This window comes from Falco biarmicus, chromosome Z, assembly GCF_023638135.1.
Source record: "Falco biarmicus isolate bFalBia1 chromosome Z, bFalBia1.pri, whole genome shotgun sequence".
In the NCBI taxonomy this organism is placed as follows: Eukaryota; Metazoa; Chordata; class Aves; order Falconiformes; family Falconidae; genus Falco; species Falco biarmicus.
Window position 1 is genome coordinate 55,427,152 of NC_079311.1, and position 56,989 is coordinate 55,484,140.

The following is a 56,989-nucleotide window of genomic DNA, read 5'->3' on the forward strand; positions in this document are numbered from 1 at the left end:
TAGAGTCATTCTCTGAAACCTACTTCCTTGAGCAATAGGAGTGAATACCTTCTTCCTGGAGGAGAAAAGAGGAACCAATACCTGTAAATATAGGTTTGCATATGATTCAGCTCCTGAAAGGACACACTTCTAATTCATCCATTTGGGGGAAAAAAAACCTAGGGAAAAAAAGCCATCTCTTGGCATTGAGGTTTCCTATGGTTTGTCCTACTCTAGGCATTCATGTGATAACTGTTCCTCTGAGAGACAGTAGAGAGCACCTGAAAAAACATTGCAATATATTTCTGCAGAGACTGATTTTTGGAGCATATACCAAAGAATGCAGAAGGTACTTCCCCAGACACTAATTCTACCCTGGAACACTGCTCCTGTGGAAGATGCATTTCTTTGCCACTACCTTCTCTAACAGCCTCCTGTGTTCTTGATGAGGTACAAAATGCTGTATCATACAACAGTCTTTGAGGGAAAAAAAACCCAAACAACCAAACAAACCAACACAGACACACCCCCACACCCCCCACACCCACACCCACCCGAAGAACAGGCATCAGTTCAATTGCTAAGCAACTGAAAAGCACTCAGATGCTACAGTGACTAACTGCTGTATAAGGACTTCTAGAAAACAGGAATAAAATCAGGTAATGCTCCCCCCTCCTCTGTGTCTGTAACTGCCCTGTCTCCCTTCCCTAACGTCCTCCAGGAGCTGCCCCTTTCCAACAGCTCTCTGGCATTCCCTCCAAGCGGTCCAAGGAGAAGACAGTGAAGAAGTCCACTTTACAGCCTGCAGTGAACAGGAATAGTGCTCTATGTTACAGATTCTTGGTTTGTGTGATGTGTGTGTGTGTGTGCGCTGGATGTGCAGGGGCAATAAAACTTGGATGAAAAAAAGATGGTATTGCTATATTTCTTACCTATACTGGTAGCATATACACAGATCAACCACATGTAGCGAATAAGATTTTAATCTGTGTCTTTCAAATTGAGTTATTCTTGTTTTGTTGGTTTCACTAGTTTCTGGTATGGTTTCTGCAAATAGAGAAAGAGCAAGTAATTTTTTAATTTGCTCTTTAATGAAGACAGTTGTCTCATGTGAACAGCAATGCCTGCACTGGTCTCCACACTGCCCATGGTTCTATTGAGTGTTCCAAGCCTTTGAACGCTCATCCATGTGTTGGTGTGGATCTGATTTGGAGATGGAGACATTAATTTCTTGCCAAGTTAGCTGGGTCACAACTGAGCAGCAGCGGCATGGGATTTCCTTTTAAGGAACATGTGCCTTCCTCCTATTATAGGCTAAAAACCAGTGTGCAGCCAAGTTATGTAGCTGGAAAAAGCAGGCAGGCAAGTAAGTGGAAGTGATTGTCTTAACTGTAGAACTTCTTGAAAACGAAGTTTGAAATGCAGTCCACTGATGGGAAATGTCTAGGTATGAATGGCATTACAGGGAACCACAAATTTATTGTCACTTTGTGACTTTCAGAGATTTTTGCTTAGTGTTGGAGTAAACAGATACATACATATGCTAGCACCATCCAGTGAGGAAAAGAGCCAGTAAGAAAAGTTTGGCTGAGGTTGTCCTTCCTCAACAAAACCTGCTAACAGTATGAAACAAATCAAAATTAATAAAACTGCAATCTCAGTTGAAGGAGAACCTGGAAGTGTAGACAAAGCAAGCCTCTGCTTCCAGTGTTTGCTAGTCTTGCAGCCTTTGTTTGCAGCTCTGCAGTCAAAACTAAGTGATTGCAATACAGATGCTTCTGGAGGCTATCAGTATAAGTCTCCACTGAGTTGCACTTTATTTCCTAACCAAATCTGGATTGTCTCCACTTCAAGGTTCTCCTTCAATTTTGTTTCATTTTGTTGTGTTTTCCCCCAAGACTATTTCATCTTTAGAGCAGTATATCCTCTATGTTTAAATGGTTCCTAAACACAATGATATGTGATTTCATATGGGTTTTGGTTACACTGTTATGCAAATCAAATGTATTTATATTCAATAATAAAAAGGAGCTAAAGTTGTGCCTTCCTGAGTCTGTCTAACACCAGGAAAATAGTTCATAACTCACACAAAAAATGTATTTGAAAATCCCTTGGGAAAGTCTACTAAATTGAAAACCTCTTGTAACATATTTTGAAGGGACCGGGCTTATTTTTTTTTTTCTTTTGAAAAATCTAAGCAGAATCACCTCAGCCTTTCTTACATTAGTCAAACATGGGAAGCAGCCCAATTCCCTCATACTAAACAAACTAGTATTTCTTCTTTCAGCCTTGGAGTTTCCAAACCCTTAGAGGACTCAGAAATTGAGATTAATCTGAGAAATGCAAGATTAAAAGTTTCCAGCCCAGGTTCATGTAAATAGCTTCACCCTGTGCAGTGTTCAGGACTGTATAATGACCGGGCATCTGTCTGTGGAAAGTACGTTTGTTATTTGAAACAGATATTTTCACATGTGCACATATATTGGAATTTTTTATGTTTCAAGATAACTGTGGACATTGAGGTGGAACCCTCTCTTAAGGATTTTTCAAATTAAGGTTTCTAGAAGTTAAAGATGTACTAATTATTGATATCTGATTTTAAGTGCAAGGGACTGCAGCTCTGTCAAGGTGCTTTTGCTTTGCATTGTTACAGAAAGTTACCCTTCCTGAACTTGTTTAGCAGCACCAACTATCTGTGAAAGTCAGGAAGCTTCAAAAGTTAATGTTTATATAAATTCATTTTGGTCAGTAATTTCTTATCCTGTTGGGTTTTTTAATTATTATTTAATCTGTTAATGTAATTTAATCCACTTTAGCCAGTGTGACAGGATGTGAGTGTGATACAGCTAGAAACTAAAAGAACAGAAGACAACAGAACAGAGAACTAAATCCCTTCAAGGTCTGCTGTTGAAATTCTGGGATCTTCCTCTAGAGATCTCAACCGTAATGATATTTCTGAAAATTTTTTTTGCATTTTTGTGTATGATTAAGATACAATTACAAGGCTACTTTAATGCAGTATGGAATTTAATGTTGTAACACTGAACCAAGTTTATCTTGGACATTTTCCAAACTGCCTACTATATTCACATCTATCACCAGAGACCTTGAAGAGCAAGATCTTTGGTACACACATAAATATACAAGCAAGAACCTTTTATGAAGATTCTAAAACTCTTTAAATTGCATACTGTAAATTCAAAGTGAAACATTTCAGTTGTTTGTAGTAATTTTTTCCACTTTGGTATTCTCATCTTAGTACTAGAGAGTGAAGCAAAGACACTGAGTTTCACTTTTGCTTCTACTCAGTTTTATTTCTGGTTGGGTTGATAGTACAAAGTAATAACAAGTTGTGTTACCGTTCACAGTCAGTCCTCAAAAAGAATGAGCAGAGTTTAATTTAAAATCAGAAACACATTTCAGTTTGAAATGAAATTATAAAAATATGCATTGTGCTGATTTTTCAGAAGTCCTAAGTAATTATTGCTGAAGTGAGAGTCAGTATGAGATGCTTTGCTTTATCAGTATTTCTGAAAAAGTAATTTACTCCAGGAAGCATCTAGATATCAATGTTGATATCAAATATGCACACTGGCAAAACTGTAACATCAAAACATTTTAGGTTAAAAATAAATTATTAAGTATCTTCAGCATAGCTGTTTTGCTTTTGAACCTTTTGACCAATTCCAGTTAAAACTAGCAGAAGCACAGGGTTTTCACAGAGAAGTAAATTTCCCTGTCTGGATTCAGAAAGGTACCCTGCTAAATATCTGTGCAAACCAGCTAAGAAGCACTTGTAAAGAGAGAGGTCTGTCCCACAGGACACCACTTTGGTAACACTGCTTTAATTAGTTAATTGTGGGGTCAGACTGTACATAATTTTAATTAACTAGTAACTGTCAGTGCTGCTCTGGAATTACATCGGCACAAATAACATCAAACCTGTGTCAGTTGCTCTTATTTTTCTCCTTTGCTTTTGAACTCCAGTCACGTTGATTAGGTCTTTTCTTTGTAATTAAAACAGTAAATTAAATTCAACTGTTTTCATTTCCTATTTAAAAAAAAATGCACCCAGCAACTATTATGTTTAAAAACATTGGTTCCCCATTCCACTCTTTGTAGCGTAATGGAAATGTTTGAGCTTTCAGAGAGAACATCATAGGACCCAGAAATAGCTTCCACAAACTCCTCTTCTTGGAGGAGGAAGATTTTTCGATAAGCAGCTCCAGCAAGTGTTCCTCACACGTAGGCAAACATGAAAAACAAGGCCTGAAAGTTCTCCCTTAATTAAAGGGAAATACATCGCTAGCTATCAAGCTTCCTAGCCTGCCTTCTGTGTTGATATAACAGATGTTGCTGAGGTAGTTGTATGTGAGGCAGAAACAGTAATTAACTCAGTTTGGCCCTCACAGAGAGTAGCTTCAAAATATGTAATTTCCAAGCTAAATTTCATGTGGAGGACCAAAAAAAAAAATTAGAAGTGTTTACCTAACTGCTTGAATGAGTACAACTAGTTCTCATCCACAGAAATGAAGGAAAGCTGTTTTTCATTATTTTTGCTAAATGCCATATCCAGTGTCGAGCACAGTTGAACCTGGCATTCCTGGGGCCAGAGAAGCCACAAAAATGCCCTGCAGCCCTGGAACCACCTTTGGCACAACTAGACCAGGGGGGCAAACCTGGTCCCCTGAGGTGAGCCACCTGAATCCATCCCTCCAGTTTTTTTTTTTTAATGTCTTCTCTTCTGCCTGCTCTGCTGCTATGCAATTGAGTCAGCCATAGGTGAAAAGCCTACAACTACCAGCAAACGCAGCTGGAGATATTTTTGGTCAGCAGAAATTGTGAAAATGGCAGCTAGTTTGTGTAGAAGAGATGCTGCAGCAGGCAACTTAAATAAATACTCTACTGATCTATGAATGGGCTACCATTCAGTAAATGGTAGAGGAAGCAAGCTGAAAAGATTGCAAAGGAGGCTGATTTTACTTGGAATCGCCACTTTTCTGCTTCCCCCCAAAAGTGAAACTAACATATCATGCCACACACAGCTTGCAGAGTTTAATATTTGGCTGGCAGCTGCAGGAACACCGGCAGGAGTGGATTGTCATGAGAGTGGTAGCTGACACACAGTTACTGAAATCCTTAGCATCTGCATTTCTTGATTTGTTATGTGAGCTAGTGCTGCAAAAATATTCTGGCATGTACACAAGGGTTGTGAATATATTTTTTTATTCCCTATAAAATGTTAGTGGCATAAAGAACAATATTTTATAATATTTTAAATGTAAGGAGGTAATTTGTATTCCCTGCCCTGCTTCTGTGAAAAGCAAGGAGATAAAAAGTAGTATCAAGTCCCCAGATCTCCAACTCTTCAGCCAATGCTGTCTTTGTGTCAGAAATAGTCTTTGTAGTAGCAGTGGTAGACACCTTATATAGTGAAATACAGTCAGGACTTTCACCAGTGGAAGTTAAAGGGAGAAACCCCCACAATATTGCTAAGTAAATGCAACTCTAGGTCTGCTTACTTAACAGAGGGTCCTGAAAGAGTACAGTCTTTTAGCTTCATAAGAGTGGAGCTGAATGTCAAGATTTTCTCTTGTGCAACCCTTAGGCCCAGGACTTTGTAGGAATGAGCCTGTTGTCTAGTAACATGATGTGCCACTGGTTTTAAAGCAGCCCATATCTTTTAATGCTAATCAGCAAGAAACTTGGAGTGTTAGTAAGTAGTTTGCTTTCTTGCTTCACCTCAAAACTCAGGGGATTCAGCCAGAAGACCTTTTGTCTGTGTGTCAGATAAGGCTTTCTGATCCCAAAGCAAAAATTTTTGTCCTTTGAGGTCTTTCATGGGGTGAAAACATATTGGATCACACAAGGCTCTTGAGTACTCTAAGAACCAGGACCTGAAAGCTGACCAGGTAAAATAAGTACTTGTTTTTAAACAGCAAGTGATTAAATGCTAGAACAAATTCACAGAACTGTGTAATGGAAATACCATGCCTCAGTTTTCCTGGTGAAGAGTGGAGGCCCTTCTGAAAACTGTCATTTCCCTCGAAGGAGGAAGACTGTACTAACACACAGGTCAGACTTGGTGTAATTAGCAACCCCTCTTGGTCCTAAACTCTCCGACTTCAAGATGGCAAGCCTTCAAGGGGACATCTGAGATGGAAGAGACAAGGGCAATGCTTTGTTTCCACAGCTAGGGACTACTAGGGCACATTAGAAGAACTCCAACGTTATCTATTCACTTCTCTGTTTTATAAACCCTGGATGAAAGTCCCTGCAGTGAGTCACAGGAGTGACAGCTGGACAAAAGAGAGGGAAGCTGTCCGGGTGAGTGGCCAGAGAGCTCGCTCGCAGAGAAATCCATGTACATACCAGGGGACAGAGCAGGGAAATGATCCAGCAACTCAGAACCCCACAGCAGCTTGTACAACATAGGAAAAGCTATGGAGCTAACAGGAGGCTGGAGAACAGATCAGCAGAGAAAGGGACGTATCACAAAAGAAATCTTTATTAAGTAAAAATGGCAGGATCTGGTCTTTGCAAGAACTGACTGTAGACAAAATAACCCAAACAACTCCTATGAACAAAACAGACAAACAAACAAACAAAAACAGAAAAAAAGAGCAGAAATAAGCCAGGGAGATTTAGGCTTTGTGGTGGTACATCTCCCTCCCTCCCCTGGGCTGCTCCACAAACTCTGGAATCCATTAGGCCTTAGCCTCTGTGTCATGAGCTCGGCAGTTGTTTAAGAGTCCCTTGACCGTACTGGCAACTCTTGCAGGACCGAAGTGGGAAACAGCACTGGCTGTACTAGAAACATCCCTTATCTGAACACCACCACCACCTGACATCCTTAGAGCATTCCTTATCTGGACTATAACATCCCTAACAAGCCTGGGAACACTCTTTATTATGACTCCAAGTGGTATGATACCACAGTCAATGGAATTTTGGGGAAAACGCCATTAATTACGTCAGATCATGGTCAGGATAGAAGTTTACTGATGACTAAAGCAAATCATCTCCAACCCTATAAAGAGGCCCTCAGTGAGGCCTTTTGAGCTCTCCTGGACCACAGCAGAGTGCAAGCAGCATCTCCTTCTGAGCAGGACGCTTCTCAGAACTCAGTCTCCCAAGTCTGTGGTACAAGAGGGACCACCACAGAAAGCTGAGGACAACACCTGGGCTAATTTTCCTCTGCCTCAAGGCTCAGCCCTTCATCTGTGGAGAAATGCGAAGGCAGCAGACGTGAGTATGCACTGAACTTGAGGGGAAGTTGCAACAGGTGTATCTTTGTACATATATCTCTGCACTTCTATTCATTCGTGTCTGTGTGCATGTGTGTGTGAACTGATTTAGTAACTTCATAATAAGAAGTGCATTGTTCTGAATCCATATTTAAGCCATTTCTATAATTTACATAAATCCCATTCAATTCACTTTGTAAATGGTAAATTAGTCTATGACCAAGCACTGCTAACATCCTATGACCAGCATTAAACTGTGAATATTCCTTATATTCTTCAGACACAAACCATTGTCCAGGTCTGAGACTAAGAGTGGATCCAGCCGCACCTAAGCTCTGTTAAGAGTTTAGAAAGCAAGGGGGTCCACTCCGAACCTTGTGACTCAGTGGGAAGGTCTCCCTTAGCCTTTCACAGTTTTAGTCTGTGTAAACCATTCCAGCTTAATTTTAACTTAATTCTTTTTGTGATTTATCTAAGTAGTAAGTAATAGAGCGAACCTTGCCATCAAACTTTCTGAAGTCACACTCCCACAAATTCCTACTAAAACTTTTTTGCTCATACATTTCATGGTAATGCTTTTAAGTGACTCAACCTAAACCACGCATTCATGACAGGCTTGTAGTGCCACAATGTGCTTATAGCACTTGTAAGGTGAGATAAATGTTTGCACAGACCTGAGAATCTGTGGATCTTGATATTTTCTAGTCCAGCTCCTTGTGGGATACAAATGAGTCACTTCATTCTTCTGCACCACAGGCACAAAGGCAGTTCTCCAAAACACAGACTTTGGAACAGAGGATAAAAATCCGTAAAGCCAAGAATTTCATTACATGAATGCAAACAATGCATCTTTTTAAAATTTATGTGCTTATGACTTGGCAAAACCAATTCAAATAGTTAATTAATAGCATTGTTCTTGCTTGGAGAAGATATAAGGCAAAGGATATCAATGAGAGATTTTACTGAAATCTGAAAAGGTGTGAAAACAGAAGTTTCAGTCAAGTTCTCTCATAGCAGCTCTTTCTTTGAAAGCTAGGTCAGTGAAGAAAATGCCATGAACTTAATAAGCATGGTTAAGTTTTTACTCTGTGTTTTAGTCAGGTGAGTGAGGATTTTGATAATTTCCTGTATTTTTCCTACAATGTCTCAACAGCTATTCAGCCATTTCTGACCAAATCGATCTCTTCTGTGTAAATCTGTGGGACAGGGGAGGGAAAAGAAGGGTAATAGAATTCTGTAATACCCACCTCCTTGGTTTTTCATTAATACTTCTTACCATAATTTTCAAGTCTTAAAAACCATCTGCTTACAATGCTTATTTAACTCTGCAGGCTGAAACAGATGTTCATTCCTTATTTGTACTTTGAAACTGAAAATTAAGAAAAACTATTTAGGGAGCTGCCACATTCTTCCTGTGATAAGGCCAGCCCCAGATGGTGTAGCTTTAGATTAGCCCCCTGCTTTTGTTAAGTAAGAAGCTGTTAAGGAGCCTGTGCATTCTGTAATAGCTGGTTCTTCTAAGGTGGAAACAGCCAGATCCTTCCAAATCAGCTCTTCTTCACTTTGAATTCATATATTATTCCTTTAGAAAAGCCTAGAACAAAATCTTGACACTGTTTTACAGGTAAACTTGCTACTGACATTAATAGTGAAGCATGAGGAAACAGTATTTTTATTAAAAACCTGACAAACATGTATACAAAAGAAATGGGAATGTTTTCTAGGCTGCCTTATTTAGCCCTGATTTATTGTGGATGTTTCCTCTGAAAGTACATTACATACATTATTTAAGTCACAAGGAACAAGGTGAAAATATTGGATAATACACTCGTGCTGTAAATTATGAAGATTTTTACAGTCAGTGCTCAGAAACATTCTGCAGTAGAAACCCCTTCCTGCACAGACATTCTGAATCTGTAGATGTGTTTCTAAATACACATACTTAAATAAACCTCTCAGGAAGCCTTACTGAATCAGGTGCCTTCTGAATGCTGACACACAAACAATCCTTTTTTTTCCCCTGTTTTTCACTTCTGTGATGTTAAAAGACAAAAAGAGAATAATCAAAACCCATGCATATTTTGATCTAGACCCAACTTGCAGATGCATAGTATTTTGTATGAAATCAGAAGCACCTTTCCAGACACATGGAAGAGAATTGTCAGCCCTGAAAGTGCTGAGGGATAACCATTCAGAACCATAGTCTTACCTTACACAATTGCTGAACAATCTTCTACCTGGGTAACACATTGCTCTTTCAGTTTGGTGCAAATGGAACATTTGCAAAAGCTGTCATAGCTTCAAAGTTTGAGTTTTAAAAGTTTAAAAACAATAAAGCTTTTGATTTTTGAAGTTGTGACAACCCTTACAAATTTTTACTTACACTGATTTTAGAAATCTGAGCTGCACTACAAACTTGTATCTTTAATTAGCATCAGCTTTATATTTTTATTTCAGTGGCTATTACTCTTAACTTGTACATCTTACTTTCTGGATCAGTGGCTCCCTGTGTTTAGGGTAATTTTGACTGGGAGAGTTTCTAGCTTTTTGATTGCACAGGTGACAGAGGTAAGCAAGGTAAATTTTTCCTTGCCTGCATTTTTCCTAATGTAACTTGAAATTTAAAACATACAGTAAAAGAGTTTTATTTCACATTCTACCATCTTATTTAGGGTTCCCTTAGCTGCAAATAAAATTTTGGAAAGCTAGTAAATTCTAAGAAGGGCCTCTCCCTCTCCCTCCCACCCTGGCAACTCCCAAAGCTGTTCTTTAGATGTATCAGTACAAAATAGCCATTTATCTTTTGAATTGCCATCTTATAGGGCTGGAGAAAAGGTTCAGGGGTTTTTTTTTTGGTTGTTGTTTGCTTTGTTTTAAAGGGAAATAAAAACTTATTTAGGAAAAAATACTTTTATTTTTCCAAAACATGTTTAGATAGATTGCAACAAGAACAAAGTACAGTACAAAAATGACTCACACGGCCTGCAATATTAGTAAAACACTAATCAAAATACCTAACTTTTTTCCAAAGTCCTTTTGGGTCCAATATACATTTTTCCCATTACAGAGGTAATGCCCACTTTACGGTGGCATCAGATAAAGTTTCTAAGACCATTATAACACAGTCACTAGTATTTGGTCTATATATATACCAGCTTTCGACATTGTTTTATTCTACTGTAGATACACTGAGTGTAGTCTGAAGTCAAGTATGAATTTATTTCCTTCTGTCAGGAGCTCAGTATTAACTTCAGCAGGTTTGCCTGGAATCTACCAAAAGCCTTTCTTAGGTAAATATTTATATCCTGGTAGAAACTTTTTGCACCTGTCAATCCAAGCAGCGCCCATATACCATTATCCTCTCTTTCAAAAGGAAGCAGCTGCACAACATGTGATGGCATTACTGAATTTAATTTTGTCCCTCCAAGCCTACAGCTTTTTTTGCTACCTTTCACAACTCATTGTGAACTACAGTGTGGCATGCCAAACAAACCTAAAAAAATACATGTAATATGTTAAAAACTGTTAAGGAGGTTTCTCCTCCCATGCCTGTCTTTGCAGAGGAGGCTAAAACAAGTTGGTACAGGCTGTGATCTCTTCTGCAGTATTCTCACATCCAGGAAAATTATAATACAGTTGTTTTTTTTCTTCTTCCTGTGAAACTGTAATTTAGTCAATGTAATTTAGTCAGGAGTGAAGCATCTGACAAATTCTATACATATGCAATGCATAAACAAAGAAAATTACTGACACACCTTTATTACTTTCAATTCCATGCCAATATTGTCTCTGCAACTACCTCAAGAAGCTAATGTTTCTGTTGTGATCATTTGTTTTGCACTGCAAAGCTCGTTTTGGTCAACCTTGTTTTCCATCTCTATCTAAACCTTTCAGAAAAAGCTATGACTGAAGCCTGGTTACACAAAACTAGAGCACCCACTGCAATAAGGCTTGAGAGCACAGGGACAGAAGAGGCATTTGTGTCCCATTCAGTGGAATACAGTGCAAAGAGTCCCAAGCCAGCTGAGGCTCCAGCTGGGCATTCTATGCAGCACAGAATACTGGCATTGCATTTATAAACAGCACAGGTCTGTTTAGATAGCCTAAAGTCAGCTTGATTGTTTACATGCAGCAAGCTTGGGTACCTCTGCACTGGAATCATCATTTGTTTCCCTGTGCCAGAAAAGGCACAGGGAAAGGCAGGTTTTATCAGATCTTTGCAGTGTTTTCTGTCATCCTATTTCATGAAGCCTACAGATGTTTCTTATCTGATAGTTTTGCTAAGGTTGGAAAATCCAATGCCAACACATGTCATTAAGACTTTCTCCCCACCCATGTGCTCTTCCTCAGGGGTCTTTGTTTCAATTTTAAACATGATCTGGAAGAAGCTTCTCAGGTGTCGCAGAAACTCAATTCTAAAGGAGAGAAAACAACAGAGTTTTAAAAACAGAACAGAAAGCCCATTACAGTATGTACTAATGAAGATTCTAGCAATAAGCACAGTGAATAGAACATGAAAACAATTGCTTAGTACAGAGAAACGGCTCCAAACGGTGTTTGCCCTCCTCCCTCGTGTTGTAGAATGTGGCTAGTGACCCCTACTGAAACCACTGCACCCTCTGTATGAGCAGAAAGAGAAGGGAAGCCTGGTAACATAGCAAGACAAACTGGTAAGAGAAGAAAGAACAGAGAAAGAAGAGATGTAGCCAGGCAAGGTCACTTACTCATGGTGCTGCTGACTGTCCATCAGGGCTATATGAACCCCATACTGACGTGCTGTAGCCCAACCCCCACTCCCCATTTTTAAAGCAGAAATAAAAGATAAACAGGGATAGCAAAAGGTTGGCCTTGGGTGCATACTTCGAGAGAGACATGTCAGATACTATAACATGTTTGATTTGTATTACTAACTTGTCCACTTCTTAAATATTTTATTACAATCACATTCAGATACAGAATTCTTCCTGTTTTCTCTCTTTATTTTTAGGGGGGAAAAAAGGTAATTTTCCTTTTATAATTTTAGAATGAGAGGCATGAAGAGACTAAACAGACACAGTGCTCCTCAATGCACACTGACTAGAGGGTGACAGGAAAAGCTACTAAAAAGTATTAAACAAACAAAACCAAAAACAGCTAAGAAAACATTCCTACTGGCTTCCCCAAAACACGGAACAAGCAATTATACCAAAAGGCTACAAATACAAAATTGGCAACTGCTCCTGACAGAAGTCTGGTCTCTTCTAAGCAGGGCCACAAGCAAGCCTGCAGTATTAAACTAAGGTTTAAAATCCTGCAGCAATTGGTATGTGCCCTTCTCAGGTTAAATTTAACTTTTAAAGAAAGGGATTGTGCATGTGCATGTCCAGTCCACACATTAGTTTGCTGGCAATCTGGAAAAAAACTCTGCTCTGCATGCTGACAGCAATAATCACAAGCTAATCACACTTATATCATCACACCAAATCAAGGCGAAGTGCCCACAAAATGGGAATCAGAGGACCAAGAGGACAGGACTGTCCCCACTGCAACATCATGAGGCCTCTGAAATCCTCCTGGCAGCTCCTATTCACAGAAATTGTCAATAAGCACAACAAAAGTTGCAGGAGCAAGAATTGCCTTACCCACTCCAGTGGGTAAGTGCTGATACTCTGTGCTCAGGTATGAGCATGAAGAGAGGCTGCCATTACCTACACTGTACTTAGCAGGATCTGAGTTACCTCTGGAGCAGTCAACACTTCTACAGGGTGAATGCAGGCACATGGCACCCCATGCTCTATGTACATCTATCTCACCTTCCTGGGGTGGTAACTGGCCTCAGCACAAACACCAGCTGTCTCATGTCAAAATGGATTAACAGTGGGAAGAGAGAACTGAAAAGCCCCTTTTCTTCCATGCCTCTTCAACTGCAAGGTTTCTGATTTCTGCTGTTAGGCAAATCGGCATATGTTGGCACAAATGCTTCAGTAAAGCTGATGGGCAACAAGCTCTGTACCAGCCTTCTCCTTAGCTGGGTCCTTTCCCAGACCTCTGGCAGTGTGACAAGAAAGCAGCCAAGCCCAAAACAGCAGGAGTGGCATGCCAAACTGCAAAGAGGGCAGAGCATAAAACGTACAAATGCCAGAGGCAGCATGGAGCCAGGGACTCAGGGAGAATCATAACAGCTGATCAGCAAACTCTGCAACACGTTAGTGGGATCAGTTCAGCCTGTACCTCCCTTCACATGTATGTGGACCACACTGTGCTTCTCCCATCTCTTCTCCCTTCTGAATAAGGGCTGAGTGAGGAAAAGCCAGAGGGCTTTGCTGCAGCCCCGGGGTCCACCCGAGGGCCTCAGGGGGAGTGGGAGCGAGGGGGAGGCTGCCTTGGGATGTCGGGGAGAACCTGGGAGCAGCAAGAAGCCAGCTCTGTCTTGCAGCAGCAGTAGCACAAGTGGCAAGAGCCCTGGAAATAGGAGAAAAAAGAGGGGGGAAGGCAGGGTGTGAGCTGGCAGCGCAGCAGAGAGCAAGCTGGCATTAGCTCAGGGCTGAGCGGTTTGCATGTGGCAGTCTGCGCCTCAGGGAACAGGAGGCTGTATGGACCCGGGGACTGAGGGGGGCGTGAGGTACAAGGACATCTTATTTTGCTGGAAATTTAGTGTGTTCATGCAAGAACAAGGCAGAGCTGAACACTCTTTCTCAGGTTGAGGGACAGCCACACGAGCCACACTGGAGGTGTTCCTCAGGGACCGCTCCCTTCAAATAAAAAAGCATTGTAATAAACAAAAAGGAAGAAAAAGAAAGGGGGGGGGGGGTAAGAAAAAGACTAAAAAGCCTGGTTTACCTAAGCGCTACCTTTTCGCAGGAGCCTGGTAAGCAACACCAAAAGGTACACGACCACTGCGCCGCCCCAGCTCGCTGTCAGGGCGCAGCGCCCGCCCCCGCGGCGGAAGGGCCCAGCCCGCCCGGGCTGCTGCCCCGCGCCCGCCAGGGGGCGCCACGCCGCGGGGAGGCCCTGGGCCCGGCGGGCGGGCGGAGGCGCCCTACCCGCCCCCGGCTAGCGGCCCCCAAACCCAGCGCACCAAGGCGCGGGGCGCTCAGGCTTCCCGCAGGCCCGGCCCCCGCCGACACACCGGCGCGCAGCCCAGCCCGCTCTGCCAGCCGCCGCCGCCGCCAGCACCCTGCCTTTGATTTTAAGCTCGGCCTGACAGCGGCGCTTACCGCTGCGAAATCGGGAGGGTAAGGCAGGAGGCGCTAATCCAGGTGGCCGCGGGCCAGGTGGTCTCTGGGACTGGCGCCCCGAGGCCGCTCAGGAAAGCCCTGCCCCCACCCCACCCGGCGTTAGCGGGGGCAAAGGATGTCTCCTGTGAAAATACACCCGTCTGGGAGATGTTTCCTCATTCTGATGGACGTGTTCCAAAGCACCATGTCCCCACACAGCGCTCCCATCTGCCAGCTGAACTGTCGCACGTGCGCTGCACGGTGCTAGGCAGGGAAGTCAATCTAGTTTAACGGGGCTTATAAATAGCTTCAGATTCCACAGGGTGAAAGAGTTAAATGCAGGGATCTCATAGCCAAGAGAGAAAAGGAGACAATGAAGTGGAACTTGACAGAGCTACAGTGCACTTCAAAAGCCTGTGCATCCAGTGAGTTGCTCAGGACGCAAATTTCCCCACCGTTTATAAGCAGCCTTGGTGAGGGCATGGGGGTGCTCCAGACAGAGCTGTGTGATCTCTGAACAGACCCTCATAGGACCAATGAATCACAGAAATCACAGATTGTATGATCTCCTGTAACACATGCTGCCTCAGGATGTATGCTCCTGACCTTCATCCCTGCCACTCACTCTTAATTTGGAAGAAGTTACAACCCACTCACTTGAAATCAGCCTGCTTACAAAATAAGCTAGTATGTTTGCATGACTTTCATAGCATTACAAAAAAAAAAAAAAAAAACCAAAACACCCCACTGGACAATGAGAAGTGACTGCTTTGTTTCACATGCTTAACTGCGCACTTCAGACACCAATACCTACTTTTTGTAAGCCTTTCACATGGATACTTACTTTACAGGGGATTACCCCTGTGCAACTGCAGGCTACCTACAAAATCTGATCAATGTTGTTTCCAAGGTATCAGGGGTTGAGAGTAGCAGTTAGGCAATTTCTAGCTCTTATGTGATGGCACCACCATTCTTCAGTTATCACAGTACTGTACCTTTCACATATACAGCACCGGTACCATGATAACCGAAAAAGGACAGTTCATAGTCTTATTTTTTGATGCCATTGTCAGCTAAACAACCCTCCCTCCATTTTATTAAAGGAAAACTGCTCAGTATCTAGGAACAATCGTGATCTAGTCAATTACTTGTCAGTCTGACAGATTTTTGGTCAGATATCAAAAATCAGATAAATGAGATTTTTGGTACTGGATGCCCTTCCCCTAACCTGTGTGCTGCAACTAGCAACATAAGAAATTTAGTCTTTTTCTATCCTCTGAACCACTACCACCCACAGACAAAGCTTTAACAAAAATTGAGACTGAAGGACTAAGTAGCAGTCCACTGCCTGGTAGGACTAAAGCTTAGGGGTTGCACATACCTCCATGATTTGAACTCTTAAGCTGTTTCCTTACTGATGGACAATCACAGTTTTAGCATTTGGCTAGCCATTTGAAATGTGCTGTTTGGGGCCACAGTTACAGAAAGATCACTAGGAAAACACAGTAGTGTACGCTAGGCAACAAAAAGCAAACTGATGTACACTTACAATCCAGGAACCAACAATAAACCCCAGCTCTGCAATTCTCAGAACCCGGCATAACAGAGAACAGTAAGGGAATCATCTTCTAACATGTAGAAATAAACACTAGGTAACTTACACCACCTGTCTCATTTGAAGATGGGTACAAGTTGTTCTGTTCATAGCCACAGGCAAAGGTCTTCCATATACAAAAAACAGCTGTGCAATAAAACTAGCGAATTAAACAAGACTGGGTAATTAAACAGAACAAAACAACTTACGTGTATGGAGACAGAGGTCCTAACAGGACTTTGGAAACATCTCGTTGTCCAAGGGTCATGAGGAGCAGAGCAAGGCTCTGATTTGTTGAATCTACACAGCCTCCCTGCAAACAAAAATGTTTTAATAATTAATCTCTGTACAAACTAGAACTTGGGATGGGAGTAATGAAGGAGAAAGATATACTTAAAAAGCTGAATTACCGCTCCCAATTTTCAAAGGCCAGAAAGATAAAAATCCAGATTTTGTAACAATGACAAATTGATTTCACATGGCAGGCTCGGAAAGAACAGAACTAAAAGAAAACCCTGTAACAAGGTCACATTAAAGATCCCTCCCATCTCTCCCAACCTGTTCTCTTCTAACATCACAGACTGTAAGCACTAAATAATTTGTTTGCAGTAAATTGAAAACAGATATTAATTATAGTTTGTGTACATTTGAAGATACCATGAATTGCAGCACTTTATGGAAACTATAAAGTTACATTTGGACAAATAGTTTAGCACCAGCGGTGCAAACCAGCAAGTTGAAAGTTGTTTCACATATATCCACTTAAGCCCTTGCTGCTAACTTTTGTGGTATTACATTTTAAAACATTTCCCCTCCCATATTTAAATTGGGAATATTTTTCTGTTATTGCTATGTGAAAGAGCCGTTCATAAAATTATGTAGAACTACACACTTCTGTACATATTTGACTGCAGTAAGTCACATGTGCATGGTAAATTGTTTTGTATGTGGAACATGTTAACTATGATGCATACATAAATCAGAACTGGAAGGCTTTCTCTGTTTACAAAGCTTGAGCATAAATTAAAAGGGATAATTTCAGCCAAAACTGCTTTAGAGAGAATTTACCTTTAATTATTTACTATGCAAATGTATTGCAAATAGAAAAAATATTTGGCATAACATGATTTCAGCCTGTCCTCTTATTCATCCTGATCCACAGGCAGGTGAAATCTGTCAACAGTTTCCTGCTGGATCAGGCCTAATGCTAGGCCCTCTGAATAGGCTCTCTTGAGAGAGCAAAACTAAAAATTCATTCTTATAAAACCAAATTCTCTAGCGAGTTAAACTGACAGTTACCTTTGTGGGCAAGGAGTAATCTGCCATCATTTTAAGACAGGGGTCCTCAAACTATGGCCCGCGGGCCAGACACAGCCCCCCAGGGTCCTCAATCCGGCCCCTGGTATTTACAGACCCCCCCACTCCCCCCTGCCTGGGGTTGGGGGGGGAAACCAAGCAGCCGCAGATGGCTGCCTGCCACTGCATCCGCGCGCCGGCCCCCTGGTTAAAAAGTTTGAGGACCTCTGCTTTAAGAGATAAAACCATAACCCAAAAAGGCAAAGGAGGGGCAAAGTAACTTTTGGACTACACAGATTAAGAAAACGCAATAATGTGACAACCTCATCACAGTTACTTGGTGCGAGGGCAGAAAGGAGGACCTTTCCAAGAAGAGTTACTGAAGGTGTAATCTTCAAGATAGCCTTGCTTCAGTGTAACACATCTCAGCTCCACTCTTCTGAAAAAAGCCTCTGCACTTCATGCAACAAAAGATACACCACAGTGAATGAACATCTTTCCATTACATTCACTACCATGACCTAACTCCTAGCAACATGCTCTTACAGCAGCCCTTGCCCTTTTAACTGTGTGAACCTGACATACCAAAAGTGAAGTTAATGCACTCAACCTAATGCCGTCTATGAAGCTGATAAAAATTGTGCTTTATCTTGAGCAAACAGGGTACCTGCAGAATTGGCTGATGTGATCTAGAGCCACAGCTCTCACCAGCAACATTTGCCAATCTGAAACATGTATAAGAAGCAGATAAGAGTTTGGTAAGGAGTATTCCTGACACAGGACTTCCTGTATTTGTAGTTCTGTTAATAATTCAAAATGGTTTTAAACACTTGGATGAAAACTTTAAATTTTCTGAGCTTCTTTTTGTTCTTCTAAAGCTGAAAAAAAAAAACCCAGAAAACATCTATTTTTATGACAAAAGCTCCAATCAGCATGGAGATAACCACGTCCTTAACAATATAGCAACCCATGATGCATCCATCACATCCTAGATGCTTACGTGAACTCTCTTGCTGCAGTGAGTCAGTTGTCCTTACTACTGCTGTGCATTAACAATGTGCTGTTATGCCCATTCCCACAGAGGCAGTTGCCAGGCAGACAAATTAAGTAATTTGCTTGTAATTTAATGATGACAGAACAGTAATGTGTCAAAGGAAGGACATGCTACTCTTAAGGAAGCCAACTTTTTTCCTCTCAGTCCCCCTGCCACTTACTCAAGAGTACAAAATAAAAACCAACGTCCCCATGAGAAGTGAGATGGGCAAAGTCAGAGCCAAAGTACTGACATTTATTCCAAAAATAGCTGGCACTTGTTACCAACCCAGGATGCATCTTCTAGTCTATATTAATTCACTTCATTGCAGTTTCTCCATTATTGTTTCCATTGACAACAGAGCCAGATCCAGCTGGATGTGAAAATTAGATACACGGATCACTTAATCACTCCATTTTGAAATGCCGTTATACAAATACCACAGCTGATACGCACGTACAAATATCACAGTACTGGGTACTGGATAACACTGTTTTGGAGAGGATTATTCTTCTAAGTTTGACCCCAGCTTTGATTTAGTCTTGGTTATGTTTTGGCATATACTCACACAATTTCCTCTCTTACCTGTGCGGTACATACTTGCTTAACTCAATAATTTGTTACGTGAAGTACAGAGGGTTTGGGGTGGGGTGGGGGTGGGGGGGGGTGTTGTTGTTTGGTTGGTTGGTTTTGGGTGTTCTGGGTTTTCCTTAGAAGAATGGAGCAGTCTTGTCATACTGTAGAAAGACCATCTCTAAAATTAAGCCTTCAGTGAAATGCTTTACTCTTTTTACTTCTAGTTAAATAAAAAAACTCAGCCTTACTCCTCCTGCACCTTCAAGCCCCCTAACAACTCAACCTTTCTGCATTAAAGAACTCAGCCTTAAACAGATATTGCATCCTCCCCTGTTTTTCATGATCACAAGGAACAGAAACATTCGATCCTTTTGCAGTTCTTCCAGGCCTTTCCATTATGCCAATCACCTGCTATATAAAGCTCCCATAATCAACGCCTTTCAAAGACAAAAGGAAAATCCTTATTGGCATTCTACAATAAGCTTAGGTAAGAACTGCTTATGGATTTATAAAAGACAATGCTAGCCAGTCACTCCATGCCCCCTCTTTCAGAGCCACTGTAATTAGCACTGTGCCTACTTATTAGTCAATTAGCTCCCACATCTTTCCATCAACAAAGGTACATTAAAAAAAGGTCCACTGATTCCAAGAATCATACGATCCCTTTCATTTCTTTTTGAAGGCTTAGTAAAAGAGATCATTTAGCACTTAACATAGCAAGACTCAAATCCTTAGATTACCTAGGTGGTAAAGTTTGCATAATAGCAAGAATTAAACAAATACAATAAGGAGGCCCCTTCAAACAGTAATGAACTCCAGCAGATTTGTGGGTGATCCTGATAGCTAAAGCCCTTCTATATAGAATTATCTCCAATGCTCCCAGGATGCCCTTTTCGGGTCAACCCTCCTTGGCTCCTGCAGCACAGTACCTACAAGCAAAGCAACAGGTGAAGAAACAGTCTCATAAAGAAAGGATCTAAACACCAGGTGAGAAATTCTCCCTTGAGCTCTGTATTCTGTGACTAGCTGGTGTAAAGACAGTGGGACTTAAAGAGTGCCTGTTCAGAGCAACTATTATTGCTCCATGCACAGCTTTCCCAAATCTTTACTGTTTCGCTAGCCATCTTATCTAGGCAAAGAGACTTAAAAAAAACCCACCAGTATCTTCAAACTAAACAAACACTGCACATTTTGCAACATGTTTTTATGTCCTGTCTGGGTCAACACTAGATCAAACTGACCTAAGCTCAAAAAAACTCAAACAAACCCCCAAAAAACAAGAGAGAGAAAATGAGCCCATCTTTCCAAATTCCTGGCTAGCACTGTGTGAGCGTGTGTGTCAGTCACACACAAATTCCAAGTGTGCATTCCGAAAGCTACAGAACAAACCCACCACATTGCCTATGACAGATGGGGCAGGGAACTGATGAACAGCAAGGACTGAGCACTCCCGTGGATAAGCAGTACAACAACCAAAAATGGAAACAAACAAGAACTTTTCCACCATGAGCTGCTGCAGTGGAGGACCGCTAGTAGTCTGAACACTCACTGCTCAGCACCTGTCAGTTACTCTTGGACTGAAGCCGCCCACATGTAAAAGAGCCTTCCAGGAGTACCAGCAGTACCATAGCAGGCCACAGCCAACAACTTCACTCGCTCAGAATCTGATCTTTGAAGACATTGAAACTTCATGGCCTTTATCATTCAAAGACTTGCCTGATCCTGTTTCCTCCTCAAATGCTTTTTTTTTTTTCCCTGTTGTCCCAAGAACCTCACTCTCCTGGTGCTCTGCAGAATTTGACTCATCACATTCACATGGCTGCAGTACACTAAAAGCAGAATATTACCTGGTTCAGGCCTTTCTACCCCTCTTCATTTCAGTAGTTCTCCAACATCCAACTCTGAAAAAAGTGTATTATTTGGACAAATTCCCTCACTGGTTTCAATCTGTCAAGGTGGTTTTCAAAGGAAAAAAATATCTATTGCTGCTCATAAAAAGTATGTGGAAATTGGATTTTTGATGCCTCCAAACATCTGACTACCTGAAGATATTTTCCAAGAGGTTTACACAAAGCAACAAATGTACCAAATTACATGTGATTATTTTGTTTTGTTGCTTGGTTTTTATCTGGTTTGGGGGTGGGGGAGCTGGAAGATTTTAACAGTTCACCCCTCAAAAACAGCTACCTGTCACTACATAATTGTAGAAACGGGCAGATGTTTCAGTCACTTGTCATGACTGAACTCCATGCATGCTGAACTTTCAAATGCAAGGGGTCTGGACTGTACCCAGGAACAATATTTGTTTGTGGAGTTCCTATGCAGTAAGAACCCTGGGCTAGAAAGGGAAAATCCTCTAGCAACATGGTGCATATACTTAATAAAGACAAAATATTAATGGAAGACTGAAACAAGTGGGCAAACTGGTAATTCAGACTGACAAAGAGTTGGCAGCAGGGAAAGGAAAAGATAACATGAACACAGGTAAACAATCTACTACAGGCATGGATGTGATTTATGAGGTTAAGGGGTATTTTTATAATTTACTACATTACCTAATACAGAATCTCATTAATGGCACTTTTAATACTTTGCAAAATCCTAGCAGGTTGTTCCAAGTTCAGAGCAATGACTTGTTTTTAAAGTGAGTACACTTTGTAGGTGACTGCCTCCTAAAGGCCAAATGTGTTTCGTCAATTCTTAATGTCTGTGGAAATACACCACAAAAGCAGGTAGGTTCTTTATCAAATCAGAAACATACTATGATGCTAATTGCCAAATCATTTGTAAGACTGAAAACTGCTCTATCCACTAAGTCTCACCACATAAAAAAACGTTTTAATAACTAAAACAAATTAATTACACTGCAAAAGACTGCAATGTATTTAAGATTCTTATGCAAACACTGTCCTAGTTCCTTTCCAACAAACCATTCAGCAGATTCCTCATACAACCAAACAGATCTCAGCACATCTGACTTTGTCATCATCACCACAGAGCGGCCAGTACTGAGGCTAGCTGCTTTTTTTCCCTTCTTCCTCATATGTTCTCCCACTCATAATGCAACATTCCAAACACTAGTTTAAGAGCACTGACTATCACCCCTGCAACTTACTATTAAAAAAAAAACCCAAAACAGCCCATGTGAAGCCAATTGAATTCAGCTGCAGACAGAAAGCAACAGGAGAAAAATCTGCCACTGCTATGATACCAGACGTAGGAACCAACATGGCCCAGTAAATCATTACACTATTAACAACCATTCCAAAGCACTCCCTACCTGGATCAAGTCGACACTGGCAGCATCAGATCACTTTTATGTTTGGATCTGAGTCTGTCTGAGGGTGCCCCCAAACAACCTCTTCCACTAGCAAAAGGTCATCATCTTCTTCCCCTACAGCTATACAGATGAAACATATTGGCTGCTTACCCTGTAGATCTCCTCAAGCAACAGTTTAGCACAATTCTGGCCAAGTTCCTCAGGAAAAACAGCTTTTCCCTGGCCCTGAGGGTTTGAGGCTAGTTCAGCACTGAGAATAGTACCGTTGATGGTTTCTGCAGTAAGGCACAAGCCAAAACCTGGTGATCTGAAAGAAAGGGAAAAGTGTATATGATTTAAAGACAAGAACCAAGCAATGAGCCAAGAACTACTCCCAGCCAACCTCCTCCTCAAGTCACAAACAGCTCCTGTCATAGGACAATACTGGGAATCTGGACTTGCTGACAAATTTCCTGTTCTGTACGTTTGATTCGCCCCACAAAAAAACTTTAACAACAGGATTTAAAAGTTGAACCCTGTACCAGTTGCCCCAAATCCACTGTGCCGGCTATTCCTAGCAGAAACTCTTTAAAAATGAAAAAAAGGAGAAAAAAAGAACCCCACCCCCCAAAAAAACCCAAACCCATAACAAAAAAAACAAACACCACCAAACCCAAAGCCCTAGCAAAAACCCCCCACCATTTAAACATCAGAAATACTCTTCTCTACTAAAAAAACAAACCACTATCCTTTCTATTTATTTAATTCACATTTGATAAGCATTTCAAAGGTATCCGGAGTTTCTTCTCTGTGACATTCAAAACCAAAACTTTCTTTAGGATTGAGCTCTTTCCTGGAAGCTTCAATATTTAGCAAGATTAGACTGCAGCCATGGCACCAAGAAGGAGAACAAAAAAAGGAAAGTTTGATCCACATTACTTTTATTTCTAATAGCTTCTTTTCACTTTCAGTTCATTACCATTCAAATCATTACAACCAGATAAGAATTCTGAACGTATGACTTGAAGGAAGAAACAACTTCCCCCTATTTTACTTAGACCGTAAGATTCCTACAAAATGCTATTGTGAGAGTTAAGAAAAACTTTTGCTCCAGGGAAGTCACAAACGGCAGAGTACAGCTTGCTGAGAAAGCAGAAAGTTGCAAGAATAGGAAAAATAAAAAAAAAACAGTCCTCTTATTTATAGGCTCTGGAACAGCTAGCCGTTCAAAATAAGGTTAACTTAAACATACTCCACATAGAGCATCTTCCACAGTTCTGCACTCCTGCTGCCTCCACCACCCAAAATTTTAAATTAAAATAGTCCTACTGACCCAAAATGGAATGTCACCAACATCAAACCACAAAACCAAGCCCCAAACTCCAATACAAATAAACTCTGCCAGTGCCAGAAAAACAACAGTTCCTCCAGAGGCATTTCAGTAGGGCAGGAACAGAAAGGTATCAGTGGTTCCCACCCATATTTAACTGCCTGCACTTGCTGAGCAGCACAAAAGGTATGTTAAAGATGCTTTTCTTCTCCTTTCCTGTAAGAAAGAGATCTAAACAGCAAGATAAGCACAGTATCAAAGATGTTATTCTTTGGACAAGTATCCTTCAATACCTATATCCCCTGGCAGATTTTGTTAAGTGTTAGATAGCGGCAGATCTCAAAACAGAGATACATTCTAGATGGCAGAAGACACTCAATGTATTTCCTCAAGCTTTTGGCACTGTGGAAGGGGTATAGTTCAACACTTTATATTCTGAAATCAGGACTTGGTTTGCACTGGATGCAGATGGGCTGGACTAGTCTTTGCAGGTCTTAATCATCACCAGAAGCAGCACTAGAATAGAGGCATACTGTGTTCTTTCCTTATCCTGTTAAGATACACACACAAGTACTGGGAACCAAGTAATCAAAAAAGCTTTGCCAAAGTGGCACATTGTTAGCATCAGATATACTGCAATCGTACTGCTGCCACAAGAAGAGAAGAATGAAAAACGTGAGTCCCATAAAACTAGGACTGAAGCCCAGAGCCTGGCCAATAAGAAAGAGGCAATATCCAATAATGTGGGAGGCTAGGAAGGGATCAGAATACCTAATTGCCTCCCTTCTAGAACCTGGACTTTTTCAGGAATGTCAATCAGAATATGATACCCTAATTTTGCCAGGAGAAAGCCTAATTCCCAACAACTCCGATTAGTGCAAGGTCTGTGGGCAATTATCAGGTTATAGCTGATGTTCATGCAGTGGTACCTAATCCTTACACCTTTTGTTGAATGTGGTTCCAGAGACTAACATATATTTTACTGTATTAGATTTAAAAGATGCCTTCTTTGGCAATCCATTGAGTGAACAGAATCAGATGCAGTTTGCCTTCCTATGTGAGAACCCAAAGACGGGGAGAAAAATCAGTTTTGCTGGACTGTGCTACCACAGAGATTCAAGAACAGGCCTACACTATTTGGTAATGTTCTAGCAAAAGAGATGGAACAATGGCAAGGTAACCAATGGAGCATTACGTTGGTGCAATACGTAGATAATATCTTAATCGGGGTGGAGGGGAAAGATGACTGTCTGAAAGCCACTGTTGATTTACTGAACGTTTTGGCTCTAGCTGGAGATTGGGTGTCCAAGGGAAAGGCACAGACAGTACCAGAATGAGCCCAGTATTTGGGATACGGAGTTCCTAGAAGCCAGAGAGAACTGAGGACGGAACAAGAAGCAGCAATCTGTAGAATCATGGTTCCAAGGTCAAACAAGAATTGAGGGGGTTTCTTGGAATGGCTGGCTGGTGTAGAATATGGATTCTAAATTAGGGAACGATAGCAAAACCCTTACATTCAGCTATTAAAGGCCCAGGTATTCTCCTTGAATGGACACCAGAATGCCAAAAGGGTTTTGATGAGGACAGGGAAGAATTAATGTGGGCCCCAGCCCCAGGCTTACCAGATCTAAGTAAACCTTTCAACTTCACATGCACGACAGGCAACACATGGCCTTGGGAGCACTTGCCCGTTCCCCTGGGGTCTGGAAAATGCCAGTGGCCTATTTTTCACAACAGCTGGATGAGGTAAGTAAAGGCTGGCCACTGTGTTTGCGAGCAGTAGCAGCTACATCTGTGCTAATCAAAGAAGCTCACAAACTCACCCTGGGTCAGCCCATCACAGCATTGGTCCCACATACTGTGACAGCACTACTGGAACATAAAGGACATCACTGGATTTCTCCCAGCCGGTTAGATAAATAACAAGCCTTACTGTCTGAGCAGGATGACACAACTCTACAATGTTATCTTCAAATCCTGCTACCTTATTATCTATAGCTGAACAAAAAAGTTTTCTGACACGGCTACAACTGAACAAATTTGCACCAGTAGGGCAGACCTGAAGGATCAACCCTTGGAGGACAGAGATGTAGAATTACACACTGATGGCAGCAGTTCTGTGCAGGAAGGAGCAAGAAAGGCTGCGTATGCTGTAATGATCACTGATGAAGAAACTGAAACACAGCCTTTGCCCTGAAACACTCTGGCCCAAAAGGCAGAGCTGATAGCTCTTCCCTGAGCTTTAAGCATTAGACGTAGTCAGAGAATCAATATATATACAGACTCCAAATACGCATTTAGAGTGGTGTGCACTCATGGAGCCACCTTGAAGGAGAAAGGGCTGCTGAGCTCCCATTAGGTATGGATGTGAGATTTTGGATCTCTTGCAAGCAGTATTGGAACCAAAATAAGCAGAGGGTCAAGGGAATATAATTCAAGGCAATTGCAAGGCAGATTCATCAGCAAAAAAGGCAGCCTTACAGAAGAGATCCAAGGAGCATTAATACCTGCAAGGAATTTGGAGATAGAACTGCCCCAGTATTCAGAAAAAAGACAATTAACAGGCTGAAATATTACACTGCAGTAAAAACAAAGAAAGGTGGTGGGTGATGCCAACCCACCAAGTCCTAGTCACTCCCCACTTAATGAACTCTATCCTTGCTAACCTGCATAAAGAAACTCATATGGGAGCAGAGGCAATGGTCAATAGTGTTAAACAATATGCAACAGGACCAAAAATACAGACACTGGTGGACATTATTACTAGGAAATACCTCTTTTGTTGTGAAAATAATAAAAAAATTAAGCAAAGGCCAGCACGTGGCAACCTAAAAAGGGGAATCACTCCTGGAGAACATTGGCAAATAGATTTTTACAAGTTGCCCAATCACAACAGGCATAAATACCTTCTTGCTCTGGCTGATACCTTTTCAGGCTGGCCAGAAGCTGTCCTGCGTCAGAACAGTCGGGCAAGGGAGGTAGTTTAGGTATTGTTAAAAGAAGTAATTCACCGATTTAGAATACCAGATGTACTATCATCAGATAATGGACCCCATTTTATTGCTGATACAGTGCAAGAAATACGCAAGTTCCTTCAGATTAAATGGGAACTGCATACATCCTGGAGACCTCGGTCAAATGGGAAAGTAAAAAGAATGAACAAAACTCTCAAATCACAAATTGCTAAAGAGACCCATTTGAAGTGGGTGAAGGTATTAACAATAGCATTAATGAGAATCAGAATTACTCCTAGAAGTATAGAAAGATTAAGCCATCTTGAGACCCTTTACGGGAAACCATACCCAGTTAATTCTGTTTTGGGGAAAAGGTGACCAGATGTGTGTAACAGGAAGTAGTTATATAATTTATATGGTATCTCTTTCTAAGGTATTGTCACCCCTGCACAGGTATCTAAAGAAACAAGGACCACTGCCTGTAGATACTACCGCACATGGATTCAAACCTGGAGATTCTGTCTACGTTCTAATTTGGAAAAAAGAGCCATTAGAAGAAACCTGGAAGGGACCATACACCGTTCTTGCAACTACCCCTACAGTGATAAAGACCAATGGAATGAAGTCTTGGATACATTACACAAGAGTGAAGAAAGAACCTCCAAAAAAAAAGTGGACTGTTAGGCCTGCAGGAGATTTGAAACTGATATTTTCAAAAGGATTTTAATATCAAGTATCCTGTAAATTTAATCCATAAAAATTGCCTGATACTCTGAATATACCTACAGAGAATTAAACTGTCCTCAAGGACAGTTTACCTTTTAAGATTATTAATTTTACAGCTAATTGTATTTTTGTTCATTTAGAAGAGTAGATTATTACTCAAAATGTTAGCATTCCTAACAACGTAGTATCAATTTGACATTACTAACATGAAAATTATAAGGCTATTGTGCATGGAAAAGCCCATACCCCCTCCCCATCCCAACTCTTTTGGTTACTAGAGGAAACCAAATGTATATAAAAGGATGACAGGGGGATATTAAAGGGTATTTGATCTTTCTTTCACAGACTTTGCCTTCACTACACTGGTATCTGCATTAAAACGCCACTTTCCTGATGATACACCAGTTACCCATTTCCATCAGGGTTAAAACACACTGGATGTGACAGCACAGCAGCATCAGAAAGCCACACGCACCAGCAGTGCAAAAAGGGATTGAGCTCCTTTTCCCATGCCATTATTTATCCCTCTGCAAGGGCTATCCTTGCAAGTAGTAAATTCAATGCTGCCACCCCAATTTGACTTTTTCACTTTAAACATGCATAAAAACCAAAATATCATCCCAAAATCTCAGAAAAGTTTTCACAATTCTGATCACTGTTAAGAGTCTGGATCCACAATGATGTCTAGCTATGCATTCCATCCCCGTTATCTTACTGTTGTCAACATGAAATTAATCTCTTCTTCTAGTGAAGTTAGGTTAGTCACATCTCTGTAGCTCTGTATTGATGGCTGTGCCCTGGAAGGAGAACTACAAGCCTGGTGCGGGGAACATTCTGCCCCAGGAGGTGCCAACAGCCAGCCGGCTGCAACAAGGACAAGAAGTCGGCAGAATGGAACTGTAACTAGGGGAAAGGCAAAGGCGGCCGGGGGAGACTGTGACCACTGACTCAATTCAGGACTACAAGACCCACCCCCCAACTCCCTCGGATGTGTAGTGAATTAAAAATACACTGTAACTTTAAACTGAAGTGTGAGATATACAGACCAATAGAAAGCTACAGTGAAAAACTAATTACCAATAAATAGTATCTTTTAAGCAAAGATTCAAAAATATGTATGTATAACTGGACTGTATAAATATTATTCTTGTTCTTCTGAGTTTTTGGCTTGCTTTGTGTAATACCACCTAGCTCCCAGCTTTGCACAAATCTGTAATAAAGAAATAACTCTACTCTCTGTGTCAACTGGCTCCTGCACACCAGGTGAATGATTCCACTTTTTGGGGAACATGACAGCTTACTAACCTGGGATATTAAATATGGTGAAGGACTGGAAAAGAAGAAAAATACTTAAAAAGAATGAGTCAATGAGTTTTAGATTTGTTTAACTTTGAAACCTAATCAGTTTTACTTAAGGTAGTAATTCAAAAAGCAGCAACAGTGAAAGAAAATGTTCATGCTTGGATTTGAGCATACAGACAGAAGACAAAAATTAGTTACCCAAACCTCCTTCAATCTCAATGAAAAGTGGTAAGAGGCCAACAAAGTTGACAGATTATCGGTACAATTGTCTGACGTACATCCACCACTTCTGTGTTCTGCTGGTGAACAAAATCTGTGGAAGTAAATGAATGTCTCTATTTTCCAGTCCTCGCTGGACACTCCTTCAGCTATTTATGTAAAGCAGAGGACAACCCATACAGCTCAGTTTCTGAAACAGTTTTGTCCCTACTACCTTTTCCATCAGAAGGTGTACAGTCAAGTTTCAACGCTGGTTTTCACAACATACCATGGCACCTCTCATCTTAATCTCATTTCAGAGGAACAGGTTTAAAACTGAGGAGAGCTCAAGTTGTCTTTAGTGGCAGTAACATATTACATTTTTTGTTTAAGAAAACACACAAGTTTTATCCTTGCACCAAGAGTAAAACAAACTTATCTAGTTAATAATTCCATTTTTTTCCCTGTGAGGAATATTTATTTCAAGTCAGCAAAATATAAGATTATGGTCTAATACTCAGTTTTATTGTATTTAATTACAGATCAGAATACCCTAGCAGATGAACAAATACAGAATTACATTTCTGTTCCCTGTGACTAGTGGATACTCACTTTCCAGAGCTGACCCCTTTCATATGATCCGTGTAGATATAAATGTCTGGTAGGAATTTATTCAGGATACTCCTTGCAGATTCCACCATTCTGTTTGCCATCTGTGGTGACACTCTGACAGAGTATCTACATTTCTGAGCTAAGGAATTCATTGTGGTCACAAAAGAAATTTAAACCAGAGACTGACAAAAGTGGCCAAGAGGTTCCATGCTATTTTGGAAAATGTGGGTTTGTCCTATACAACCATTCATGAGTACTGGTCCATTTTCCTGTACTTAGAGAAGTATGTGTGTATAAGTGCTTTCTACAGTCTTTTCACTGGTATACCTTGAAGCGAGGTAGACAGAACATGTGCAGAACAGCTTATTATGACTAGGTAAATATCTATTTAAAAACGCACTTCAATAATTCTAAACTGCTCTTCTGTCATCCTGTGCTTTCTTGTGATGGAAGAAGTCCTGCATGCTCTGCTCTTCATATACTATCAAAAGACAGTGATGGGTGAAGTTTCTCTGAATTATCAGCAAGAAATTCTGTCTTCCCATTTCTATCAAACAGAAATTGGGTAGGTAAAATGTTTTAACAAAAAAAAAAAAAGAAATTAATTTGAAAATAATAATGATGAAAAAAATATTTGCTCTTTCCAAGTATTTGGCAGTGCTGTGAGGCTATCAAGTTCACTGGTCCTCTAGTCACTCAACATCTGAAGGTAATAGTTCCAGGGAAGAGGAAATTACCACCTTCCTGCTTACCCCAACCCACCTTCTTGCAGAACACAAGAGACGAACTCACTTTCTGCCTTTTTACTCAGGTGCTGCTTCGGTGGTATTCCCAACAGATCTTCCAATGTACACTGTACTCCAAATTCCACCGCGATTATAATTCAGACTCGGGCTCTGCACATTTAACAACCCATCTGCACCTACATGCACACAGCAATGAAGCAAACCTCCCAGCTAGCAGAAAGGAATTTCCTCTTCTACAATTTTCTATTGCATTCTCTTGTGGAGTAGGTAAACCAAAGGCTTTAAGATCTTAAGGGCAAACCCAGTAAATAATAATCAGAAAAGTGATTGTTCTGCATGGCTGGTACACTCAGTGTTTTGGATGACTGTAAAAGATTGCTGCAACACAAACTCCTCAGCTGTGAAGGAAGCTGATTTGCCCAGGTGAATCTTGAAGGGACAAAACCCCCACATAAAAGACCTAACAACTTATCCTTCCTGATGTTTTGTTTTCTGCTGGCTTGAAGGACCACTTAATGGCTAAACTGAGACTGCCTCTCACCAGGCTTACTAAAGGCAAACCTTCATCCCTGAGAAAAAAAAACACAGAAAAACCTAATGAAAAGTGGAATTTCAAAAACCTGTAGTTGACATACATTGACCAAATCCAGTCAAAGTGGCCCAGAATGGTGCTGTGTACTAACACAGATTTAGAAAGATGGCACTAAAGCCGTGATCATTGCTTCCTCCTTCACACAGAAACAGGATAGCGCCACTTATTACAGAGGTGGACAGGGGCACAGAGAAATTACTCACTTCATGGAAAGACCATGACAAACACCAGCAAAAGCACAAAGAGCTGCCTTGTTTTCATTCTACAGCATATGCACTCAGTAAAATTGCTCTCACTTGGCAATGCTGTACTCATCCAAATGCTGCAACTGGAAACAGAGGTCAAAGTGTCCTGTTCTCACACACAATTATGATGGTATGCCGTAAAGTAAAAGGAGAACAGGCTGCTAGTCTGCACCCCTGGCAGGAAAACTGTTCCCATTCCTGCTTTCCTTTTGGGTAATCAAAGCCAGATCATGTTTGGGACTCTCATAATCACAAATTAAACTACAAATTGGCCAATGCTCAAGAGAGCAGGACCTCATGAAATACAACATTTAGTATCTTACTTGTAAGGTACCTGCTTTCTTCCTACAGTGACAGCAGATTCATGACAGATACCATAAAAAAAACCACAAGAAAAAAAAAAAAGTAAAAATCCCCACCAACAAAAACGTTAACTAGATGTGCAGTTCCGTTTGCAAAAGTGAGTACTTCACAACACTATTTTGTGCTTTTTGTGCAGAAATACAACTTCCACCACTTCCATCTCCAATGGTACTACTGAAGGTGAAGAGCTAACAAACTTATTTTCATTAACACAACAAAAAGCTCAGTTCACATGCCTGCAGTGAGGTGTAAACTGAACTAAGATTTAAGCTCCCATCTGACATCCTGCTGGACTCATTAACAGCCAAGATGCTACCTATGCCATGTATAACAAAACTGCATTTGTAATTACTGGATTTACACACAGGTAAGATCCCTTTTGGTGCTGCTACATTATGTCATGGAAGGTGTTTTAATGTTTTCTTGCTATTGGAAATATTTTAAATAGTAGTGTTCAGTTTTTAATCTATTTACTTATCTACTAATAGCTTTTCGAACAGCAGTGTTGTGAGCACAGCAGTTTTGAGAAATGGTCCTAAAACCTAGTTGTGTGATCCTCGTGTCACCCCGTATTACCTGGACACATGCTCAGCAACATGGGTGTACTTCTGTAATTTCAAGTTGGGACACTTTTTTTTAAAGGCAAATTTGTTTAAAAGAAGAAAAAACAAACAGATAAAGGATACGCAGTTCCTCTGATGCGCTTGATTTTGCCAGGGTCTGTGAACTGAATAGGCTGCAAGACCTTTTTCACTGGGCAAGCAAACAGTATCTCTCCACCCCCTTTGGGAGGCATTCCTCTCCGGTTGATCTAGAAACAATAACGGAGGGACAAAAGCAGGTTAGTAAAGAGCACAATGAATGTATTTACATGCTCAAAAGTGACAGCATTTATTTCACATATAATAAAATGTTATCAGTAGGGGTGTTACCTGAACACAGGTGAGAGAGACATCCTAAAGACAGAAACCGATTTTGCACCAAACCTATAAGCAAAAATTGATTTCTTTTTCCCTCCTTTCTTTCAAGTACAGTAGGACATGGCTTCTCACTAGACAACAAAACAAAAAAACCCAAAAAAAAACCAAACCCCACCACCTTTTCCAGGAAGGCAGCCTCGCCTTAAGACTGTTCAACTCCAACGGTACAGTCTGTACCTCACTGCTGAAGGATGTCTGGAAGTGTTTGATGCCTAGTATATACATGGGGGACCAGACCAGTCCCACAAAAAGGCCTGGCCAGCCCAACCCTGTCCCACCACCCCAGCCAACATCCACGAGGATGGGGATGGTACATGGGCCTGTGGGTGGGTCTGGCTCAGGGGGTCCACGGCTGAGCCGGGCCGGGCTGTGGAGACTGTCCCTGCCACAGGGTTGCTGGAGCAGGGGCTGACAGCCCCAGGGCCACAGGCAGGGTGGAGGGAGGCACCTGCACGGCGCTTGGCAGAGCAAGCGAAGACTGGCAGTGCAGCTAGGGCCTTCAAGTGTTTCAAATGAGCACTCTTTAACTTTGAAAAGCTATAGTTTCTTCCTCCAGCCTAGAAAAAAAAAGAAATCTATTCTACATCCAGACTTACTGGGCCTGTGAAAAGTTAGTCTTTCTAACTTTCTTTCCTGTATTTTCCATACTGGAAGCAAGCCTCAATCACCCAAACACGGATCCAGCTCCTCTATCGGTGAAGGAGGCAAAAGATTTTACTATCACTCCCTAAGCCTAAGCACAGGGCAGGAAGAGCAAGCGGAAAGAAAAAGAAATTCAATTAACTGAAGAGGAACAAGAAAGCAAAAATGTTTCTTAGTTTGTGGAGATCTAGGAGACTAGGAAAAGTCACTACTTTCTCCTTACCCTTTCTAGCCATAGCCTTTGCATGTCTCTTACGATAACTTCAATCACTGTGTGGCTGGTGTGCCAAAACACGTCAAGAACAAAAGGCAGTTTTATAAACGTGCGTAGCTACAACTGGGTATCTGCTAGAGACAGACACCAGCAGCAAGCACATGGCCCTGTGAAGCAGTGCAAAAGTATCATTTCAGCATGTGCTAGAAAAGAAAGCAACAAATTGTCTTACCTTGATTTCCAGACTTTCACCATCAATTCCAAACTTCTTCAGTAGGGGTAGAGCTGTTGCCTTAAGGACATCTACCTATAGAACACAGAATTAAAAGCAGACTCTTTACTGGAAGTTACTTAAGTGACTAATTTAAAAAAAGGCTCCTCCATACTAGGTATTCTGTGGGAAGACATAACGATGTAAAAGAAACATTTGGCTACTCTTAGGCCACCACAGTGTCTCACTACTCAAAAAATTTGCTAGAACAAATTACTGGCAGATGGAATTTCCTATCCTGGATTTCTTCCTCGGCCTGATTTTTACTTCTATTATGGTTCAGCTAAACCATTTGTTTCTCTGGACACAGCTATTAAAAAAATTAGAATCTTCTGTCACTGCTAAAAAATTCCTACAGCTAAGTAAATGATGATTACAATAACCTTTGCATTTTGGAGCAGACCCTTGATGTGGCAAGAAGAACCTCACCCTTCTGTCAAGAGCTTCATGTTTCTGAAAAACTTCTAGGTTAACATCTGTGGAAATACTTAGAAGATTGAACTGGGTGACACATCACCCGTGTCCTCCCTTTGAGGCAGATCCTTGTCAGATCCAGGTCTGAACAGGTTTTTCCTTGCCATTGCTCCTCCTAATTGCTGACCCAAGACAACAGTGACTGTCATCATCTTCCCCTGTTGAAACTTCAGTAGTATCGCCAAAGGTGACAAAAAATATTTAGCAGTGCAAAAGCACACACAGTTACCCAAGACAGGCAGCTTGGGAGAGACAGGACCAGAACAGCATGACCAAAGCGGAACTAAATTCAGGTGAAGGAAACCGGCATGTGGTAGACAGCAGCTGAGGAGGCAGGAAAAAAAGCACCTTCCTTCCCCTGCCTTCAGCCAGGAACCACAATTCCCGAGTCTCATTCTCCCTGTTTTGCATAGAATGTGAGCCACTGAGGAAGTACTAGCACATACGTCAAATACAAACTGTGAACAACCTGTTAAAGAGCTACCTGAGTAGCTACGAGTGCAACTCTCATTCTTTAAATCCTGCTGGCCAACAAACTTTGTCCTTTACAGGGAGGCATTTGCTGTTGGTTTTAATGGTATTATCAATATTTGAACATTTTCATTAAAAAAACCCTGTTAAGTCAAATATTATTTTTTTTATATTTATATATTCTATATTTTTTACAGCCAGGCTACCTTAATTCAGCCCCTCAGTAGTATTCATTAATCACACAAAACTGACTTTTAGAGCAAAAACCTTTACTAACATGCATGTGCACATACCCAGACACAGGTGAATACCACCAGCAGAAGTTCCAACAAGCTGATGTGGTTCACATTAAAGTCACACAATATTTATCCTTTCTTATGAAACAAAATATACCAGTAAAAAAAAAAAGAGCTTCTCTGTGTAGCTTAGGAACTCCCTTTTCTGCCTCCACTTCCACTTTTGCAATTCTTTGGACTGAAGTCTGTAACTCTGGAGAAAGCATGTTACACCAGCACTAGGAAGCTGCATCAACTTTGAGTCTGGTTCGTCTGTTCCCAAAAATGTCAAGCCTTGCCATAGTTTTTAGTCCCCAACTTCCAGGCACAATACTTACCAGGTACCAGACAGACATATAGTAAGAGACTGCCTGTTCCAGATTTGCAGCCTCAATAGAGAAGGTAATAAGCAGTATTTGAAGAAGTGGAAAAGATTGCTTTGCTTAGCAGACAAATGGGATGTCAGGCAGGGGAGGTTAAGTACTTCACTGGAAATCACAAGATGGTAGCAGAACTGAGACTTAACACCATATTTTCCAGTCTCTTGCCAATACTCAGTCATAAAACCATCCTTCAGCTCCCCTTGAAGGCCAGTTATTCCATTCCCAGAGCAAAGAACACAACACCAAGTTGTACTAAAGCAAATGCATCATACAACTGAGGGCATACCTTACCACAAATGCCAGCAACTTCCTAAATACCATAGACGTTGCTTGCTTGCTTACGAACTAACATAAATACAAACCTCCTTCCTTTAAGGAAATCTACAATGATTAAACAACAAAAAAAGTAACTTCTAGCGGTTTGCAGAATCCTTTAGATAGTCCAAAGCTGCAAAAACCCAGACACAGACCCTACAACAAATGGCTGCCTAGGAAAGAGGCAGGTGCTACCTGGCCTGCATAGGCATTAGCACTGCACAGAACAGCATTTATCCCTGCCATACATACAGTACTATGTTCTGGGGACAAGGACCTAGACTTGGGAAGGGAAGAGTGAAACAAGAGTTCAGCAAATTGGGGCGGGCAGGGAGAGACAGAAAAGTTAGTAGGAAAACCTGCTTGTTTAGAGACACCTGCTGATTTTTTATTAACATTGCAGATTGATTATTGCTCCCAAGCCAAAATTCACATGTGAGTCTCATGGCAGCATCAAAATTATTTCAGTTGAAAGCCCCACAGCACAGCTGTAAAAAAAAAATTAACACTTGCAAACCCAAACATTAAGAACCATTACTCTAAAATCAGCTATGTGTCTGTCAGACCAACAACACGCAGAGAAGGAAAGCAAAATAAGAGCTATTATTTGTGTGCCACCTCCATTCCCTTCAAAAAGGCACTTTGCAAAGATACCCACTGCATACATGCTCTCTATACAGAGAAGCTTGAAACTACCTCAACATTGTATGCTAGACTCACAAGCTACATGGTCAGGTCTCATCAGTGTGCAGAAAAACATAATGCAAATGCAGGCTGCCAGTGAACAGTTCAGGTTAGTATTCCAAAGTCACATCTCTTCCTGACAAGCACGATCAAAGCAGAACCTTTCTTACTCATTTAGGATGTGTCACACACTATTATCACCACAGTCCAACCTGGAGCAAGTGCACATTACCCTGTATTTCAGTGGCCACAGTATTCTCTCAGAATGGTCCCAGCTGTCAAAGAGCTTTCCACTGCACCCCACTGAAGGACTATTACGTATATAAAAAAATGCTAGCATAACGACATACTATTTATACTCCAGGAAGTCTGCCCGACCCATGCCTCACTGAACTCAGCTGGTCTTTTCTTCCACAACCCATCCTCTAGAAATCACCCTTCCTCTTGCCTTGACCATTTCCATTCTCCCCACAGCAGACCTGCCATGTTCCCCTTTGTCCTCCTGACAAGGGGCTCTCTGGCAAAGAACAATCTCAAACCCACAACACAAAAATCACATCCAACAGGTATTTTTGAGGCTGTGTAAAAGCTGAGAGTTCAGTGCTGAAAGTGCATTTCAGAAAGCCCGGTGAGTCAGCCCACATGCTTACTGCTACGACAAGGGAAAGGTTTGCCTTCTCTGGCTGCACACGCATTCCTGCTACTTGGCTTATGGACGCCTCCACCAGAAAATGCTGGGGTACAGCTCTCTGCCATTTTGCCAGTCAGTTGAACTGGCTTAGAGGAGGCTCTGATAAGTGTCCAGCGTGCTGGAGTACACAGGACTGTGCAGCTGAAAGCAGGAGGTATGGAAGGAGGATGGGCAGGACTACCTTCTTTCAAGCACAAACGGTGTGCTATAGGATCATGTGTGTGTATGCAAATACGTATTTTCACACACACATATGTGGATTTGTACATTTATCTGCAGATGTTGAATGCACTCATGCAAGGCTACATCCCACAGAGTTCATCCAACATAAAAGACACATGTTTACAACACATGGTATCCCTTTTACAAAGAAAAACAATAAAAAGACTCCACAGCAAATGAGCAGGCCTTGCCTATTGTACCTACTAAGTTGAGATGGGGAGGTTCTTATGTGCACATCAGCAAGGAAAACTCCTTGCCCATTTTAAACTACCCACAATATATTTACACTGGTTTGCCTTTCCCCCTTCTCCTTGGAAAGCCAGAAAGTGTACGGATTGACAGACAAATCTAAGCATCCCTTTTTGGGCAAGCACAGGAAACAAATGTTCACCCAGTTTCTAAACACCTTCTGCCTACTGAAAAATAAAAGCTCAGAACAATTTAAAACCAAATTTCTACTTGAGCACATAATAATCACTTAGGGTAGCACTTAAACTTGTGCTTTTAGTCTCAGCAGAGCTACATGCTATACATGCTTTATCTTGTAAAATTAATTGAAGTAGTTTATTAGTGTGCACCAGGCTTAATGTTTACTCAGGCAAGTTAAACAGACAGAAACCAGGTTTAGGAATTGGTATTCAGTTATCATCACTTAAAAAATTACTACACAAGTTAAGTCACAGTAATTAGAGTTGTGCTTCTACAGCACAATGAATTTAAGGTGTAACTCCTTAGTTGCACATCTGCATTTTATTTACACTTAAGTGTCAGTTATGGTGATTCAGCTGATGTACACCAACACCCATCTGTGTCTAAGCTTCAGTCAGTACAAGCCCTCTTCCGAGCACAAACTAACGGGCTCAAATTCTTGCACCTGTTTCAACTAAAATTTTTTCATCTTTACTGGTTCATATGGCTGATGCCTGAAAAGGGGTAATTCCCAGAATCAAGTCAGTTGCTTAGATGAGTGTCCAAACTTACTGCAAAGCAATGTTAAGATTGGACTGTCTTCATCTCCAAATTGTTCAAGAATTTCTGCACTGTGATTGAAAACATGCAATCAACCAAAAGAGACTTCTTTGATTCTTACTACTTGCCATCGTACTTTTAAGTACTTTTAATCATGGCCACTGAAAGGTTAGCATAACATGCTTCCCATTTTACTTGTTTTTTGGGGTTTTTTTGACAGTTCTGTGTATAACCCACTTGAACCATGCTTTGACTCATGTCCACACATGAGAGAACAAGTTTTCTAAATTACAAGAGAAGCAGTTGACAAGCCGTAAATACCAGCAGGACTCAAAGGTTCATGTAATATCTGCACTTATAATTCATAGCATTTGTATTAATTCAAACTGGTTAAGTTTTCAGATGACAATGGTTCCTTAACCTACTCAGGCACTTTCCAGTCACCATTCAAAAGGTAAACAGTGGTGCTGCCCTCCAAAAGCCGTTATGTTTGGGGCGGGGAGGAAAAAAAACAACAAACCCACAACAAACCAACCAGCATAACCACTAACCATTATTTCAGCGTTTTAATCCCGTGTTATCCATAGCTCATTTTTGTAAAAACACTGTTAAAACAAAGGACTGTAAATGAGCAGTAACATAAGGCAAGCATTTCATAGTCATCTGATCTACCAAACCTTCTACTATTTTACTGAGGAATAAGTTATTACAAATTTTTGCTACTGTAATTTTGTAATTCTCATGTGACTTCTATTTCTAACATCTTCCAACAGAAAAGAAAGATTCCTTCCTTGTCACACTCAAATCTTGAATTCAATTTCCCTTTCTTACAGTAAAGACTTATGTGGGGAAGGAGAAACAACTCATCTAATTTCATAGAGAACAGAAGAAGCAAACCAGTGGCAGGGCCTGACACTGCATTTAAAGGGAGTTTCCAGGGAAGAAGACAGAAGTAGTACAAAACTTGAAGCCAAAAGGTAGATTATAAACTGCAGTTTAGAGTGTGGTGCAGAAAGGGAACAGTTTAGCAGATGCTTATTTTGTTCAGAGAGTTTTCTGACATGCAGTAACATTGGATATTTCTGGATGTGAGAGATGATAAAAATGCAACACGTTTTAGACACTTCTTCCTAATATTTTGGGTTTATTTAAATAACCCTCCTCTGGTACTTAAATCTTACTACTTACCGAAGGATCTACTTGATCATTTGTTACTCCCCTCAGGACAATCTTCAATGGATGTTTCATGAAAGGTGCCAAGCAGAGCAGACCTTCCAAACAGTAGCCAATACTACGACTGGGACTGCAGTCATGTTCCAACGAGCCTCCGTAGAGAAGACCAGGCTGATAATACAAGGTAGTACCTGCGGAAGATGCCAGGGGACCAAACCAAATGAGAGTGCTTTCAGCATACTGCCCATTACTACAACATAAAGACACTTCGCAATGATGTATACAGGCAAACTGGAGGCAGAAGAATTTACGGTAGCATTTCCAGCATGCCATTTCCATGTCTGCAGTAATAAATAAAAACACATATGAGTGGCTGGCTGGCTGTCTTGCACATAATTTCTCCTCCTTTCCCCTTCTCTCCAAAATAAAGGATCTCTTAGCAATCTCCAAAATGCTGATACAAGGAATTATCGTCCTCCACAGCAGCTAATCTTCACCAGACCATTGCGTCATTGTTGTCTGGACATATCTGGTGGTAGTTCATCTGCTTTACTGACCAACCATAACCATTTGGGGAAAAAAAAAAAAAAAAAGGACAAGAACCAGATGCGATTTTCATGTGGGGTGTTTCTTGCTCAAACCAACCTCTTTTCTGAGCATGACTAGGCAAGCAGTCCTGTTCAGAAATTTGCCTTTGTAGAAGACCAACTTTGCCTTCTACAAAAAAGCACTGTGGCTCAATGGGACCTTCCCCCACCACAAAATCCTGCATACCAACAAAATACTAACTCCAACTCTTGAGCAATACAGTTTCCTCAACTCTCTGCATTATGGTGAGGCACTGCTCTTCTTGCATGCAATCAGTTACTACAAAACTTCTCAGCAAATGATATCTGAACACCTATCTCCATCAAGCCAAAACTGTGACTTTATAGCAGCAACTGGTAGAGCCCAGAAGACCAGAACAGAGGAAGAAGAGAAAAGAGACCTCACCTGTTTGGTTTATTTCAATCCGAGAGCCATTGGTCACTTTGTCAATCAGGCGAATAAAACTTGCTTCAAAATCTAAGGGGAAGAACAGCAACAGAATTTTAACGTTCCTTTAATTTTTCCCCTGGAAAAAAATACAAAACTTCAACACCATATTCATACATTTTCCCTTTCCTGCCTTTCAAGACAGTAGGGCTACCTTCACTCTCCAACCTGTGTCATTCTACCACACAAGAAAAGGCAATTCACTATAAAAAAACCAGAGATGTTAAATTGAGCCTACAGGCATCTCAAATCAGTCAAGATGCCCCCAGATGTGACCCCTGGGTTAGCCAGACTCCTCTCCCCAGCACACAGTGAGTGAGTGATACAAGTTGACAATTCTGACCACAGTGACCTGAAGGATCACTCAAGCCCAGGATAATACCTTTGACAACTTACACTTTGCTCAGTATGAAGCAAAACATACAAATCCTAGCCAAAAAGGCCCTTTATATTTAAGCATGACAAGCTAGTAATGGCTTCCCATTATCCTCTGTAAAGGTCTTCATTAAAAGAAGGGGACATTCAAATGTGAAGTGCTGCTGCTGCACAGCTGTCCACAAACACAATTAGCTATCCACAGACTTTCAAATTTTACATTTCCAAAACTATCATTGACACTGCTCAGTTCCTATTGTTTGTGTGTACTCTTGCTCAGAGACAAGGGAAAAGACAAGTGTATCTAACACCACCCTCTGCCAACCCAACCCAACAAAAAAACAACAACAAAAAACCTAACCAAAAAAAAAAAATAATAATATGCTAGTATTCTAGCATTCAGGTATCCCAAGATGGTACTGACTCAGTATCAAGGAAAATATGTGAACATATGCAGAGTTCAAAACCCAGGTAGTTTTAAGGACAAACCACCTGTGTAACAGTTGGTAAGCTGCAGCGCTTCCTTAACAATAACTGTGTGTTACTTCTTCAACAGTAATCAGATTTTTCTTTCCATGTAAGCTTCCAGGAAGCAATAAATATATAAACTGAAGGGCTACCTATTGTTAGATGGTTGATGCCCCAGTCACACAATGCTGGTTCTGCTCTCTGTTATAATCCCTAAACTTAAAAGTTTCTAATACAGGACAGGGACCTCTTCCAGTGCAAGAGTGCATCCTTGCAAATAAACATTTCCCTCTAGGAGAACAAACCTGTAGAACATTTTCATTGCAAATGTTCCAGTCATGAAAAGCAGTGAGAACTGCATGTTTAATCACCAACAGAGATAAGTGTTTGTTGTTGTTACTTTTCTGTTACAGTCACAGTCTACATTTTAACCCCTACTTGAAAAAGGTACTTCAAACACCTTTTAAAAAAAAGCCAAGACAAAAGCTACAAACTTCACCACCAATAATCATCCCGTGGTGGTAATAAATACTTTGGGTCATGGTAAGTATCAAGTCAAGTCGACAAGAATGTTTTTACAGTTTCAGAGGAGAATTTCTAGCTATATACTGAAGCTCCCTCAGAAGGAGAGCAGCATCTGTGCTGGTCCCGCTCCCGCCCTGTTCTGAACTTCACACCTCGCCCTGAAAGTAACTGAAGACCACAGTGATGTTTCTTCCTCAGTCCCCATCCTCTCGCCTCTGCTCCATTTACTCTGGGCGCCATAGGTCCCGCTTGGGAACGGCGCGGGTGCCCCTGGGCAAGGCTTCCCGCAGAGGACCCGCACGCTGGGAGCCTGCGGAAAGGGGCCGCAGAAGGAGCTCACGTCGTTCACTTTCACCGCGGCTCGGGCGAGACACCGATGAACCTCAAGGCACAGAAGCTGACCCACCGCGCCCGCGGGAACCCGCGCTCCCGGGACGGGGCGGCCGGAGCTGCCAGTCCGCTCCCGCAGCCGCCGGGGCTCGCAGCGCCGCCCGCCCGCAGCCCGGCCAGCGGGTGCGTGCCCGGCACCCCTCGGCCCCCCGCTCCCCCACCCGCACGCCCCGGGGCGCCGCGGAGCGAACCGAGCAGTGCCGGCAAGGGGGCGGGGACCGGGGCAGCCCCGCCCGGCGGCGGGGACGGGCTGGCACACACGCCGGTCCCCGGTGCGCCCCGCTGCCGGCCGGCCGGCGGGGGTGACCCAGCGCGGGGGCACCGCTGCGGGGCCGAGCGGGCACCGCTCCCCCGCCGGCTCCGCGCCTGAGCGACGAGCGGGAGCCCGGCGGGCTGGGGACGCGCTCCTCGCTTCGGCCTGTCACCGCCCCGCGCCGCTCCCACGCCTCTCCCACGCCGCCGGCCGCGCCGCCCACGTGTGCCAGCCCGACCGGCGGCCCGCCGCCCGCACCGGCTGTGCGGTTGCCCCGGGGAGACGGCTGCTCCACGGGGGTACCGGCATGCAGTCGGGACCCCCGCATCCCTGACAGGACCCGTCGGGAAGCGTCTGGGGCTGCCCCCGCTCCCCGTGCGAGACCGCCCCTGCCCTGCCCGGCAGCAGCCCCCGGCACGGCCGCCGCCGGGGCTCCGCCTCCCCCCACCCCTGACCTCTCTCCCCCCCCCCCCCCCCGCCGATGCCGGTGCCCCCTCGCTCACCGCGGAGGCCGGGGTCCTCCTCCCTGGTGCGGATCTTGCGGATTTTCAGTGGCCGCCCGCTGAGCGTGGCCAGCACCAGCCGCTGCCGCAGGAAGTTGCAGCCCGCGTAGCTGAGGCACTGCGCCTGGCCGGCCACGCTTCCCGCCATGCCGCCGCCGCCCCGCCGCGCCCACGTGGTTGGGAACAGGAAGCGCGGCGACAGCGGCGGGGTCAAGGGGCAGGGGGCGGGGCAGGGGGCGGGGCGGGGCGGGGCGGGGCGGGGCGGGGCAGGGCGGCGGGCGGGCGGCGCTGGGGTGCTGCTCCGCGGCGTGTCCAGCCGGCCCGGTGCTGCCCGTCCGCCGCCTTGGCCCGTTACCGTGGGCTGTGGTAGGGGAAAGTGAGCGGAGAGGCGAGTGTGCCCAGCCTCCGGGCCTGCCGTTGCCCCACGGCCGTGGCAGCGCCCGGCTGTCCCTAAAGGAGAGGCTGAGCGAAGCTTTCCTTCTGCATTTTAAAAGAAATATGGATTTACAGGAGTGGTGTGACAGTGCCAACTGCTAGGCCACTCTCGTGTACACAGAAGTTTCATAGAATAGAATCAAATATTTCAGTTGGAAGGGACTTAAAACTGTCACCTAGCCCAGCTGCCTGGCCGCTTCAGGGCTGACCAGGAGTTAAAGCACATTGTTAAGGGCATTGCCCAAGCGCCTCATAAACACGGACGGGCTCAGGGCACTGACCACCTCTCTAGGACGCCTGTTCCAGGGTGTGACCACCCCCTCGGTAAAGCAATGCTTCCCAATGCCCAGCCTGAGCCTCCCCCGGCGCAGCTTTGCGCCATTCCCACCTGTCCTGTCGCTGGGTCCCAGGGAGAAGAGCTCAGCGCCTCCCGCCACTTCCCCTCCTCAGGGAGCTGCAGAGAGCCACGAGGTCAGCCCTCAGCCTCCTTCTCTCCAGACTGGACAAGCCCGAAGCCTTAGGCTCCCCTCACGGGACATTCCTCCCAGCCCTGTCACCAGCTTTGTTGCCCTCTGGATGCGCTCAAGGGCCTGAATTCACGTCCTGCTGAAGTGGAGGGCCCAGAGCTGCGTGCACACAGTACCCCGCGTGCAGCTGCGCCACCGCTGAGCGCAGCAGGCTGGTCGCCTCTTCCACTGCTGGTCACGCTGTGTTTGGTGTCCCCCAGGTGCCGTTTGCCCCTGGGCTGCCAGGGCACGTGGCCGACTCACACGGAGCCTGCTGCCGCCCAGCACCCCCAGAGCCCTCTCCCCAGGGCTGCTCGCCAGCCACTCCTCTCCCAGTTTGAACTTGTGCCTGGCATTTCTCTGTCCCAGGTGTGGAATCCAGCGTTTTGAGTTGTCACTTTCATGTCACTGTTGGCTGTCCAGTGCTCCAGTTTATCCAGATCCCTCTGCAAGGCCTCTCCTCCCTCAAGAGAGTCAACAGGATCTCCAGTTTGGTATCATCACCCACGAACAGAAAAAGTCTGATAATCTTCCTTACAAATAACAACACTTTTTTTTTTTTCCCCTCAGTGTTGTTTCCCAGAGACTAAACCACCCTTTTTTTAATCATGATAGGGATGCTTTATAGGAACTGTGCAGGAATTAGACCTCCTTCGGTTAGCTGCTTGCTGACTCAGCTTTTCTGATCGGTGTGCATAAGGATCATTTGTTATTTTGATAAATCAATCTACAAGCTATGCATCATATAATCATAGAATGGTTTGTGTTGGAAGTGACCTTTAAAGATCATCCATTTCCAACCCCATTGCCATGGGCAGGGACACCTTCCACTAGACCAGGCTGCTCAAAGCCCTGTTCAACCTGACTTTGAACACTTCCAGGAATGGGGCATTCAAACTTCCCTGGGCAACCTGATACAGTGGCTTAGCATCGTCATCATAAAATCTCTTTTCCTTATATCCAGAATAAACCTACCCTCTTTCAGTTTAAAACTGTTGCCCCTTGTTCTGCCACTACAGACTCTTCTCTCTCCATATTTTTTATAAGTGTTAAAGAAAATGTATTTCGAATTAAGCAATTTAAAGTGCTGAAGCTGCTAAATGGCAGAACCAGGCCTTGTCCCTTGTATAGCCCTAATCCAAGGCTGGTTTAAAATTTAGTCAAGTTAATCAGTAGGAGAATAGAGAAACAATAGATGATCAATTTGTATACACAGGTGCTCTCAGAAACACAGGTGTTTTTAGAAAAATTAATATATGTGAATAGGAATTGCTTGTTCAAAGACTAAGTGTGCTTGAAGGATTGTGTGAGTTAAAGGAAGCAGAAAGAAGATCATGATCCAAGAAGGACCTTGGAACCAAGGCAGAGACTGGAACCAAATAGATGAATCACCTGGGACAGAGTCAGGTCATGGATTTGCAGAACTGACAAGACTAAAGGAAACTTCGAAGAACTTTGGACATTGACTAATGATTTGATAAGTGTATATAAGCTGTGCTGCATCCCTTTGTTCTCTGCCACTCACTGTGAACTTTTCCAACATAAGGCCCCTTTATATATTGAAATGCCACAATAAGGTCTCCCCATAGCCTTCTCATCTCTAGGCTGAACAAGCCCAAATGTCTCAGACTGTCTTCACAGGAGAGGTGTTCCGGCCCTCTGAGCTTTTTTGTGACATTCCTCTGGACTGGCTGTCTCAGGTCCTTGCCTTTCTTGAGCTGGGGACCCCTGAGCAGCCAGTTACATTACTCCAGGTGGGGTGTCACCAGAGCAGAGGGGGACAATCATGTCCCTCAGCCTGATGGCCATGCTGCTCTTTGTGCAGTCCAGGTTCTGGGCTGCAAGTACGCACTGGTGGCTTGTGTCCAGTTTTTCATCCACCAGTATCCCCAGATCCTCCTCTGCAGGGTTGCTGTCAGTTCATTCATCCCTCAGTCTGTAGTGATACTGGGGATCTCAACGACTCAGGTGTGGGACCTTGCACTTGGCCTTGTTGAACTTCATGAGGCTTACACAGGCCCACTTCCCAAGCCTTTCAGGGTCCCTCTGGATGGCATCTCTTCCCTCAAGTGAATCAACTGCACCACTGAGATTGGTGTCATCTGCAAACTTGCTGAGGGTGTCCTCAATCCCAGTATCTATGTTGTTGGTGAAGATATTAAATATTGTTGGTTGCAGTACGGACCGCTGTGGGCACCACTTATTACCTGTTTCCGCTTTGACACTGAGTCATTGACTTTAATTTGTTGGAGAAAGCCAAGCAGCCAGTTCCTTATCCATCTTACAGGCCATCTGACAAAACCGTATCTGTCCAATCTAGTGGCAAGAATGTTATGGGGGACTGTATCAAAGGCCTTATATCTGGGTAGATGACATCTGTAGTTCTTCCCTTGTCCACTGATGCAGTTACTCCGTCGTAAAAGGCCACTAGATTAGTCAGACAGGATTTGCCCTTGGTAAAGCCATGTTGACTGTTTCAAACCACCTCCTTCTCTTCCATATGTTTCAACATGTCTTTCAGGCGGATCTCCTCCATGACTTTACCTGGCACAGAGGTGAGGGTGACTGCTCAGTAGTTCCCATGGTCTTCCTTTTTACCTTTTTGAAAAGTGGATGTGATGTTTCCCTTTTTCCAGTCACTGAGGACTTTCTCTGTCTGCCATGACTTTTCAGATATGATGGAGAGTGGCTTGGCAACTACACCAGCCAGTTCCCTCAGGACCATGGGATGTATCTCTCTGCATCTCACATAGATGTGTGTATGTTCAGGTTCCTCTGGTGGTTGTGAACCTGATCTTCTCCTACAATGGGAGGGGCTTTATTGCTCCAGTCTCTGTCTTGAAGTTCAGCAGTTTGAGAGGAGTGGGAAGAGAGATTGCCATTGGAAACAGGCAAAAATAGTGTTGAGTACCTCAGCCTTCTGCATGTGGGTTGTCATCAGCTCTTCTGTCTTATTTACCACAGGGGGTGCCTTTTCTTTAATCTTCCTCATCTGGCCGATGTACCTATAAAAGCCATTCTTATTCTTCTTTGCATCCCTTGCCAAATTTAGTATAGTGGTGTCTGTCACAATTTGACTAGTACGGTTCTCAAGAAAGAAACTTTGTCTTTACTAGTAGCTATGGAAATTGCCTGACAGTTACCTTCCTGTACAGTTTCCTGTTGTGAAATGAGTGATTTCATCTAGTTACACTTAGATTATTACTGGATCTTGCAGTAAGCATGTATCCCAAACCAGGACTTGTCCCTGGCTAAACGTGCTGTGACAATTTTAAATGGGTGACTTCTGTATTTTTTAGCTATATGCCGTATTCTGCTTTTAAGCCTACAAATGTTTTTCATACATCTGTGTTTATATTTTTTGTGTTTTGTTCTGGATTGCAGATAAAATATGCCTTTGAAACACACGTGATGCCTTTGAATCACACACTAGCTTATAACAAGCCAATTTTGCCTTTCTGTAAGCTGCTATGGCAGATAAAAGCACAGAAGAAGTTTGAAATGAGATTTCTGTGGTGTTAAGGTTTTGTTCTGTCCTTTAGGTTGGCTGCAGCCTACATGATATTTTGCCTGCTTAGTCACATATTTATTGTGGTAGTGAGTAGTGTTTCAAGGCTATAGGCACCAGGACATCATAGTAGTCACTCAGCGAGAACTTCCATCTGTTTCACAAAGGTCTTTTTTGAAATAAGATCAATACTACTATAGTTGTGCAGGCTTTTTAGCAGTGAGAGTCCACAGCAGATAATTGGTGCTAACCCATGAGAGGTTCACAAGCTCTTCATATCCCCTGTGACACAATAGTTCCCACAAGAACTGTGAATAAAGTTGCTGCATTTTGTTTGTTCGTTTGTTTTAAATAAACTGGAGCACTGTCCTACACTAGCCCACTCTGTTTCCTCCTCAGCTGGCTGAGGCAAGAAAACAGCAAACTGAAATTCCTTGGCTGAGCAAGGGTGGTAGTGCAATAGTACAGACAGCTGTTTGTCCTATTACTTCTGTTCCTAGCAGTTTTAAGGCCCCAAACAAACCCTGATCTTGATCTGTGCTCTGTGCACATCCTGAGCGACTACGTGTTCTCCCCTGAATTCTAGCAGAGAGACATGATGAAAGAAATATGAGAAAAGCCAACATCGATAGCTGCCACAGGTCAAATCTTACAACTGTCAGGCTTTCTAGTCAAGCAAAGGAGGATTAAGATAAGGTCCTGCATTCTTCAGCTGGATCTGTTTAGAAGAGGGTGGGTGAAGAGGCTCCACCGTGGAGAGTTGGCCAAGTCATGACAATCACACCAACATGGCTACATGCCGTGCTCACTTTATTAAACAAACAGGTCATGTTTATAACTTAAACCAACCACTCACACGACTTTACACAGGTGATTGGATAAAAGTCTTTGGCCACGCGGGCGTCCGTGTCGCTGACTGGTGAGCATGCTGCAGGCGCCTGATCAGAGTGTGTTGATTCCATGGTTCCCAGGACTTGCTCCGCACCTGGCTTCTTGTTTGTGCATAGCTTGTTTTCTTTCTCACACCGCTTGTTCCAAGGGCAATTTAAAGTTGCTCTGCAGCTTCAACTAACAGGCCTGGGTTGTCCAACCCGCACAATGGTAACATATGTCCTCAGTCCTTTAAAAATCCCTCTACAGGTGGGGTGTGTGGAATGGGCATAAATTAAGAAATAAGTGGCAGAGGGAAGGGTAGGTGGATCTTCCCAGGAATTAGTTGGGAAAGCAGTTTTGGAAGAGCACGATATGTTTCCAGAGTGGGATGAGGAAAGCTGAAGACTGGGTAGCGCAGTAGAGGAGTCAGTGTGCATTTTCACTTCAGTAAACTGGTGGCCTGGCTTTGTGAAATTCCTAGAAGACATCAATGGCTATCTGTTTTGGGGCAGAGTTTACACAATGTAGGGGAAGACTCTCTGTTTTCTTTAGGAAAAAGTAACTATCTAGCTGGGATCAAGGAAGGGAGAACAGGAAGTTCCTACAGTAAATAAATGCAAGCTGGGCAAAAAGAAAGAGGCAAAAGCTGTGAGTGTCAGAGTGTATGTTGCCCCAGGGTGATGTCTATAAGGTTGTGAAAGGCTAACAGTGCTGGTGGAGGTATAACAGTGCTTCCTAGGAAGCCAGGAATGACTGTACCTATGCTTTGCAGAGCCAATAACGGGCTTTTCGCTTCCTCCCAGACCTGTGGCAGCACAAGTAGACCTGAAGTGACACAACTGATTCAGCAGTTGGTCCAAACATTAGAAAACCTCCTTCCTGGTATGCCTCTAACCTAAAGGAAACCTCTGTTGCCTGTCAGTGCAGACATGGGGTGGTGCTATGCATAAATAATTGGTAAGCCATTTGGTGACATTTGAGTTTACTGACGTAAGTGTGCTCTAATGCAGAACCAATGCAGAATAACCCCAGGCATGGCTGGACAGGAAACTTCTTGTCTACAGTGTTAATAGGCAATATGGCATTTACGAGCTCAGTCTTCTGGGTATTACAGCAGTTGCTTGTTTGAGAGAAGTAAATATGATGAATTTGGAATAGGAACTCTTATAGGGAGGCAAATCTAGCCTTGAAGCAATGTACCTCCAATGTACCAGGTAGAACTGCCTAAAAGCAATTGACAGACCTGGTCTTGATGGCGAATGTCTTGCCAGTTGAACTTGTTAATGGGAACATAGTGACTTCATTTACAAATGGGCATGTTTCATCTGGTAAATTCGAGACACTTCAGGAGTCTTTGCACATGTGACTTCTCAGAGACAACATCCTCCCTACACCATCTTATCTCCCCTGCAATGCAGTTCATCTCTGATGAGTTCCTGTTTATACCAGCTGAAAAACCTCTCCTCACTGTTGATTAGTTTCATTAACTGCTGTATTGACCTCCAAGGTAAATGTTCTGCAGACTACCAGTGTAATAAATGCCAACTTGACCAAACACCTGCCCCAGGCTTTATGCCTTGAGTGTCCACAGTCACAGAGTTCCTTTGTCAAGGCTGCTTGTTCTAATATCACCAAGGGGAAAAAATTAAACCACCTGATTGCATTACCAATTATATGGAGATGGGGATAGAAAGCATATGACAGCAATTGATGGGCAGAAGGAAATATTCTTACACCTCAAATGTGACTATAGTTTTGCACTGCATGCTTATCCCAATGAATAATGTCTTTTCAGGCTGGAGATATGAAGTGATACTCATTCTTTTGGTAAACTTACGAGGCAACCTGGACTGTCAGATGTGATATTTTGGACCAACTGAGAATAGACAGGGCAACATTTAGAATATTGCCATTTGAGTTTGTTTAAATACTTGGAGGCATGCTATAAACCAAACTATAGTAAAATATCTCATTCTTTAAGCCTGCTGTCTGTCATATGTCTGCATTCTGGTTGCTTGCTAGACAATGTATGATATAAACATGGAGGTTAGACTGATATCACCATATTTTTTAGGAGTAAATGGCTTTTTCTCCTGTGGGAGATGGAGAATGAATCAAATTTAGTGATTGGAATGACTTTGTTGTAGTGTTCTTTTTATCCTGTTCCTTTCTTTTCTTCTTCCCCTTCCTCTTCTTTTTCCCTATCCCCTTTTGTATAGCACCGAGTCACGGAGTGGCTGAGGTTGGCAGGAACCTCTGGAGGTCACTTGGTCCAACCCCCCTGCTCAGGCAGGGCCACCCAGAGCCAGTTGCTCAGGACTATGTCCAGATGGCTTTTGAGTATCTCCAAGAAGGGGGACTTCACAGCCTTGCTGGACAAGTGGTCACCTTTACAGTAAAAAACTGTTTCCTGATGTTCAGGAGGAACCTTCTGTGTTTCAGTCTGCACCCGTTGTGTGAATGTTCACTCTCCCACTCAGGTTTTGGTTAACACACAGTTCATGCTAAGGCTTGATGCACACTGGGATCAGTGCCGTTAAGTCAAAGTGTGGGCAACATGTAGGCAGCACACGGTGGCCAGAAAGGGCTAAAGGTCATTATGCAATCTGTCACCTGCAATTTGCTGTCTCCTACAGCCATAATCCTTTTGTATTGGTTGTCTGGTACTTTCTTCAGGATCTGCTAACTCATGGAAATGTTGCAGACCAAACTTCCAAGCTGGCAGGTGTAAATATGCCAGCTTGCCCAAGAAGTATTTGAAGCAGATCCAACAGCAGCTGGACTGGTGAGGTTTTTGTGCTTCCTGGTAGAGGGGATGCCTGCATCATGACAGACAACAAAGGATAAGCACTGTCACCGTTGGCTAGGTAACTGTTTTGCTTGTAGTTGCACAGATTATGAGTAGTGAGTTACGAATTAGAGAAATTGTGAGTTAGAAACCTCATGACTTAAGTGATAAATTAGTCAATTAACATGCGATACTAGTCTGTATGAAGGGGACTGAACCCTTGTTCCTTTTCTTTCCTAATGAGTGCATAATAGAAGGTTTAATTTACAGAGGATGTGGTTTCGTAAATATTAGAGCTCCAAATGAACCATAAGACCATTGCCTCTGGTCCTGTCACCGGGCACCACTGAGAAAAGCCTGGCTCTGCCTTCTTTGCACCCTCCCTCGGGTATTGATATGCATGGATGAGGTCCTCCCTGAGCCTTCTCTTCCCTAGTCTGAGCTGTCCCGGCTCTCTCAGCCTTTCCTCACAGCAGAGATGATCCAGTCCCTTCAACACCTTCCTGGCCCTTCACTGGCATATGTCCATGTCTCTCTTGTACTGGGGAGCCCAGAACTCGACACATCAGTCCAGGTGTGGCCTCACCAGCACTGAGGAGAGGACAAGTTTGAATCAGCTGTTCAACTGTATAGTTGTCTTTTGAAATAAGTATCAAGTAATGTAAAACACATTACATGAACATTTGGGAATTTGGGAGAGTTTTATGTAGCAGTCTGTCAAAATGTTTGAAGTCATTAACATGTAAGGGAGGAATGCTATAAATACAGGTTTTAGATTTTTGTACAAAAAAAGTCATATACTAGTGCAAACTGCTTAAACTAGTCATGTGCATCCTCACATGTATGCTGACCCTTGCTGTGTGATCCTCAGAGGAACACCTGCGCAATGCTCCATGTATTTGTTACTTACAGTAAAAAACTCCAGGGAAGCACAAAGGAAGGACATCTTGGTCAGCAGAAAATCCAGAAATATGTGTAAAAATGCGTATCTTTATGAAAAAGAAGGGACCACTGTTTGTCTTGAACTAGGATATACTGAAGATAAAACACTTACCCAAAGTTTAAGTTTAAAAGTTTCCCCAAAATATAAGCGGATGATCCTGGAGAATCTATGTAATTCCCAGTCTGAAGTACTAAATTATCTTGATTTCCCTCAGTTTTGTAACTTATGAAACATGCATTCTAAAAGGGACTTAACTGTATAGGTTAAAAAATTCCTGGAAAAATTGCATTCTTATTAAGGATAGGATTCAGAGGTACAGTTTTCATGTAGTTGACAGTCACAAATTATTCCTGACATTCTGTGCTTTGTTACAGGTTGAAATAATAAAGTGTAGTTTAAAAGATCTGGGGCATCTATGTATATATATCTTAGAGGTTGATACCTTGGCTTTCATCAGCATCTCATCCAGACCTGTTATTACAAACTGTGCTGTACTTCTAGGATGATACAAAAAGTGTAAGTTGCACCAGCCAAAATTTCTCCTGCAGTTCCAGTTCATATTTCTTAAAGCCCCTGAATCAGAACAGTCTAATTCCACCCAAGGCATTAATGGACAGAAGGTCATAACTGTCGTAAAGTGCTTTGAAATGAGGTAAAGCCCTCGTCTCTCTACAAGAGCATGTCTTAACACTGTAATTCTGTATCATTTTTATAAGAAAGCTCAAGAATGGTAGGAGATACAAAGTGCTTGACATTCTCTGCCAAGAAGGTTGTTATTCTGGTCTGGGTTTAAGGAGACAGTACCGGTGACGTGAGAAGTGGGCGTTCAAACAGCTAGGAAAATAGCACTGGCCTGTAAAGAGGCATCTTCAGTTATTTAGACAGTATTCTGGGCTCCAGAGCAGGATTGCTTAATGGAGGGGAACACAGGCCTGTCAACACTACTGACTTTGGCCGCAGATTCTCATGCTCTGGGTTCTGGTCTGTCAAGACTCCAGATACTTGACAGGCCAGGGTGTCTGGAAATGTTAGCAGTAAATCTGCACATGTGGACATGCCAGCTCTGTTCTACTTGCAAAGTTCAATTATACACGAGAAATTCAATTTAGTGCAACTGTCACTGAAACTGGGAATAAGAAAACTCCTTAACACCAACACAGCATTAAGAAGCAGACATTCCTTTATTGCAGCACTGGGTACACGGGGGATTGCTCCACCTAATGTATGTTACATTCAGGGAAGATTATATAGATCATACATATGTTTATGCATTACATTTCTTGGAAAAATCATACATATTCACTCAGTAAAGGACACTATATTAATTGTCATGTGCTGCGGGCATTTCGGGCGAGCGGGAGTCAGATTCAAATACTCACAGAGTTCAAGATCTGATCCGTTTATTGTACAAACCAGGTAGACTTTTATAAGGCATTCTATAAGCGTGCAATAATGTGATTGGCTATTTTACAAGCGTATAATAATATGATTGGTTAACAATTGTTTACTGGGAAGATTTCTGTTTCTGCTTTTTCTGGCACGTAGGCTCCTTTCTGCGGTTTCCCAGCTCCTCTTATCACGTCCCGTTGGCCTTGGTTTTGTGCCAACATCTGCAATTTGCTCCTTTTTCTTCATCCCACTGTTCTGGCCGTAACCTCGTCTTATCTCTTCAGTATTTTTCCACTTGCTTCAGAGTTCAGTATAATCATTCAATACAGCAAGAGCCCCAACAGTCATGCATGCTCCTTACAGGTATTTTAGAAAACTTCTGGGGGTCTCAAACAGTAGTTGACCCTGTAGTTACAGCTGACCAAGAACTGAACCTCAACCTTTCCCTACAGGGACTTGTCTTGACCACAGTTCAACTTCTGTTGGCAAGTTTGGTTTCAGATCCAGCTTTGCAAGAAGATCTTTTGTTTTAGTTCCTCCTTGGAATTATTAATTAACATTTCCTTAACAATATAATGTTGCACAACTACTGTTTGATGGTAATTATCCATTATAGTGAAACAAACAGTACATGGTGACAATTCCCCCCTTTGAGAATTATGATGTTATTCACAGCACCATTCTCACATTATTGCCCTATAAATCCAGAGTCTACACAAGGGAACACATTGTGTCACAGAGCAAGCGACAATGATCAATATTATTAGTAACAATACAAACAGAAATACTTGTTTTAACCAATTCAAGTTCGGAAGCCAAGACAGTAACCAAGAAAAGTCTAATCCTTCTTTTTCCTTAATCTCTGCTGCTAATTCCTTTAATTGTTGTATAGGTTAAAGCAAAGTCAAAGTTCTGTAGTGTAGTATAATTCTTGAGTAATTCTAATGGGGTTGGTTTTCCTATTAGGCAAGAGCTATATATCCTTTCCACCAAATTTTCAACTAAAATGCAAAAGGATGATGTGTTGGTTATCTCTCTGGCTAAAAGTTCCCAGATGTCATGGTTTCTATTCCATTTAGGCATAAAAATTTGACCATTCTCACTATCTATTTGAATTTTATTTGAAAGTACAAATAAAATTATTCCAATCCATTGTTCCATCTCACTCCTTTCCATAGTTGGTGTTCTTTGGGAGAAAATTATTCAGTGATGGCTGTGCGGTTGCACCATTTCAAAACCAACTTCAATGGTTCTGTCGGTGTTGCAGTCAACACCTTGGATGGAATTTTCTTAATTCCAGTATAATGGATCCAGGGATCAGTTCCTTCTAACGTAGTGTCCTTTCCACTTCTCTTGTGAATGCTCAGAGTTCCAAGTCTATATATATATATATACAAAGCGTAGGTGTCCAATGCAAGTGGTCCTTTTAGAACAATGTTATCATCAGAGAGCCACAAGGATCTTTCCTAGAGAAATCAAGTATAACTTTAAATCTGTCTTGCCCTGTACATGTATTTCTCCTGGAATTAATGGCATTTGATACAGTTTTCCATATAGTATCTCACTCTACTTTTAGGTCGTGGTTGTGTCCTAATTCTCAAAAGATCTAGTGGGAGGGCCTGTGGCCATTTTAAAGATGTTTCCTGATGTATTTTACTGATCTGTCATTTCAAAGTTTGATTCATTCTTTCTACTTTTCCACTTGATTGGGGCCTCCATGGGGTATATAAATCCCATTTGACACCAAGAATTTTACTTAACTGTTGAACAATGTCTACTACAAACTGTGGACCCTGATCAGAGGGCATTCCTATCGGCACCCCAAACCTTGGTATTATTTCTTTGAGTAATGCCTTAGTTACTCCTCTGGCTTTGCTGGTGTGACAGAGGAAAGCCTCTGGCCATCCCGAGAAGGTATCAATTAATACGAAGAGATATCTGTGCCCATTCTGCCTTGGTGGTTCACAAAAATCAACTTGCCAGTAATCTCCAGGCAAATTTCCCTAGTTAGTGGTCCCTGGGGGTGGTCTTTTCCTGTTCATGGGATTATTTTTTAAACAAAATGGGACACTTTGCTATTATAGACTTCACTATTCCAGTCATTCCTACACACATAATCACATTTTGAAGACTAGAGATCATGGCCTCACTAACCCAGTGTGTTTCTTCATGTCTCTTTTCCACAATCTCAGTCATTATTTGTGGCAAAAGATTGATGTTTTTTTGTGGGGGTTATTAATCATCCCTCTCTTAGTGGTTGCTTTTGACAGTGATGCCAGTTGTTGATCTGCCTCGCTATAACTGGGCTTCTGAATTGGGAGCTGTATCTGCTTCACTGGCACTAATGCAAGGGTGCTTTGTTCAGCCACCTTTTCAGCACAGCCAATCCATTACCAATGTTCACTGTGGTTTGTCTGAATTGCTGTGCTTTGTAATGCATTATCACCACTTCCTTAGGTTTTTTGATATTCTGTAGAAGTTGAAGAATTTCTTCCTTGCATTTAATAGGTGATCCTTGGGCCGACAATAGTCCTTTTTCATTCCATATAGCTCCATGCACATGGACTATCCCAAATGCTTATTTTGAATCAGTCCAAATACTTACTCTTTCTCTTTCAGCTACTTTCAAGGCTTGTCATAGCGCTATCAGTTCTGACCTCTGGGCTGATGTGTTGACGGGTAGAGCCCTGGCCTCTGTCACCTGTGTAGCTGTAACCACTGCATATCCAGCCATCTGTCCCCATCTTGTACAAAGCTACTACCATCAGGCAACAGTTCCAAATCAGGATCAGTTAATGGTTCATCTCTCAGATCAGATCATGTCTACTTGAATATATAATTAGTATGTTCAAATTCTGTAGTTTGCAGGCAATCATGATACAAGGATTCGGAGTCCTTTACTTCTGAATTCAAAAACATTTTTGGATTAACTGCTGTGGTGGTTTTAAGTTCCATGTCATCCTGCTCCAACAAGATAACTTGATATTTAAGTATGTGGCTTGGAGACAACCAATGCCCCCCCGCTTTGTCCTAAAACAGAAACCACCATATGTGGAACATGCACCATAATTCTCTGTCCCATTGTTAATTTTCTTGCTTTTTGAATTAAGAGAACAATTGTGGCCATGGCATGCAAACATCCTGGCCATCCTTTATGCACATCGTGCAATCATTTGTAGAAGTATCCCACAGCTCTTCTCCGTGTTCCCAGTCTTTTGCATGCCCAAGGCCAGGTGTAGTCATTCATATATATAAGTAACTCAAAAGGCTTAGACAAACCAGGTAGTCTCCATGCAGATGCCGACATCAGAGCTCTTTTTAAATTCTTTAAGGCTATTTGGCATTTGGGAGTCCATAGTAAGTGGTTCTCTTTTGACCTTTTCAGGGTTTCATACCACTAGTCCATAGCTGAGGATCCACAGTCTGCACCATCCAACCATGACCAGGAATGCTCTCAGCTCCCGCCCAGTTTTTGGTTCTGGTCTTTGGCAGATTGCTTCTTTCCTGTCAGTTCCCAGTTTCCATTGTCCTTGGAAATCTCAAATCCCAGATGGAGCACAGTTTCTTTTCCTATTTGGACTTTGCCCTTCAATATGTGATAGCCTTCTTGTCCTAAGAAATTCAACAAGCTTATAGTCATCTGCAAACATTCTCCCCAGGTTTCTGCAGCCAATAAAAGATCATCTACATACTGTAATATTGTTCCTTCTGGATTTTCCTTTTTCCACAATTCCAATTCTTTCACCAGCTGACTGCCAAATATTGTTGAACTATTTTTGAACCCTTGTGGCAATACTGTCCAAGTAAGTTGAGTTTTGCATCCAGTGGTGGGGCTTTCCTATTCCAAGGCAAATATTGCCTGGCTACTTCTGTCTAGAGGTACACAGTAGAAAGCATCCTTAAGACCAAGTAGTTACATTTTTCCTTTAAGGATGTCAGCAAGGTGTATGGGTTAGCTACCACTGGATGAATATCTTGAACAAGCT

The 56,989-nt window shown here is 42.5% G+C and overlaps 1 protein-coding gene across 1 annotated transcript; it reads right to left on the reverse strand.

The window, feature by feature from the left end:
* Positions 1–10,117: 10,117 nt before the first annotated feature.
* On the reverse strand, positions 10,118–42,750 carry RCL1 (RNA terminal phosphate cyclase like 1). Its single transcript, XM_056324740.1, has 9 exons — positions 42,562–42,750; positions 40,006–40,077; positions 39,028–39,203; positions 33,317–33,391; positions 31,935–32,059; positions 29,303–29,428; positions 22,352–22,508; positions 16,226–16,329; positions 10,118–11,641 (listed from the first exon to the last, which is right to left on the reverse strand). Exons 1-9 carry the CDS (start codon positions 42,707–42,709, stop codon positions 11,491–11,493), a joined length of 1,134 nt encoding a protein of 377 aa, XP_056180715.1. The 5' UTR covers positions 42,710–42,750; the 3' UTR covers positions 10,118–11,490.
* Between the last annotated feature and the right edge of the window lie 14,239 nt (positions 42,751–56,989).

What these genes read in the sequence shown, in the direction of transcription:
- RCL1 (XM_056324740.1), bottom strand. Translation starts at nt 42,709, where the DNA reads ATGGCGGGAAGCGTGGCCGGCCAGGCGCAGTGCCTCAGCTACGCGGGC. An exon ending in ATGATCAAGTAGATCCTTCG is followed by an intron (nt 33,392 to 39,027) that starts GTAAGTAGTAAG and finishes TGTGTTCTATAG; the next exon opens with GTAGATGTCCTTAAGGCAAC. An exon ending in TGCTTGAGGAGATCTACAGG is followed by an intron (nt 16,330 to 22,351) that starts GTAAGCAGCCAA and finishes TTTTGTTTGCAG; the next exon opens with GGAGGCTGTGTAGATTCAAC.